Raw genomic sequence first — 72089 nt, forward strand, 5'->3', positions numbered from 1 at the left:
GCTAAAACTCCTATTTTATATGTCCTGATTATATTTCTAAAGCTTCCTCTTCTCCCTACTGCTATCACCTGGGGCCAGATCCTCCTGTTATGCACAGGCGGATACTTCATGTGTAAACTTCTTGGTAAAGCTCTCAGACTTCAAATTTGTCTCTGTCTATTGCATTTCCAAAACAGCAGTAAGTTATTTAAGGAACCGTGATTTCTCTAAGAGAATGGCTATGTAAGATTGGCTTATATTTTCAAGATGTTTGATAACAAGACGACATGGTATGAAGCTGCATTTTGTTATATTAGTAATAACATTTACAAAACATTAAATATTCTACCCAAGAATGAAGGAGACTATTTAAAATGGATGAAAAGCTACTAAATCCCCATGCATAATTCCTTGGAGCTATATATGTTAACAAACATGTCTTTCCGTATCTTCCTCCTGCTTAAATCGTTTCAGCAATACTTCATTATTTGCATGTAGCATGGTTTAGATGACCTTTTAAGATCTGACTTCTCCTTCAACACATCAGCTTCTTAACATGATTCTTCCTCTGCTTGCTCTGTCTGAATTGGGCAAATGTAGCCACTTGCATCACTCTGAATATAATACAACCTTTGTCGACTTCTTTCTGCCTAAAACACAGTTCTGCACCTCCAATTTAGTTAAGTCCTCAGTGGCTGTAGGAGGGTATCATGTGTAATAGTTAAGGAAGCAGGCACTGATGTCAAACTGGGTGGGATAGAATTTCAGGTCTACCATTAACTGTGGTATGAGCTTAACTCAATTTTTACATATACCCATATATACAGAGATTCTGGATTAAGATGAAATCAAAATATTGCAGTGAAAACAAGAACAGTTTTTGCACACTTTTAATGAAGTAGATTACTTGAATGTCTGAGATTCTCTCAAATTTCATGTTAAATATGTTCATATTTTAACACAAACTTCACTATCTTCATTTTCACACATTTATTATTATAAAACTCTTTACATGACCAATCCTTACAACCACCAAATGCCCATGAAGTCACATCTGACAATTCATTTTTCCTCAGCATATCATCATTTTATCTGTGCTTGCAAATTGTTTATGGTACAACTATTTTAAAATTCATGTGTACTGTTGTCATTAGGAAATTTATTTCAAGTCTCAGTAGGTCAAATCTCAGTTTTCAAACATCTTGTTTCTTTAACAATTTGATTCTTGATCAAGTTGTTCACAGAAAAATGTCTTGGTTGTCTAATAAAACTTTGGCTTTCAATTCTCTACCCAGCAAAATTTTCATGCTGATACCTGTATGATGACTCATGTGTCTCTCAGGAGAAAAATAAAAGTTTTCAATCAAATTACTTCTCCAAGAGTTTTCTGCAATTAATGAAGTTTGAGAACAGAGGTTGCACTGTATATATTTGTCTAATATCTGGATAGTAAGTCTCTTAATCCAATAAGTATATTCATTATATTTCCATAGTATAACTGCCTCTTCTATTGCAGTTACAGATGTCTATAAATTGAAAAAATGTAATTTAAAATTTGTAATTCCCTAGAAATATTATTTTTTGTTCAACTTCTTTGCTAAACACATAAGAAAATAATTAATCTAACACAATATGTTTTTGCTTTCCCACTTCACACACAAACTCTTGCTGAAAATAAAATAAACTGAACACTCTATAACATAAGACTTAAGAAGAATAAATTGAGCACTCTATAACATAAGACTTAATAAGAAATTTAATATATGGTGATTTTTTAGTTTTCTGAGAAATCATTTTGAAAACAGAAAATGTTTTGTCTTATAATTGGGTATGTATCTTATTTAGATATGTTGAACCTTATGTTTTTTATTTATAAATAGAAACATAACTTATATGCTTTTCATGTGCTTTAAATAAAATAATTTAATAAAGTCACTTCATATGTTTCCTGGAAAAGAATAAGCCCTAACTAGTCATTAATCACTTATCTTGATGTTGCTGCTACTGTTTTTAGCATTTAAAATACATATATATTTAATATTTTCATGATGCAGTATTATCTGGGAAGCCATGATAGATATATCCAAATTATTTTTGATCCTCTTATGTGCAAGTACAACACCTTTCACAAAAATCATAGCAATTGAGATTGAAACTTCACATATAATTTGCATGGAGTATACTTCAAACACATTGTCAGGCAGCCTTGTTAAAGATTATAGCAGCAACTAGACAATAAATAAGTAAATAAATTATTGTATTTATACACTTTGAAGGAAGTGAAGGAAGACCATAGAAATTATCTAGAATTATTTAACACACTATTTTTTTATTCATAAGTACATAGAACAAGAAGCACTTTCCTCTTTTATTAGTTAAAAATGTTTAATGAGAGTTAGAGTTTATTCTGTATAAAGTCTTGTGGCAGTTAGGAATCCATTTATCTAGTGGTAGGCTGGTTTTTATCCTCACATATGTGCAATTTACAATGGAGACTAATTAAAAAAAGAAATCAATTTAGAAAAGATTTCTAATTAACAAATGTCAGACATTAGAAATATTATGCAATCTTAAGAGAACCCTAATAATTGGAACTAAGAAATTTATCCATCCATATGTTACATATTTACAATAAACATAAACATATATATGGAGTATCTATAATAAATACATGTGTGAAAATGAGCTGGACTAAATTTAAGCAGAAACAAACAACAGAACGATGAACTACACCAACACCTAAGCAACATGCTAAACTCTAGCTTCTTAGAATTTTTCTCTGATTGACTTTCTCTGGCCCAGGGAAATATTGTTAAACATAAAATGAATAGTCCCACCTTTATCTTAACCCACTACAACACTCTTGATATAATCATTTTATCATTTATTAATGATAGGCAAATTTATGCTCATTTCTTAGCCTTTTTTATGTGTGAAACATTTTATTATTTATTTTTAATCAATGTGTTTTCTTTTCCTTTGGTTATTGCTGTTCAAATACAGTTGCCTCCATTGTCTTTATTTTTATTTTTTATTTCTTTTACATTTTTACTCTTATTTTTTAAATTTATAAATCATGTTTATTCTGCTATAGTTGTCTCAATTTTTACCCCTTTACCCCCTTCCACTCATCCCACCTCCCACTCCCACAGTCAATTCCCACTCTGTTGTCCATGTCCATGGGTCATTCATACATGTTCTTTGTCTAATTCCTCCCCCTTCTTTCCACCATTGTCCTCTTTCCCCATTTCCTCTCATCACTTTCAGTCTGCTTCATGTTTCCATGCCTGTGGTTTATTTTGTTCGTTAGTTTACTTTGTTGTATAGAGTCCACTTATAGGTGAGATCATATGGTATTTGTCTTTCATTAACTGGCTTATTTCACTTAGCTTAATATTCTCCAGTTCCATCCATGTTGTCACAAAAGGTAGGAATTCCATCTCTCTTTTCCTTCCTTTCATTCGTTCGTTCTTTCTTTCTTTATTAAATGCAAATTGATTTTATTTATTTTTTTAAATGTCAAAGTTAACTATAAAATATTTAAAAAATTAAAACCCTTATAAAGTCTCAGCAATTAAAACAACATGACACCAACACAGAAATAATCAATCAGATGAATGAAATATAATGAGCAATCTAGATACAAACATATATATCTGTCTAACAATATAATATATAATTTAAGTTGATATTTCAAATCAATGGGGAAAATTAAGTTTATTCAATAAATAAGATGCATAGACCACTATTACTTGAAATAAAACAAATATAGAGCCCTATTTCACACATTCTACAAGAAATATTCAAGTGAGTTAAAAATCAATGTGTAGAATCTAAGGAGATTTAGAAGAAAATAGAACCAATATTTTTTATGACCTGAAGTAAAATATTCAAACCCAGAAGCTGTAAATATTGACAATATGACTATATTAAATATTTAAGACTATATAGTAATATACATATAAAAAAAGTTAAAGGACAAGGAATAGAATAGGAAAGTATTTGCACCACATCTAAAATATAGTTAATAGGTTTTCTTTTGTTTTTTTAGGGAAAAATGTTCTACAAACATTTAATCAAAAAATGGATAAAGAATACCAAAAAGTCATTTAAAGTTTTTTTTTTAAATAGAAATGGACAAGAAATATACAAAAACAGGTTTAGTTTCAACAAATAGTAAAGGAACAATTAATGTAGCATCATTGTCACAGATTAATGAGTATTAAAAATATTGGTAATATCAAGTATTGACAACTCCGAAAGGAACTAGGTATTTATAGAAACTATTTCTCATCTTAAAGCAGTCCCTTTAGCATATTTTGCAGTGCTGGTTTGATGGAGATGTTTTCTTTTAGCCTTCTTTTGTCTGGGAAACTCCATATTTCACCTTCCATTTGAATTGAGAGCCTTGCTGGGTAGAGCAGTCTTGGTTGCAGACATTTGCTTTTCATTACTTGGAATATTTCTTGCCACTCCCTCTGGCTTTCAGTGTTTCTGATGAGAAGTCAGCTGCTAGCCGTATTGGGGCTCCCTTGTATGTTACTACCTCTTTCTCCCTTGCTAGCTTTAGGGTTCTCAGTTTGTCTTTGATATTTGCCATTTTAATGATGATGTGTGTTGGAGTGGGCCTCACTGTGTTCCTCTTGGATGGGACCCTCTGAGCTTCCTGGACTTGTGTGACTTTTTCTCTCCTCCAATTAGGGAAGTTTTCCATCATGACGTTTTCAAACAGGTTCTCTATCCCTTCCTCATCCTTTTCTCCTTCTGGTATCTCTATTATATGGATATTATTACATTTCAGGTTGTCCTGCATTTCCCTCAATGCCTCCTCATTCTTTTTGAGTCTTTTTCATTTTCTTCCTCTTTCTGGGGGCTTTTTTCTACCTTGTCCTCCAGCTCGCTGATTCGATCCTCTTCTTCATCTAGCCTGCTTTTGATTCCTTCTACTGTGTTCTTCAATTCAGAAATTGTATTCTTTATTTCCTCTTGTCTCTCATTAATAGTTTCTATGTCCTTTTTCATGCTGATACAGTTTGCAGTAAGTTCCTCGTAGTTTCCTTGTAGTTTTTGGTAATTCTCTCTGAGCTCACTGAGCTCATAGAGCTTCTTTAGAACCGTTGTTTGGAACTCAATATCTGACAGTTTACTTGCCTCTATTTCATTTAGTTCTCTTTCTGGGGAGTCCTCTTTTTCCTTCGAGTGGGGTGTATTTTTTTTTGTCTTCCCATTATTTGTGAAACTTCTCTTTTGCGTCTGTTTCTTAAAGCTGACCTGTCTTGGTCTCCTGACTTTGTGGTGTGAACTTCTATGGTTGGAGGCTGCTGTTTTTACTTTCTGGATCAGCCTTTGATAATGTCAGATGTTGACATTTTCTGACCTTAGACAGTCTGTTCGAGACTTCCAGTAATCTGCTGTTTGTGGCTGTCTCCTTCAGCTGTTAATCTATTCACTCTGCACTCAGCAGGCCACCTTAGACAGCTCAGGGCGGGGTGAAGTCCCTCCTGGGGTCGGGGTTATTGGGTCCTTTCATGCTTCTGCCGTATGGGGGATTCTGCCAGCTACCTTCTCCATTCTTTCCCCAAAGCCTCTGTCCCCAGTCTCTCCTCAAGTGTCTCCCAACCTCACTGTGCCCCCTTGAGCCAGGGATCTACTCTCTGTGGCTGCCACTCTGCACTCAGAAGGAGGCTTAGACAGCACAGGGCAAGGTGGAATCCTGCCTGGGGGAAGGGCTATTGGGTTTTTGACGCTGGTGCTGCTCAGGAGGAGTGGTCTCTGCCAGAGCAAAAGGGCTGCTGTCGCATGGGAGATGAGTCAGCACTGAGATCCCACTGGCTACTCTCTCAGTTCTCTCCCCAAAACCTCCTTCTCCAGTCTCTCCTCAGGGTCTTTAGCCCACTTTCCCCTCGCCTTTGCTGGAGACCACCGCAAGTGGCTGCAAATAAAAATGTATGTGTTGGTCCTTTAAACAGTTCTGTGCATCTCCAGCCACCTGTTTCTTGCAGAGAGCAACCCTGACGTTTTTCACAGTTGGCTGTTTTCTGTGTACTTTTTGGACTCTGGTGTTGTAGGCCAAAGATCCCTGCTTTTGGTTTAGACCCCACTGTTCTAAGGGGCATCTGACTTTCCATTTCAATACCCTTCTGGTTCTGCCACCCAGGGGCGCCCCACCCATCTTCTTGAGTCTCTATCACACTCCTTACCAGTTAGGTTGCACTAAAGCCAATTCTTTTGTCTCTGAAGTTACAAGGCTCCACTCTCGCTATTGTTCAGTTGTTTGTTCTAGGTGATTTCTCCACAATTTAGTTGTAATTGCAGGTTGGTCCTGGGAGGAGGTCAGTGGACTTCCACTTAGTCCTCTGCCATCTTGAGATCCTCCTTCCATTTTCTTTTGTATTTGTTCTGTGAACTTGCTGTTGATTTTAATTGTTCTTTAATCTTTGTTGTTTTTAACTTGAAATAATTGATTCCTTTTCTATATGGAGTCATTTTCTTTTTGGACATTCCAATAAACACCTATGTCAGACTTTTAGGTATGCATTACTATAACAGCAAAGCTGGAATAGGGAAAAATATGTTTGTTTCTCCAGTTTCCTATCATTGAAAATATGTGAACCTTATAACTTATAAAGCCAAGTAGAAGATGGGTTTATTCTGCCATTTGTGAAATAAAATGACTAACTACCCTTGCATATTACTGAAGACCAATTTATTTAATATCAAATGTTGTATTAGGAAAAATGACATAGTAGGGCCTTAGTAGCTTATATAGATTATGAAATTTTAAATGAGGTAACACATTAGGAAACTTACTACTATTTACTGAGTTCTTAGAAATATGAAAGAACATAGTTTTCCAGAGATAACATATTTATAACCACAAATTTCTCAGAGTATGTTATGTGCATTACTTTTTCTTTCAAAATGGATAATGATTTTTGAAAAATGATAGAATATTTCAAAGTAATTTTAATTCAATTCTAAAATGTCAGGTATTTCTGATTGCACAACTAACCCCTTTATTTAAAGTACAATATAAAAATGTAGGACTTTCTTTAAAAATTTAAATTGTGAATGAGACATGAAAATATATATTTTAAGCCAAAATAATATCTACCTCAATAAGAAAACTTCAATTTATTTTCTAGATAGAGAATATTTAGTTCTGACTATGTGAATTGGTTATTTTAATTGTGTGCTGTACAAATTTTATATATACATATGTTGTATGTAATGTTTTAAATATTATATGTAACATTTAATTGCTATAATAAATATAATAGCAGTAGCGACAAAACATGCTTAATTAAATTGTTATTCCTTTAATATGGCAAATATATACATACAAATTCTAAGCATGTCTTACGATTATATGCATTTATAAATAATGGCATTTGTAACAGATACTTTACCAGTCACATAAAATTCTTTTTTTTTATTTTTTAACTGTATACTTTAGTTCAGGTTATGGTGTATGAAGTGAAACTGTTCATTGCCTCAGTATTAAAACTTTCACTTCCCCCTGGGCCATCGGTATGGATTTCAATAATGCAACACTTCACCATGACCACAGAGGAACATTAGGATACACTGAGATCTCAGTGTATCACTAAATTTAGGCATCTTTGAGAATATATTTTAAATATACATGAATTTTGAAAAGGAGAACATGACTACATGGTATAGTTAGAAAAAGTCAATGTTTCTTTCTCACATTGATGTTTCTCTCCCTCTTCCTTCATTCATTCCCCTCTCTCCAAAAATAAATAAATAAAATCTTTTAAAATGTTTTGAATACAATTTTAAAAAATTAACCTACAGGAAAAATAATTTATAACACTCCAATATTTTGACACTGAAAATTTTAATTTTATTATTTTTATTAAAAGTTAGATTTCAAAATAGGTCTAGCCTGGACCCCATGGTGTTCCCTTGTGGTGAAAGTGTTGTTGGTCCCAGAATCACAGTTCCTTATTCAGTTCTATTGGCACTGGTGAAGAATGAAATTTACAGTCCTCTCCATGGATGACCCCTCCAGAATGTGTGCTTAGCTATTTGCTCAGGTGGTGGCAATCCGAGTAACCAGGACCTCGAGAGTTCCAGGTCGCAGATGGTCATTGTGATTTTGTGGTTGTTTTGGTCATATTGTACTGAATCAGTCTTTTCTGTTACTAGCAAGTCCAGGTCATGTGCACCCTCCAGTGACTCTTCCTCTTTCTCTTTCCTCCATAATCTTCAAATGAGCCCACAAGGAAATGGATTCAGTAAACAACCACTTGAGGGAGCTCAGAAGCAGATTCACTTTTATTTGAATATGAAGACATATTCAGACTTGGCAAATGTCTTAGTTGAACCCTCTAAGTGATACATTCAGAGGATATATAGGCAGTGAAGTACATGGAAACTACACTCATCTTCTCTCAGGAACAAACTGGAATTAAAATTAGTTATAGAACAAATACCCTAAGTACCCAACTGAAGACTAGCTGAAGAGAAGTATTATAAATAAGGGAACCACATTGAGACTGCTCCAAACAGGTTTCTAAGAGCCTGTCACAGGCAATGTTTTACATTGGCCTACACCAGCGTCCCTCTAAAGAGGCCCAGACCAACATACACAGTGGCCAGATTCAGACAACATCAGAACAGAATCTAATAAGCTTCACGAGCAGCATATTCAAAAGGAGACATCACAGGTATCAAAATCTTGCAGAGGTAAATTCCACTTCTTGTGCCAAGGTTATGGTTGAATCTCACAGTCAGCCAGGCTGAGTGTTGATCTCATGCATGAATAGGCCAATAGCAACCAAGACTCAATTACAACAAGAATGCCCACATAACCCACATAAGGGGCATCTCTAGAGCATCCATTTCAGGTTACCAAAAGACTACACTACTGGACACCACAAAACACCTACTATATAAAGCCACCCCAAGAAAAATAGGAGCCATGGCAGATGTATCTAATACAGAGGAAATAGAAAGAGGCAGCCAAAGTGGGGAGGCAAAGAAACACAACACAGATGAAAGAATGGAAGAAATCTCTATAAAAAGAGCTAAATGAAATGGAGGAAAGCAACTTATGAGATAGAGTTTGAGTAATGATTATAATGATGCTCAAGAGCATGAAAAAAATACATAGAATCAAAAAAAAGAGGAATGAAGAATACAACATCTGAAATGAAAAATACAGTAGAATGGATAGAGAGTAGATTTGATGAAGCAAGATTCAAATCAGTGATTTGGAAGACTATATATATATATTTTTTTAAAAAGACCCAATCAGAACAGCAAAAAGAAAAAAAAGAAAAAGAAAATTAAGAAATGAACACAGTTTAAGAGACCTTTGAGACAACACGAAGCATAAGAACATCCACATCATGGGGTTACCAGAAGGAGAGGATAGACAGCAAGGTATCACGAACCTACTTGAATAAATAATAACTGAAAACTTCCCTAAACTGGTAAAAGAAAATGGCACACAAGTCCAGAAAGTGCAGAGATCCCCCAGAAATATGAATTCAAAGAGGCCCAACCAAGAGAAATCATAATTAAAACTCCAAAGTTTAAAAACAAAGAATCTTAAAAGCCTAAAGAGAAAAAGTTAGTTACTTACAAGGGAGCTTCCATAAGAATGTCTGCTGATTTACTAACAAATATTTCAGGCTATAAAAGATCAACATGAAATATTCAAAGTGATATAAAGGAAGAACTTACAAGCAAGACTGTTTTACTCAGCAAGGCTAACATTTAAAATTGAAGGAGGAATAAAGTGTTTCCCATATAAGGAAAATATAAAGGAGTGTGTTGACTCCAAACTAGTATTACAGGAAATATTAAAGGCCCAGCTTTAAATAATAATGATAATAATAATAATAGAAATAAGAAGATGTAAGAGGAGGAGAAGGAGAAAGAGGGGGAGGAGGAGGAGGAAGAGGAGAAGAAAAAACAAAGAAACAGTTAAAAGATTAAATGACAACAAATACATACCTATCAGTAATCGCTTTAAATGAAAATGGCTTGAATGTGCCAATCAAAAGATATAAGTTAGCTGAATGGATAAGAAAATAAGAACCTTATACATGTTGTCTACAAGAGATCCACCTAAGAAAAAAAGATAAAGGCTGAAAGTGAAAGGATGGAAAAAGATGTTTCATGCAAATGAAAAGAGAGAAAGAAAGAAAAGCTGGGACAGCAATACCTATATCTGACAAAATAGCCTTTAAAACAAATTCTGTAGTTAGAGACAAAGAAATGTCTCTATATAATGATAAAAGGAACAATTCAAAGAGAGGATATAACCCTAGTAAACATTCATGCACCCAACATAGGAACACCTAAATATATAAAGCAAATCTTGACAGAACTAAAAGGAGGGACTGGAAATAATAGTCATAGCAGATAATTTTAATATCCCATTGACATCAGTGGATAGATCTTCTAGACAGAAAATCAACAAGGAAATAGTGGCCTTAAATTGCACATTAGATAAGATAGATTTAATTGGTATCTTAATGCATTTCACCACAAAGCAGCAGAATATACATTTTCTCCAAGTGCACATTGAACATTTTTCTATGGTAGACCAAACAGTAGAACACACACACATGAAAAAAATTTAAATAAGTTTAAGAAGGTTGAAAATATGAGGTCTGTCCAGAAGGTATCCAGCCATTCATTATGAAAAAGAAACATTTATTAAAGGAGATACCAGATACAAGAAACACTATACATAAGACAATGATGCCTCAGTTCCCTTCAAATTAGGCACCTTGGGACCTCACATAGTTCTCCCAATCTCCATCAGCTGCCCCTGAATCTTTCCTGAATCTTCCTGAATCTTATTTTCCTTAATCTTATTGACCGTGTGAAATCTCTTCCCTTTCAAAGGTGATTTTAGTTTTGAGAAAAGCAAAAAATCAAAGGGTGCCAAATCTGGGCTGTAAGGGACTGAGTCACCTGGGTAACTTGACATTTAGCCAATAAACTCTGCACCAGGTGCGATGCATGAGCGGGCACATTGTCATGATGAAGCTGCCAGTCACCAGTTGCCCATAGCTATGATCCTCTGAATCATCTGAATAGTTTCTGTGAATGAATGCTCAAGCTTAATGCAAAGTTTGATGCAGATTTGTTGCTCTACTTGCTCAGCCTCTTTGAATGCGATGTCTACACAGTATACATGTTCACTCAACATTGTCTACTATGCAAACTGACTACTACAGTGACGTTATCACAGTTCATGCATGCACATTCAGTTCACTATTCTTGGCTTTTGGGTTAAATCAAGATTGTGCAAATCACTCTCACTGTATTAACATAGACTAGACTTTTTCTGGACATACCTCATATATCAAACAACTTGTTTGACTGTAGTTGTATGAAACTAGAAATCAATCATACACAAAAAAACTGAAAAACATAGAAAGTCATGGAGACTAAAAAACATGTACTAAACAATGAATGAGTAAACTATTCATTCAGTTTTGAAAGTGGTTTTAAGAACTTTTGTAATTGTCAAACATGAAAGATAAAGAAATCCAAAATGAAAATTCGTATGGATTTTTCTGATCAAAGATAAATACATTTAAAATGGAAAGTTGTATACAGTGTTGGCTTGAGTGTTTGTGTGTGATTTAAAAGGTATACTTTATTCTATTGGGCTTGATTTTTCAATTTGTAATTGTCTAATATTCTTGGATTTCTGATGACACAGACACCTGTTGTACATGTTTGTCCCTACAGTTACCTACACTGCATTGCCCACTTAGAAATTTGCTGGAGGATAGAACTCATATTAAGTGTACTTATTACAGTTAAAAAAGAGAATATTTGGAGTAATCTTGTTGACAATTACCAGACACCATCCAAAGAGAACTGGAGATTATTTATTTTTTATTGATGATCTTAGTGTATAGATTTCACTGCTCACTTTGACCCAAAGTGATGTGGTCCTATGTTTAAGGGAAATGTAAAACATAAAGAAGCAACTGTTTTACCTGTCTTTTAATTTAGATATGGAAGCTCCTTAAAGAAAATATGGTACATGTATACAATGAAGTACTACTCAGCCATAAGAAAAGATAAAATACTGCCATATGTGACAATGTGGCTAGAACTTGAGCATATTATGCTAAACAAAATATATCAGTCAGAAAAAGCTGAGCACCATATCATTTCACTCATTTGTGAGATATAAAACTGAAACTCAGATATAGAACAGCATGGTGGTTAAAAGAGGAAAAAAGTTATAGGGTGGTAGAACATACAAGGGGCAACATATGTGGTGATGAAAGATGGTTTGATTTCGGATGGCAGGTACACAATGCAATATACAGCTCATGTGTATATAGTAATGTACACTTAAAACCTGTATGATCCTATTATCCAATGTCACTCCAATAAATTTAAAGGAATAACTTTACCACAAAGAAAACCTTGTACCTAGTACAGATTTATTTTTGTAAAATTCTTTACATTAAAAATGTTATTTGGGTATATACTTTTTAAATGTTTCTTTATTGTTCAAGTATAGTTGTCTCTATTTTCCCACCACTGCTTTCACCCACCTCCCACCCGCCATCCTTTCCCTCTTTGACTTTGTCCATGGAATCTTCATACATGTTCTTTAATGACCATTCCCCTTATTTCCCTTGTTATCCCCCTTCCCCCTTCACTCTGGCAAGTTCTCTTAAGTCACACCTCCAGTGCTAATGTAGGTTATAGTTTTACTTTCCTTTCTATTTTCTCATGTCTCAAATGTCTGACTTATACTTGTATTTGTCTACATTTGAACTAATCGTAATTCACTTGTATTTGTAGTTACTACCATACAAAATTTTGTAGCTGCATACAACAGAATATACCCTAAGTGCATTTTCTTTAAAATGTACTTTTTAGTTTTATAGAATCAAACATACTTTAAGTAAATGTATTTTTCCTAAAATGTATCAATCACAGTAAAAACATATAGCCAGTTATTTTGTGAAAAGTATATATATATATATATATATATGTATATATATATGTATATATATATGTTTGTGTATAAATGGATGTGGATATGCATGTATTATATATAAATAGTACACGTGTGTGTGTGTATAGTGTACATCTACAAATACATCCATTCCTTTGTATTTTATTCCCAGTAACAGTAGTAATTCCAGCTACACATCTACCTACAGGTGAAAAGAGATAATAGATGTGAAGCTCTTAGACCAAAGTCAGAATATAGGAATTGCATAATTAGTATTTATTAACTTTCAATGCAACACTTACATTAACATTTAAACATTCAATCATGTAACCATCCATAGCAAAGAAATTTTAAGTAAACACACTTGGAAAGATCACTAAAAAAGGTAATTTTAACATCTTACCTTTCAATAATGTTATTTAAATTAGCATTTTAACTTAGCTAGTGACAATTATTGATATTATTTGTAGCAATTTCTGAACATTATGATTATTTCAAATCACTATGTTTATACAAATTAAAGATTACCAATAATGCTTACCTAAAGCACATCTTCACAAGGTTAGAATAACAACTTTGATTAGAAAATTCCTACTTTATGTCTACATACAATATAATGGCCTCTTAACTGGGGTATTGCTAAATTTAGTAAAAAGAAATTGGACAAAAATTGGTTTTGTTTCATTTACTTTCCTAAACCAGTAGCTGGTTATTTGAAGATTTTTGCATTACTATTATTTGGAAACAAAATGTAATTCTTGGCATTTTTTCTATGGAGAATTGGCATGTGAAAAGACAAAAAACATGAAGAGGACCAGAGTCATTTAATATAATTCCTGAATACTTAAATTTTGAAAATAAACATAATAAATCTATTTTTTTTACTTTATTGGTCATTCTAATTGTGGAAGAACAATGGTTGTAAAACAAAGAGTAAAAATTATTTAATATTTAGAATAAGTTAACTATCCATTACCAACTGAATTAATGACTCACTCCATTTTCTCAGAGGGCCTCAGGGAAAAAACTAATGTTTTACAGTTATCAGTCTTGCTAATATAAGACTCAGTGTGATATGAGGGTATATGTCTAATCTTTGCATATTAAATATTTTGACATAAAGAGCAAACATTTTAAATTAAGAGACTAGTGTATATATTGTTCATCACTATTCTTAATGTTCTGCAGACTAAAGTTATCAAATAAAGAATAGAGTGTTTGCTAAATTAGATGTTCATTATTTGCATAATACAGTCTTTTTTGTTTGGACCCAACATCGTGGTTTGCATAAGGTTCCTTGCTGAATTTTAACTTAAAATACTTATAAAACAAAATATATTTGGAGTTTGAGTTCCACTAATGACACTGTGAGAAATATTGTTTCAATTACAAAACTGATGTAATTATTGGTATTTGGGCCAATGTTAATGTTTTATTTTCTTAATCTGGATGTTAGAATGTAAAATTTGCATTAACTTTATGAAAATTCATCATTATACTTCAATTAATATTTTTAGATGCCTGTGGGAATCAGTCTCAAACTTAAAGCAAAAATAGCATAAATGATTTATAAAGATGAAAAGTATGATGCAGCTTCACATTTTCATATCTTTTGGAAATAGGAACAGTAATATTGGAACACTTAAATACTTTATTGCCAGAGAATGGAGAAAAGCACTACTGCTGGTGGTTATATAAACTGCATCAATATCTTCACAGGCTTTTACTGAAATAACAGATTGGCTTGCCAGATTACAAGTTTTTGTCACATTACACTTTTTTAAATTTTACTTTGTATTGGTTTCAGGTGTACAGCTTAGTGGTTAGACAATTGTATATCTTGTATAGTATTCCCCTTAGTGTTTCCAGTACCTAATTGGCACCATACAGAGTTATTGCTATATTATTGACTATACTCTCTATGTTTTACTTACATCCCCGTGACTATTTTGTAACTACCAATTTGTACAACTTAATGCCTTCACCTCTCTTCCCAACTCCCCAATCCTCCGGCATTCTGGCAATCACTAGTTTACTCTGTCTGAGTCTGTTTCAATTACGCTTATTCATTCTGAAGAATGGGATAGATTTTTTTAAAAAGTGTATTGAATTTATTAGTGTGACAATGGTTAATAAAATTATATAGGTTGCAGGTGCACAGTTCTATAATACATCATCTGTATATTGTACTATATACTCACCACCCCAAGATAAGTCTCACTTTATCACCATTTACCCTCTCTTTATCCTCTTTTCCCTTTTGTCATTCCTCTTGCCTTCTGATAATCACCCAACTGTTGTCTCTCTCTGTTTGTTGGTTTGTTTCTTCATTTGTTTGCTTAATCCCTTCATCTTTTTCATCCAGAGCCCCAACTGCTCTAACTTCTGACAGCTGCCATTCTGTTCCTTCTATCTATGGTCTGTTTATAGTTTGTTCGTTAATTTATTTTGTCTGTTAGATTCCACATATAAGTAAAATCACATTGTACTTGTCTTTCTCTGCCTGGTTTATTTCACTTAGCATAATACTCTCCATGTCTATTTGTTCTGTTGCAAAACAAAGTATTTCCTTTTTTCTTTTTTTACAGCCAAGTAGCATTTTATTGTGTAAATGTACCACAGCTTTTTTACCCTCTGATGGGCTGCTTCCAAATCTTGATTACTCTAATTAGTGCTACAGTGGATATAGGGGTACATATATTCTTTTGAATTAGTGTTTGGGATTTCTTAGGACATATTCTCAGAAGTTCTATTTTTAAATTTTTTAGATAATTCCATACTGTTTTCCACAGTGGCTGTACCAATCTGCATTCCCATTAGGGATGCATGATGGTTCTCTTTTCTCCACATCTTCACCAACACTTGTTTGTTGATTCATTGATTATAGACATTCTGACAAGTGTGAGGTGATAGATTTTAAAATAAAGAATGCGATAGTTGTTTTGACTAAATGAACTTTAAGATCTTTACCAAATTTAATATTTTATATTTTATTCTTATTAAAACACAACAATAACAAAATAATTACCACTAGATCTTTTCCATTAAGACTATTTTTTAAACACATCATATGATGTAGGATACTAGGATTTTAGAGAATATAGTTAATGCCATTTGTTGTCTAAATAGTTTCCATTCCACATGAGTACATAGGTATACCTATATGTTAAATGTATATGAAATATATATATATATGAATTTGGCACATATATATACATTGAATGCTTTATTATTATTATGTTACTTAGTATTTTGTTGACTCTTATTTTTTCAAAGATAGATACAGTGACTAAATTGGCCAAACTGGATGAAAAGATATGGCTTTAGTACTAGCCAAAAAGCATTTTCTATAGTTCACTGGATGGTCCAAGACATCCAGTTTCCACAGAGGCTTCCCGAAGTTTAAATATCTTGTGAGAATGAGGGAAATCATCCTGAGGACCAAACTGTCCCAATTAAGATGACATAAGAAAGGCATGGAAATTATCTTGATCTTTGATGATAATGTTGAGCTGCTGAATTAACCACCATTGCATTCTCTGCCCTCCCTCCCTAAAGATTTTTTTTTTAGTTTAATGTATTTTAATAGCAAACTTACCGGAGCAGCACAGAAGACAGACAACATTAAAAACATACTTGCATGTAGGACAACTCAGTCAGAAAAGTATAGTGAATGGATGGAATCTACTGTACGATAAAAATGCTACAAACGCCATTTAGTTGCCATCAATAAGAAATTTACTTGTTTTAAAAAAATCCAAATGCTGGCATTGTCCAGAAAAATTTAACAGGTTTATTTATAGTGGTATAAAGTCGAACTGCTTGAAACTTGTTCACTGAAACATCTCGACTTGCATTAATGCTTTATGTCCCTGCATTTATATTAAAAAAAATTCACACACAAATGAAAATGGAAAAACTACCAATACCTGATTTCTGTCCCCTATTTTCCACTTGTAATCATATACTTAGGTACCTTTTGACCCCATGGAAAAAAAATATCTAACGTTCAGAACTACCAATAATACGAAGAAGACAATTTTTTTTTAAGAATGAAATGTTTCCCATCATAGTGGATTCTTAAGCACGTTCCCCATGTATGCGGCGTGCTAGCTGGACGTCTTTTGGCATAACTGTTACACGTTTGGCATGGATAGCACACAGGTTGGTGTCTTCAAAAAGGCCAACCAGATAGGCTTCACTTGCCTCCTGCAAAGCACCAATAGCTGCACTCAGGAAGCGCAGATCTGTTCTGAAGTCCTGAGCAATTTCTCGCACCAGACGCTGAAAGGGAAGTTTGCTAATCAGAAGTTCAGTGGACTTCTGATAACGTCTAATTTCACGAAGTGCCACAGTACCAGGCCTGTAACGATGAGGTTTCTTCACCCCTCCAGTAGAGGGCGCACTCTTGGGAGCGGCTTTGGTAGCCAGTTGCTTCCTAGGTACGTTACCACCGGTCGACTTGCGGGCAATCTTTGTACGAGCCATGGTACAGAGACCTCTTTACTCACCCTCCTTCTTCGGCTGGAGCTCGGCGAGCTGGAGGAGGCGCTGGCGTTAGAGAGCGACGGCGGCTGCGAACACAATTCAGATTTTTTTTTATAATATGGGATAATAGCTGTTCCAATCTTTCTTTAAGCCAGGCAGAATCAGAAATTATGATAATAACATGCAAAATCTTGCTAACTGATACTGACATATTTTAAGTATTCAATTTTTCTCTCATAAGCTACATGACCTTTGAAAAGCGTTAGTTCTACTTGAGGCTTGGTTTACTCAGCAGTAAAATTATTTGACACATTCCAATTAAAATCATTTAATTTTCTGTAGACATAATGACCAAATTTAGTGCTAAAAATATGAGTATGCCGAGCAAAGGCTTTCTGTGAACCACATGAGCAATTTATAATGCAAATTATAGATTGTCACTATTGACCATAATAGTTCTTATATTTCCTTAAATATGTTCTTACATGTTTTTATACTCCCTAAAATTTCTGATGGTGGAGACTGTCTCTGAGATATTATAATTTTCATTATGTTATGCTTTATTTTTGTTTGAAGTTGCCATAAATTAAGAGACCATCAAACTCAAACACATTTCTTACAATATCCCACCTCAATCTCCAAAGCAGTTGATGAGCTTGCTAATAATAAAGCTAAAGAAATCATGTTTTTTTTCCCTTGATATCTAAGAACAGATGTGCATGATGGCTGTCTAGGGAGAAATGTAAATTTTGGTAGCTGTATATTACACCTGTCTGTTTTTTCCCTCCTGAAGCATTCTCAGTTAGGTTTGGAGAGTCCTGTCCACAATCACAGTGTCACCATCTGCTCTTTTAACTCAATGTACCGATTTTTGCTAAACCAAGTGAAGCTTATATAATGGTTTTGTGTTGTAATTTATTTAATTTTATGGTTTAAATCAAATGGAGCAGGGCTAACGGACCTGCCGCTTTCATTTTTTATAAAGATAAACCTGCTTTTCTCTTTCACCAGATTCCTTTGTTAATTTTGCTGAAGAGTGTCAGCCAATCTGTTTGTCTTTGATTCTCTCATCTATGAGAGTTACATCTGTTGGCCTTTGAAGATTCCATATTCTTTGACAAGTTTCTGCTCAAGGAAAAAAAACACATAATAAAGTTACATGATAAACAAATTAGATATACAACAAAGAGCTTCATAAAATGTCAATTGCTCATAGGGAAAACATACGTATAGAGTCTACCTTTGACCCTGAGATGTGCTCAGAGGAAGAAAAATCAAAAGGATATGTCATAAGTCACACAAGTGTCATATCTGCTTACAAGCAGATTTGTCCCTTGCCATGTAAAATGTATTAATGATAATGATAATAGCAATAATCAAATGTTCCTACAATGCCAAGAAGAAAAATAATTATAATAAGCCTTTTATGATAACCTTTTCCAGTATAAATTTTTTCTTGATGCAGACTCACTCTGCACCCAACTGCAGTCCGAGGTGGGTGTTTTCTCTGTTTGCCACAAAAACAATCTGGGGTTCTATGACTACCCTGACCTGTCAGGCGTGATGCAGCTATTCAGGCACACAGGATCCTTTTTAGGGAGTGAGATGATCATCTCAGCCCCTAGTGCATGCTCACTGGTCTAGGCTTGCAGCACTTGGGCAGGTGGTCAAATGATGATGTCCAACTAGAGCCCTACAGAGGCTGAATGGGCTTGGAGAGTTCCTCATGGTTTGCCATTTACTCGAGGCCAGATATGGCTGCCAGAGCAAATGGCAAGACATAACTGAGTAGACTGAGGTCTCAGGTGGGGGTGCATGTTTATGTGGGTGACTCTGAGGGCATATTGCAGAACAGAGGCCTCTTCTATGGGGAGTGTGTCCCAAGTTTGCACCAGGCAGGGTCTGGCAAAAAATGATAGTCCTGAGAAAGTGGCTAAAAATCTAGAAACTCTTTGAGTGAGGGAGGAGAGCAACCAGTTCAAAGATGCAGAGACCAAAGAGAAAGCTGAGGAGAAGTAATAAATCCTCTGCTCTGGTGTTGTTTTCCTTTTTAAAAATGTTTACCTTTTTCAAGTTTTTGGTGTGTTTTTATTGTTTTTTTTTTATATTGTATAGGGTGCTTTATATATAAAGAACTGAATTTCAACAAAAAATTTAATCATGTGGACAGATAATCTATAAAATTAAATACGAATTCCTGACATTTTCACTTATATTTACATGGCCTTCCAGTCTTACTTTTTCTGTTATTTTGATGAACTTTTCTCCATTAAACCTCAGCTTTATCATGATTCAGAGACCAAATATAAAATGCCTTATCTATTTGTTTCTCTTCTCTACCTGTCACTTTTTTAATGAAATTTTATGTATTCTAAGACTTCCCTAATATTCAAGCTGAATTTTTGATTTTTAATCTTTAGATAACTTTTCATAGCTTAAAGAGACATGTTTAATTTTAAATTTATGTGTGTATAGCCACATCCTATAAATACACTGAACATCATTCAGATTAGAGATTGTGTAGTATTCATGTTTAATTCACCTGAAACTTTTGATAAATACCTGAATATATTTATGACACTGAGTTAATTTTTCAGACTCATGCAATATAATTTGTTGGGATTTTAGCTTTTTAATGACATAGAAATATTATCATACTATTCAATTTGTATTTTAGGAAAAGCTCAGCTTATAATAAAATTGACAGAAAAGTCAGAGCTACACAATACTTCAGAACACAGGTTATCTTATTCTTCGGTCTTTACTCTTTATAACCATGACTAAATCTGTGTACTATTAAATATGTATTCCCAAATATTAGCCATTTTGACTTTTAAAAATACAGCCTTTCAGTGATGCTCAGAATACCCAGGTCCTTGTCTATATTTCATATGGATTGTTGAACTTTACAAGTGCTAAAGAATCTTCCACACCTGGGCCAAGTTATTCAGTGGCTCTTGGGAGCCCTAAATGAAATAAAAAATGAATCCTTTGATCTCCTAAGCAAACCCCATACTACTACACCAAGGAACCTTGCTCCTGTCATTTTCTCTGTTTAATTATTTACATTCTTGTCCCTGGGAACCAGCATTGTTCAACATATGCAAATTAATATATGTGACACACCACATTGAACGATAAAAATTCTGTGAATATCTCAATATATACAGAAAAAAAAATTTGACAAAATACAACATGCTTTCATAACAAAAACCCTCAACAAATAAGGGACAGAAGAAATATGTTCCTTGAGGTCAAGGAACATACGTAACATCCATACATATATGAAGGTTTTAAAGCTTTTCCTCTAAGTTGAGGAAAAGACAAAGGTGCCCACTCACAACATATATTCAACATAGTATTGGGAGCCCCAGTTATAGCAATAAGATGAGATAATAGACTAAAAGGCATCCATAATGGGGAGAAAGTAAATGAAATAAAAGACATATAAGGCATCCAAATCAGAAAATAAAATTGTCATTATTTGCAGATGATATGATCTTATATATAGAAAACCCTAAAGACTGAAGCAAAAAAAAATGTTGGAACTAATCAATAAATTCAGTAAAGTTGCAGGATAAGTTAAAGATAAAGAGAAAATCTTAAAATCAGCAAGAGAAAAGATGAGAGTTACCTACAAAGGAGTTCCTGTAAGACTATCAGCTGATTTCTCAAAAGAAACCTTGCAGGCAAGAAGGGACTGACAAGAAGTATTCAAAGTGATAAAAAAACAAACAAACAAGGATTTACATCCAAGATTACTCTACCCAGCAAAGCCATCATTTAGAATGGAAAGGCAGATATAGTGCTTCCCAGAAAAGGTAAAGCTAAAGGAGTTCATCATCACTAAGCCTGTATTATATGAAATGTCATAGGGATTTATCTAAGAAAAAGATCAAAACTATGAACAGTAAAATGTCAACAAACTCACAACTACCAAGAACTGAACCAAACAAACAAAACAACCAAGCAAACAGCTGGAATAGGAATGGAATCATAAAAATGGAGATCACATGGAAGGTTATTAACAGGGAGAGGTAAAGAGGAGAATGGGGGAAAAGGTACAGGGAATAAGAAACATAATTGCTAGGTAAAAAATAGACCAGGGGAAGAGAGTGTGTTAAGAATAGTATAGGAAATGGAGAAGCCACAGAACTTATATACACCACCCATGGACATGAACTAAGGGTGAGGGGGTTGCTGGGGTGAATCGGGGTACCAGGCAGAGGAAGACAAAGGGGAAAAATGGGACAATCATAAGAGCATAATCAATAAAATATACTTAATTAAAATACAAAATCAATATAGAGAAATCAGTTGCATTTTTATAAATTAGCAATAAAAAATGAAAAGGAAATTATTTCATTCATGCTAACATCAAAAATAATATGAATAAATTTAACCAAGACAGTAAAAGATCTGTACAATGAAAACCACAAGACTTTGAAGAAAGAAGTTGAAGAAGACACAAATGAAAAGTTATCCCATGTTCATGGATCAGAAAAATTAATGATTAAAATGTCCACACTATAGACTCCAAAGCTAACTATAGATCCAATCCCTATCAAAATTGCAGTGTCATTGGATTCAGTTGTGGGTACAAAATGCAATATACAGATCATGTATTATAGAAATGTAAACTTGAAACCTATATAATCTTATTAATCAATGATACCCCAATACATTTTTAAAAATAATTGCAATGTAATTTTTATAGAAATAGAAAAAAATCCTAAAATTCATATGAAATCACAGAAGATCCTGAATAACCAAAGCAATCCTGAGAAAGAAGAATAAAGCCAGAGGCATCACATTGCCAGATTTAAAACTATACTATAAAGACATAGTAATTAAAACCATATGGTATTGGCATAAAAATAAATGTATAGATCAATGGATCAGTGACAAAAACTGAGAAATAAACCCAAGCATATATAGTAAACTAATATTTTGTAAAAATTATTTTGGAAAGAGAGACCAGAACAAAACTCAATGGGGGAAAGGCAGTCTCTTCAGTAAATGGTGTTGGATACACACATTTTAAAAAAAGGTTATAATTCAGATTACTTGAACTTTATGGGCAAAAAAGAGAAACATATCCTGTGGTACAATTTGAAATGATGAAGGACTATTTATATTTTAATTGTTGCAATGAAGGAAAAAATAAAACCTGTACTGAAACTTTGAGTTTTGATTTAATCCGGTCTTCGCCATTAAAAAAAACAAAAAACCTTATTATGAATAAAATAGTTTTTACAAAGGTGTCAGATATACATTGTTTTGACAATAAGAGGGTTTTAGAGTTTATTAAGCAGATATTTTATATTATACATTTTGCTAGGTGACGTCACATAGAACTATTTTAGTCCATACTTAGAAAGTCGAAGGAGGTAGTAATTATTATTTTCATTTTAAGCACAAAAAACGTGCTTAAAGGGTAAATTCTATTTATCATTACAAATCTGAGACAAATACAGGATTAAAGAGTATTAAAAGGATTAAAAATTTTGATGTTGTAATATGTATAATTCAGAATATCCACAAACACAAATATAGTTCTTGTTTTAAGCCAAAAAGTCCATATTCTTGGATAAGTAAAATGGAATATCTTTGAGAGGTTATTCATTAAATGTATGTTTATTTGATACTATTCCTGTTGGGTCATGTTTTACCCAAAGAAAGTTGTGAGAGAACATAGAGAGAATGGTTAATTCTAGCACTATCTATGTCATCTACATCCGCCTCTCAAATTTCTTGACCCCACATCCACACCTATACACCCACCTACGCCATACACCCCACAAACCCCACACACCCTTATAATCCCTGCTTAGCCAAACTCCCATCTCTGATCTCAAGTTTGCAGACTCTCATTCCTTAAATGGTAAATAACAGTGTCTGTCTTCAGACCACTGTTCTTCACATACCAGGCCTTCAACTACGGTAGTGATATGAGCTGTAAAGCAAGGAGCTGAGAGTTTGAAAATGTTAACTAAATAAACAAGAGTCAAAATGCAGCAGTCTAAGGCAGGGAATGAAAGTACATACTGAAAACCACTTTCAGTGTGTGAAAGTGATATGTAAAAAAATAACTGAAAATTTTGTTACCTATTTGTAATCTTGATTTCTCCATTAGATTCTACTTTCACTCCACCTAAAACAAATATAATTTTAATCACTTCATGTTCCCATTTGTATCCCAGATTATTAGTGATTTTATATTATTTTATACAGTCATTTTTATACTATTTTAATGACCAACTTTAAGAGAAGTGTGTATTGCCCTGACTGATGTTGCTCAGGGGGTTAGGTGTCATTCCACAAGCTGAAGGGTAACCAGTTCGATCCCTGGTCAGGGCACATACCTGGGTTACAGGCCAGAATCTCAGTTGGGGCATGGTGCACAAAGAAACCAATTTATGTTTCTCTTGCATGTATGTGTTTCTCTCCTTCTCTTTTTCCTTCCCCTCTCCCCTCTCTAAAACTAACTAAATAAATAAATAGCTAAATAACTAATAAATAAACAAAATATCTTTTTAAAAAAGTGGAATGCATTACCATTTCATTTCTTGCTACATTGTAAATGAAATGTTACTCTCAATTACTATATTTATGCTTAAACATATGTTAATTTTGAGAGTCTGTTCTTTTTTAATTAACTATACATTCTATTTCGTTTTGTTAACTTGTCAACTTTTGTTCTCATTACTTGAATATTATTTCAAAAATTTCAATATTTTTGAAACTCCAAAGAATTATTTCTTCCATATTAAACTTATAGATAAAAATTACAATGCTATATGCAAACTTTAGCACTTTCCACTACTCAAGCCTATAAATCCACTCATTCTGTCCTTCATAAATTGTGTTTCAGTGGATAAGGTGCTTCTCTCTTTACCTGAGACAAATCAATCTAACTATTCTCTAAATATTTTCACTTTTCTCTGAGAAGTTATTTTCCAGATATTCTTTTATTTCCTTGTGTATTCTACCAGTTTCTTTTCATTGGATTTTTTTCCATTATTATTTAAACATGACTTAAAAATTCCTTCTATTTTAAGACATTTTTTATTTAAATATAGTTGGTATATAATATATTGGTTATAATAGATTCAAGCGTACAATATAGCAATATGATACTTTTATACTTTACAATGTGATCACTCCACTAATTCTAGTAATCATCTGTTAGTGTGTAAGCTAATCATAATATCACTGACTATATTCCCTGTCCCCCTGCCTCTTTCCCCTCACTCCTTCCCTTCTGATAACCATCTTTTTGTTTATATGAGTCTGTTTTTGTTTTATTTTATTGTTTTTAGATTCCACATATAAGTGAAATCATATGATATTTATCTTTCTCTGCCTGATTTATTTCACTTAGCACAATACCCTCTAGATCCATACATGCTGTCACAAATAGCTAGATTTCATTCTTTTTTATTACTGCATAATATTCCATTATATATCATCTTCTTTATTCAGTTGTCTGTTCCTGGGCACTTAATTGCTTTCATATCTTGGGTACTGTAAATAACGCTGTAAAAATATAGAGTTGCATATCTTTTAAAGAAATCATTGTTTTGAAACCATATATATCTCTATGGATTTAACTTTTATCTTATATACACATTAAGTCTTCTCAAAATACTTTCTTTAAAAAAGCACTAGATCTATTTGCTCACTTTATAGCCAGTTATAATCAACACTTAAAAAGAGGGAGATCACCAATTACTTGCATGCTGCTAAATCTAAAATTAGTTTTAGACCTCCCTTTTCTTTCTTATTTTTAAAATACTTTTATTAGTTATGCAATTGCACTGCTTACTGTTATTTTCCTATGGATAATATTTTCTTTTTATTTTTCTTTTACTGGGTTGATTCTCTACTGAGCACCAGCCACAGAATGTGGGATTTCTATAATGTTCTGATGTCTACTCTTGTCTGACTTATTTCCTGCTATCACATATTTATAGCACTGGTTTCACTAATTAATCCAAAATGCAATTGGCTACTCCAAACCTCCTCTGAGTTTATATCCAATTGTCTATTCCATATGTCAGATAGGATACTTCAGATGTGCCGAAAACCCATCATGTATCAGATTGAACATATGATTTTCACAACTAAATCTATATCTTCTCTAGCATTTCATTTGTTACTGAATTTTTAAAAACCTAAAAATCATTTTTACCGTGTTTTCTTTTTCTTCCCTTGCACTTGCCACATGCAATACTATTACCAAATCTTATCGTCTTAGTTTTAACTGTCCCTCAAGTATGTCAACTTCTCTCTTCCTCTATGGTGATCACTTCGGTCCAGGAGATTTTTATCTCTCATCTGAACTAAAGTCATAGGCCAATTAGCCTCTTTTTGGTTTATGCTACTTTGATTTGTGTTCTTATCAAGCCACTCAGAGAAAGACATACACTATACGATCTCACTTACATGTGAAATCCGATGAACAAAATAGAACCAAAGGCATGAATTCGTGGAACAGACTGACAGCTATCAGAGGGGGATTGGATGAAAAAAGGTGAAGAGATTATCCAAATTCATGGAGTCTGAATAGCACGTTTTTAAATAATGAATGGGTTAATACTGAGGCCAAGGAAGAAAACAAAAAGTTTCTGGAAACAAATGAAAATTAACACACAATAGTCCAAAACCTATGAGACTCAATGAAGGAAGTTCTGAGAGGGAGGTTCATAGCCACACAGGCCTACCTAAGAAAAGATAGAAACATTTCAAGTAAACAACCTAAGCCTACATTTACAAGAACTAGTGGAACAAAAACAAACAAAGCCCAGAGTGAGTAGAAGAAAGGAAATAATAAAAATCAGAGCAGAATTGAATGACATAGAGACTAAAAGAACAATTAAAAAGGTCAATAAATCCAGGAGTTGGCACTTTGAAAAGATAAAAATAATTGACAAGCCTTTAACCAGACTCATCAAGAAGGAAGGAGAGGGGACCCAAGTAAATAAAATAAGAAATGAAAGAGGAGAAATTACAACTGATACTCAAAATACAAAGGATTGCAAGAAATTACTATGAAATCTATGCAAAGAAATTTGAAAACCTGGGTGAAATGGACACATTTCCAGAAATATATAATCTTCCAAACCTGAATGAAAAAGAAGAAGAAAGTTTGAGCAGAGCAATAACAGCTAGTGGAATTGAAGCAGTAATCTGAAAACTCCTGCTACACCAAAACCCTGGACCAGATGGCTTCACAGGAGAATATTACAAAACATTTCAGGAAAAGCTAACACCTATTCCTTCTCAAACTACTCCCCCCCGCAAAAAAAAATCCAAGAAGAGGGAAGACTCCCAAACTCTTTTTATGAGGCCAACATCATCTTAATCCCAAAACCAGATAAAGAGACAACAAAGAAAAAAAAAGAAAACTAAAAGACACTATCTCTGATAAACATAGATGCTAAAATAGTCAATAAAATATTGGCAGACTGCATCCAACAATACATTAAAAAGATCATACCCTGTTATCAAGTGGGATTCATTTCAGGGATGTAGAGGTTTGCAAATCAGCAAATGTAATACATCACATAAAAAAAAGGAAAGGCAAAAATCACATGGTCACATCAATAGATGCAGAAAAAGCATTTGATAGGGTACACCACCCATTTATGATAAAAACACTCAGCAAGGTGGGAGTAGAGGGAGATACTTAAACATAATAAAGGCCATATACAAGAAACCTATAGACACCATCATACTCAAAAGTCACAAGCTAAAAGTTTTCCCACTAAGATCAGGAACAAGACAAGAGTGCTTGCTTTCACCATTTCTTTTTGACATAGTATTGGAAGTTCTAGCCACAGCAATCACACAAGGAAAAGAAAAAAAAGTCATCTAAATTGGAAAGGAAGAAGTAAAACTGTCTTTATTTGCAGGTGACATGAGAGTGTACATAGAAATCCCTGTATACTCTGCCAAAAAACTATTTGACTTAATAAGGGAATTGGGCGAACCAGCAGGGTCAGCAGGATACAAAGTCAATATTCAAAAATCAAAAGCATTTTTGTACACCAAAAAATGAAACATCAGAAATAGAAATTAGGAAAGATGTCCTATTTGCTATAGCAACAAGAAAAATAAAGTATCTAGGAATAAACCTAACCAAGGACGTAAAAAACCTGTACTCAGAAAACTACACAACACTGAAGAAAGAAATTAAGGAAGACAGAAATAAATGAAAGAATATACCATGTTCATAGATTGGAAGTATTAACATCAAAATGTCCATACTACCTAAAGCAATCTAGAGATTCAATGCAATCCCAATTAAAATACCAATGACATATTTCACAGATGTAGAACAAACATTTAAAAAATTTATATGGAACCATAAATGACCTCGAATAGCCTCAGCTTTTTTAAGAAAGAAGAACAAAGTAGGAGAGATCACGATACCTGATATCAAACTATATTACAAGGCCACTATAATCAAAACAATCTGGTACTGGCATAAGAACAAACACGTCGACCAGTGGAACTGAATAGAGAGCCCAGAAATAAGCCCATGTCTCTATGGTCAATTAATATTTGATGATGGGGGAAGAAGAGTAAAATGGTGTATAAATATCCTCTTCAACAAATGGCGTTGGGATGTCTCGACGACTACATGCAAAAAAAATGAGACTTGGCCACCAGCTTGCACTATACACAAAAATAATCTGAAGATGGATAAAAGACTTAAGTATAAGTTGCAACACCATAAAAGTCCTAGAGGAGAGCATAGGCAGGAAAATTTCAGATATTCCACACAACAATATTTTCAATGATGTGTCCCCAGAACAAGGAACCTAAAGGAAAGAATAAATAGTTGAGACTTCATCAAAATAAGAAGCTTCTGTGTTGGTAAAGAAAATATCAGAAAAATGAAAAAGGAATCAACCATATAGGAAAATACATTTGCCGATGATACCTTGGGCAAGGGTTGGATCTCTAAATATATATAAAGAATTCACATGACTCCACATCAGGAAGACAAACAATCCAATTTAAAAAATGGGCAAAGGACCTGAACAGGCACTTCCCCCACGAAGGCATACAGAAGGCCCATAGACACATGAAAAAATGGTAAACATGACTAGCCATCAGAGGGATGCAAATTAAAACCACAGTGAGATACCACTTCACAGCAGTTAGAATAGCCATCATAAACAAATCAACAAGTGCTGGCGAATGTGTGGAGAAAAGGGAACCCTAGTATGCTGTTGGTGGGAAACCCCCACCTCCAATATCAATCCCCATACTGTTGTCCATATCCATGGGTTATTCATATATGTTGTTTGACTAGTCCCTTCCTTTCTTTCCAATATTATTTCCCTTTCCCCTCCTCTCTGGTTACTGACAGTCTGTTCCATGTTTTCAAGTCTCTGGTTCTATTTTGCTTGTTTATTTTGTTCATTAGATTCCTCCTATAAGTGAGATCATATGGTATTTGCCTTTCACCAATTGGCTTATTTCACTTTGCATGATATTCTTTAGTTCCATCCATGCTGTCACAAAAAGGAAGGAGTTCCTTCATTCTTTTTGCTGCATAGTATTCCATTGTGTAAATGTACCAGTTTTTTCATCCACTCATTTGCTGATGGGTGCTTAGGCTATTTCCAGCATTGGCTATTGTAAAGAGCACTGCTATGAACATAAGGGTGCATAAGTTCTTTTGAATTTGTGTTTGAGATTCTTAGGTTACATTCCCATCAGTGTAATTGCTGAGTCAAAAGCAGTTCCATTTTATTTTATTTTATTTCATTTTATTTATTTTATTTTATTATTTTATTTTATTTTATTTATTTTATTTTTTTGAGGAAATTTCATGCTGTTTTCACAATGGCTGCACCAGTTTGCATTCACACCAATAGTTTATGAGGTTTCCCTTTTCTCCCATATTCACCAGGGTTTGTTTATTTATTAATGATATCCATTTTGACAGGAATGAGGTGGTTTTAATTTGTATCTCTCTGATGGCTAATGATGTTGAGCATCCTTTGATATGTCTATGGGCTACCTGCATGTTCTCCCTGGGGAAGTATCTGTTCAGGTCTTTTGCCCATTTTTTAATTGGATTGTTTGTCTTCCTGGTGTTGAGTTGGGTGAATTATTTATATATTTTGGAGATTAAACCTTTGTCCAATATATCATTAACAAGTATGTTCTCCAATACAATCAGTTCCTTTTTCATTTTGATGGTGTTTTCTTTAGCCATGCAGAAGCTTTTTAATTTGATATACTCCTATTTATTTATTTTTCCTTTATTTCCTTTGTCCTAGAAAAAATATCAGCAAAATATTCTACATGTGGTATCTGGAATTTTCCTGCCTATTATCTCATCTAGAACTTTTATGGTATCACAACTTATATTTAAGTCTTTTATCCATTTTGAGTTTATTCTAGAGTATGGGGTAAATTGGTGGTTGAGTTTCATTTTTTGCATGTAAAAGTTCAGTTCTCCCAACACCATTTATTAAAGGGACCATTTTTATTTCATTGTATGCTTCTGTCCCCTTTGTCAAATACTAATTGACCGTAGAGACATGAGTTTATTTCTGGGCTCTCTATTCTGTTCCATTGATCTATATGTCTGTTCTTATGCGAGTACCAAGCTGTTTTGATTACAGTAGCCTTTTAGTATAACTTTATAGCAGGTGTGTGATCTCTTCAACTTTGTTCTTGTTTCCTAAGATTGTGGAGGCTTTCAGGGTCTTTTTTGGTTCCATATAAATTTTTTGGAATATTTGTTCTAGATCAGTGAAATATGCCATTGTTTTTTAAATAGGGATTGTATTGAATCTATAGATTGCTTTGGGTAGAAACTCATTAAAACTACATGAAATTTAATAGAAATGTAGATTTGAAACTCTATATAATTTTATTAACCAATGTGACCCCAATCAATTTAATTTAAAAATAATATATTTGTAAAAAATTGTGGGAAACATAAATAACTTAATGTTTAAAATTAACTGAACTTCAACATTTATCTTAATCATAAAATGGAGTAGAGAATTTGGAGTATACATTTATACAATACTCTAGTTTACTTGTAATTATCTCTAAGTTGGTGATTGATTTAATTGAGAACAAAATATGTATATCTCACTAAAGAGTAAGAATACAATTGTCAAATTAGTGTAAACAGATGTTAAACATCATCTTTCACTAAGGAATTACAATTTTAAACAATGATAAGATACTAGTACACACTTATTAAAATGGTCCATGCAAAACACTGCCAACACAAAGTGCTGACAAGAAGAATGTGAATTCTCATTCAGTGCTGGAGGCAATGCAAAATAGTGCAGTCACTTGATGACATAGCTTAGAAGTTTCTTATAAAATTAAACTGATTTTTACCATATAATCAAACAATCACACTCCTTAGTATTTACTCAAATGAAATGAAAAGTTACACAGCCTCACCCCTACACACAAACCCTGCACACAGATGTTTATAGCAGCTTTTTAAATAATTGCCAAATTTAGACAGCTGAGATGCCCTTCAGTAAGTGAATGAATAAATAAACTGTAATATATTCAAACAATAACTATTATTCAGATATAAAAAGAAAATAGCTATCGGACCATGAAAACTTAAAATTTATATTACTAAGTGAAAGAAACTAATATGAAAAGGCTGCATACTGTATGCTTCCAACTATATGACATTCTGGAATAGTCAAAGCTATTTAAATTAAAAAGATAACTGGTTACTGGGGGTATGAGAAAAGGGAAAGATAATTAAACAGCACAGAGGATTTCTAAGGCAGTGGAACTACTCTGTATGATACTACAAGGGTAAACACATATCTGTACATATTTGTCAAAACCCATAGAATGTACTACACCACGAGTGAACTGTATTGTAAACTATGGATTTTAAGTGATAATGATGTGTCAATTTAGATTCATAGATTGTAAGAAATTTGCCACTGAGATGAGAGATGTTGACAGTGAGGGAGGTTGTGAGTGAATGCAGATAGGAGTGTGAGAACTTTCTATACATTCTGCTCCATTTTGTTTTGAACCTAAAACTTCTCTAAAGATATTTAAAATATATGTATAATATACGCCAGGGTATAGCACTAGTTTTATTGTCAATGATGTTATTGTTCCTTTAAAGCCTTCAGGTATGTACATATATCCTGGACATAAACAACAATGGCAATCATAATCTAGTTTTCTACTCTCTGAGATTAGATAAAACATACTCATTAATAAATGGTAACTAAACAGTATTAGCCTGGGGTTTTGAGCCTATACTTAACCATTGTTTTCAGTGTCTCTACATATCTTATAATAACTTTTATCTCAGGCTATCTTTTCAGATTGAGAGATCTTTCTATATCAAACAGCTTTTGTAGTTACATATAATGTCTGTCTTTAGGTCAGAGAATTTTTTTTTTCTTTAGTAGTAGCATAAGGATTGTGTATCCCTCTGGGATAAAGTACGGGTAGGTTTGCTGGTAGCGCCTTTATATGATTGCAGGTTTCTTAAGCTCAGGGTTCCTTAGCTGTGACATAGACCTCTATGTGCACAACATTCATATGGACTCATTCTACCTTCATTGGTAGAATGGGAAAGAGGAAATGTTATAAAAATTAAAATTACAGGCCCTGCTGTTACATGAGTACATATCTAATTACACTTGGGTTTGTTGTTGCCTTACCTCACAAATTTATCAAAAGGTAGAGAACCAATTTAGCAGTTGCCTGCTGCTCAAGGACTGTTTGGCTGCTAAACAACCATGACTTCAAACAATCCTTTTATTCACATTCCTCAACACACACACACACACACACACACACAGTTGCACATTTCCTCATAAAATGTTATCATTCTGGAACTACAACACAGAGAACTAAAGTTAAGTACTAGCATAATGTAATAACTGGAGTCAGGTAAAAATAAATTAATGTATTTGGAAAAAATAACTATTGTTTAAGTGTCAAAGTCTAATAAAAATCACAATATTTGTGATGGTTAATTTTCTGTGTCAACTTTACTCAGCTAAAGAATGCCTAAATATCTGGTAAAATGTTATTTCTGGCTATGTCTTGAGCATGTTTGTGAAAGACATTATCATTTGAATTGATAGGATGAGTAAATATCAACTTTGAAATAAAATATTTTGCTATATTCACTTTCTTGATTTTCATGATTTGGATAATTTGACAACATTTTTCTTTTATTATCAAATGAGAAATAACTTCTTTCAATATTTATCTTTTTAACCTATTTCTGAGAAAGTAACTGTATGTTATAAGAAATTTCAGCATCACAGAAATTATTTCCATGGTTTAGTTCAGCTCTATTGCTTATATTGGTCATGATAAGTTCCAATATGTTATCTTTTAGTTCATTTTTCCACATTGGTACCTCAGTGCTGACAAATAATAATTCCTTTACTAGATGCTTTCATAGTGAAATATGAGCAGATGGCATCAATGATAAATCTTAAATACAGATGAACCTGACAAAAACTTAAGTCATCTCCACAATGACAAATGTTAAACATTGAAGATAGACGCTTGATTTATTTTTATATACTAAGTATCTAAAAATGCCTTATGTACCAAAATCTGTTCTTAATTTTTAAATGCAACCATATTGACAATATTTAGCAGATATGTCAGTTATAATTGTTTAAAGTCATGCCTGAAAAAAATATTTATCTCATTCTATTGAATGGGTGACTATTGAACATCTTCTCAGTATGCTTTTCACAATGAATTGATAAGAGCTATTTTCCATTAAATTATATACTTGGTAAATATTGAGGTTAATGGTATCAATTATCTCAATTTCAACATTTTAAAATGTTCATGAAAAGGAAGAATTATCAACTTAGTCACAAATAGAACCCCATATACTTTTAATCTATTTGCATTGAAGTTGTATTTTGTGGATATATAATATATTGAAAGCAGTTAACAACAATTTTCCAGGATGATTTGAGCATATAGTTAGTTCAAAATCATTCAAAAAGAAATTTGAGCATGTATGGTTGGGGCAAAAGTAGGTTAAGTGTTGTGAATAAAATGAAATGAAATGAAATAGAAGAGTTTATTATTGTATTATTTTTATTCATTATTGTATAATTTTCTACATAAACAACTCTAAACCCACCTTATATATGATAATAGTGATTATTATATCTACCAATGATTTATTATTTATAATAGTCATATTCTTTCCTTATTTTATTTTATTCTCTGCTCAAAGATACTGGCTCCACATAACGGTGAGATAAAATTTACAAACTGCTTATACAGGTATATAAGACCTTCAAGGGCCAAGCACCAGCATATTTAACCAACCATGTCTTTGTCTAGTTAGAGGTTAACAAAAATGAGACTTGTGCCCCATGATGATTTGTTCCTAGACAAGCCAATGATGCTAATTCCTACATTGTTTACAATTTCCCCAACTTGCCAATCACTCTGAGCTTCTTCAAATGTTCTCTGTTTGTCCTACAACATAAATCCTCCCAAACATTAATTTACATGTCAGGATCACCTTTTGTATTAGTTGAAAAAAAATCAACACTTGAGAATTAAAAATTGTGGATCCAAGATCTTGATGCTTGTGCTTAAACTCTTAATGTTTTATTCTTACTTCCTAATTCTTTGATGAAGCAAGTTGCCATATTATTTGCTGCTGTATAGAGAGAGTCATATGGTAAGGATCTGATGGTAGCCTCCAGTTAATATCCAAGAAAATGAGGTCCTAGTCTGGAGTCCTGCAGGAAATGAATGCTGTCAACGACAATGTGAGCATGACAGGGATCTTTCTCCATCTGACATTCTGAGGATCCCTGATGATTCTTTGATTGCCATCTTGCAGAGAATCCTGCTAAGACATGTGTTGACTCCATACTCACAGAAACTGTGAGATAATGAAATCTAACTAGGTTTATGCCATTAAATTTGCTACTAGATAGCAAATACAGATATGTGCTGATTCCACCAGATGCTAAATATGTCTGTTCTGATAATGTGTTCCAGAAAAAGAAAAGTAAGCACAGGTGGGCTTAGGAACTCATTGAGCCCACTAGAAGATGGACTTGAACTAAAAATGGACTTGATTTTCTGACCTTCATAAATTCCTACTCTGAATCTTGAAATATAGCTATATTTTGGTTTCCTAAGAATTTGTGTCAATTGGGATCCAGAGTCTTGATTATGATCATGAATGCTCATAAAGACCAAAGGGAGTATTGAATATGGAAGGTAGGGGCTGCATAAGGCAGGGAAGAATAATGGGAGGAAAATAGGGTCAACTGTAACTGAACAACAGTAAAAAGAAAGGAAATTTTGTGTTAGAGTTTACATTTTCATTATTAGATAAATAAAATTTAGTGTGATAACTTTAACACATTAATCTTATCAATAACATGATAATCTCTGCAACATTCTGCAATTATATGTTTAGTATTTTATCAACTATTAATTATGTAGAATATTACTGTAATATATACTAATATTCTATAAACTATAGTATGCCCTATATTATATCATATATAGTATATATAGTATGATATATACTATATTAATTTATAATATATGTAACATATAACATTCTGATCCTGTACTAATGTAACCTGTAGCCATTGATCCCTGGAAGAAAGAGACAAATTAGGGATGGAGTATGACGAGTTATTAATTTACCATCAACTTAGCTAAGAGGCTATCCCAATTTCAGTTTCTGTAGCACTGTCTTATCTTTGTATATTTATAACTTGGTACAATGTTATTGATCTGGAAAAATAATTATTTCCTATCCCCATCAATAAGGAAGATTTGAAACAATCTATTTTACTTGAGAAACATACTAGTTCCCATTCACTCTCCTCTTTTGAGTATATGCTATTTTTGTTAATCTCTAAATCCATATAATCTTTTGGAATCTGGGTCACTATGACAGTGCAGATCACCAAATAGATTAACCATATTGATGATTTTATATCAATCGGATCTCATGAATAAGCAAGGGTTACATACACATCAATGCCCTAAGAAGACACATGTATGCTGGATATGGAACATTAGATCTCATGAATGCTTAGAGGCTTGTCATGTCAGTATACTTTTTAACAGTGTGCCTCTTTTGTAATGAGGTACAGAGTATGGATCCTCTGAGGGAGCCCTACTGTCCCCACAAATCCTACACTGGGGCAGGAAGGAGGTAGATTTGGGGTGGGGAGGGGTGCTCACAGAGTAAAAAGTACAGCATTTAGGACATAATGTACAACAAAAGCAGATTAACAGCCCCTTCCTTCTTGAAAAGATGATCTGTAGAAACTGCAGAATTGTGTATGTAACTGTAAAAATGTTCAGTGACTCATGATATAGCTGGGGGGAAGCTCATACAGTGCTTAGATGAGCTATGGACTCCCTCCCCAGAAGCCTATGCATTGCTGGAAACTCTTTCCCTGAGTAAAAATGGCAGCCAAGAAAGAGTCAAAGATCCTGGGGTGTTTACAAAAAATGGTGGACACTAACACACCATAGGAAGAACTAGATGTTAGATCACACAGGAAATTGTGAGCCAACCATTTAAAATTGGAAGGGGGCATCTAAAGGGAAGCTGCCACAAGATTGGGAGCTCTGCCTGGAAGTCTGCCTGGAGAAGCTGGTAGCAGAGCTGGTGGTACTGCAGGGACCTGCCTGGCTAAGCACACAGAGACGTGTGAGATGTTTGGAGCTGGGCTGCAGATTTCGGCTTTTCTGAAAGATGGTACCTCTGAATTTTATATTCTGAAACTGTCCTTGTTTGGCACAGGGAGGCAGGGCTATTTGTTTTTGGGTGTTTTTAAAGTGATGGACTAAACAGCCAAAACCTGCCATTACTCTAAAACTATTTAACCTTTAAATAAACAACCTCTTTCCTTCTTCACTAAACTATTGCCTTGGGAGTCACACTTCTTGGCAGCAAGCAATTGAACCCCGTTGTTGTTCCAGAACACCATTGGTAGGCTTCTGTAACACTTTGAAATCACTTCTGAGATAATTTACAAATTATAGCACTATAGATTTCCTAAAACAAAGAAGTAAGTCACAGTTCTTTGTGGTATGGAAGTATTATGGATGTATCATAAACTGATAAAGGGAACATTTATTTGACAATTTATTAGGTGACTCAGAAGATTCAGAATTTTGAGTAGGACCTAGATTATGAGAGACACTTTAAGATGAGGCTGAAGTGCAAAAGCAGCTGCTATTTTGGCCAGGCAATGCCGACAGATTTATTAACAGAAGCAGTTTACTGCTTCAAGCTTTGTTAAGAAAATTTCAAACATAAATGAAGAAGACGAGGACAATGGACGTTTATGTGCCCATTTAGTGGTCTGATATTTTAGCTCTTTGTTATTCATTGTTCCATCCTCCAGGGTGAGTTTGCATGTTCGGTTCTTAGACCTCAAATTCAAAGTACCAAAGTAACAATCCTTTCTGTTTGTGACATAGTACCCCCATGGGTGTGTGCTGCCCAGACTGTACATATTTATTTCCTCTATTCCATTTTATTCTCATTGCCCATGCCCGTCCCCCCCAACACACACCACCCCCCTACCGCATGCAAAGCAAGTGTTCTGTTGGTTTGATGTACTCCCTTTTTTTAAATTAAAAGTGCATTGTTATTTTTTCACACATTTATTTTGATAAATATATATAATATATTTTAACCATTTTAAATTATGATTCAGTGACATTAAGTACATCCATAATGTTATATAACCATCACTACTATCCATCTTCAAAACCTTTTTCTCATCCCAAAAGATACTGTACTCATGTGCAATAACTACCCTTATTTTCCTTTTCAAGTCCCTGATGACCACTCTCCACTTTCTTTATCTACTAATTTGCTTACTCTAAATAGCTTATATAAGTAGAATCATACAATATTTATCCTTGTGTTTCTGGTTTATTTCACTTAGCAGAATGTTTTCAAGGTTCACTCATATTGTAGCATGTGTCAGAACATTGCTTTTTATGTCTAAATAATATTCCATTATATGTATATACCACATTTTGTTTATCCATTCACCTGTTGATGGACCCTTGGGTTGTTTCCACCTTTTGGCTACTGTGAATAATGCTGCTATAAACATTGGTATACAACTATAAAAACAAACAAACAAACAAACAAAAAAACCAGTGCCCTCGGTGGTCCTGGGATCTGTCTCTGGCTTCAACTGAGTTTGGACAGAACAGACCTAGGGACGACTTTTCTTTCCAACTACCTTACATCCTCTTTTCTAGTCACCACCTTTGAAACCACCTCAGCCATCCTCAGCCTCTGTGACCAACCGACGCCGTTTCATTGACTTTAATTCTTCATTGCCGAGCAACCATTAGCTCCCGGATTTGTCAGAATTATTCCTCTGAGGTGGAAGCCGCAATCAACCGCCTGGCCAACATGCATCTGGGGGCCTTCTACACCCACCTCTCTCTGGGCTTCTATTTCAACGGTGATGATGTGGCTCTGCACGGCATGGGCCACTTCTGAGAGTTGGCTGACAAGAAGCATGAGGGCTCTGAGCGTCTCTTAAAGCTGCAAAACCAGTGCGGTGGCCGCATTCTCCTCCAGGACGTGGCAACGCCTTCCAAAGATGACTAGGGTAAAACTCAGGACGCGATGGAAGCAACCTTGACCTTGGAGAAGAACCTGAACTAGGCCCTTCTGGATCTGCATGCCCTGGGATCTGCCCCCACAGATCCTCTTCTCTGTGACTTCCTGGAGAACCACTGCCTGGATGAGGAGGTGAAACTCATCAAGAAGATGGGCGACCACCTGACTAATATCCTCAGGCTGGGCCCCCAGGCTGGGATGGGGGAGTATCTCTTTGAAAGGCTCACTCTCAAGCACGACTAGGAAGCCTTTGGAACCCAGAGGCCTTTGAGAGGCCCCTCTGCATTTCCCTGGCCTCTGGCTTTTGCCTGAGCCTCCTCCTGCAATCCCACCCTGAAACCCTGTCCCATGCATCGGACCAAATGGAAACAATAAAGCCTTTGCAGAAAGAAAAAAAAAAAAACATAGAATGGACTGTGGTGAGTAAGAATGCTATTCGGAGGACTTGTTCATGACAAGTTCTAATGTGAGAACTGCAGCACTAACTCTTGGGTTCTGTAACAAATCCATACCTTCTGCAGCTGAGAACTACTTGTCATTAGATAATGACAAGCACATATCAAAATACTCAAACACATGCATAAGCATACAGACAGATGACTTTGATATTTAGAAACTTAGCTCTTTATCTATGCTAATCACATCTTACTAGATGAATTGCATGTCTGTCATGCAGATTATGATAATGATTAAAATGTTGTTAGCAATATATTTAGTTATTATATATGTAAGAATAAAAAAATTTCTATTATTTTACATATTTTATTCCTTCCTGAGGGTAATGTAATCTTATTAGAACTAAAAAAATAATACCATGTCAGACATACAATATGTACAGTTCCTTGGTTTACCTTTCAAGACTTGGTAGCATTTCACTAGGGGATTCCCATGTGTATAACACAAGATGGCATTTTACGAGTATATTTATGAACTACTTGCTACCTTTGGGACAATTTTCAAAACCGCACTTATTTATAAAGATAATATTTTATTTTATTTTTTACGTTTAATTCCATCTCTTGTATCAGTCATATTTCCATATTCTCTTCATTAGCTCCAATACATTATAGACCCCCAAGCAAGGCTTTGGTCATTCACAAGCACTGAAAAATCATAAAACAAAAGGTTACTATAGCTATAATAAATATTATTAAATCAGCAACTGATATTCAATTCTCCCTCCCCACTAGTTATTTTAGATTTTTCTCTTTACCTATATTTCAGCTGTTGTAAATCGCTTACCTAGTGGAGTAACTAGAAATCTATGAGAGTTTCTGACTCTTAGTTTTTTTCTCCAACTCACAATAACAGTTGTTGTGGTATAATTTAAGAACAGTAAATTTTGAATATCCTACATATGCTATTTTGTATGTTACAAACAAAACCACTACTGCTTTTACAAGTATCATTTAACAACTATGATTAACAATGACACTGAGCACAGTGAGGGGCACTTGGTCAATACAATCAGTGGCAATATTAAAATATGATAGATTGGTATTTTATTTGTGACTAGTTTGAAAAAAAGTTTTTCAATACTTAAAATCAGCTCTGGTGAAACAGAGAAAAAAGAGGGATGCTTTTGGAACATAACACTTTTGCATAATTTTTGCAATAAGGAGATATTTCAAGGCTCATAGAAATTAGCTCATCAATTAGCTAACAATTCTAAACTTAACCCACTGGTGATATCAAAATAATGAACTCATTTGTGCTTTGTAATATGACAAAAAGTGTCCCAAAGACTTGACTTTAGGTCAAAACATTGTTTGAAACATCTTACTGACAAATGTAGTCATGATTCTGTAATTTTCTACTTTAAATTTGTAAGTATTTACACTATAGAGAAAATGAGAAGGCTAATAAATCATGAATGTAACCTCCCTTACCCTGAGTTTTGCTTACACAGTATGTTTTGCTTATATAGTATATATTGCCTCCCTTCAACTTAAATAAGAAGTGATAAAAATCTCTGCCTGAGAATATGACCTGGCCTTATCTAGGGAAAAAAAGTGGAGTTTTATACACATATTAAATTAGTTTAGGTACTAAAGGCATCCCATTGCATGCAGTTATTATCCTTCAGAAAGTTATCTCATTGAAGAACAATACATTCAATGCAGCAATTTTTCCTCCATCAGTGGAACAGAGTGCTGCTTCCTTGGATGAGATCAGAAAGTCAGTTGGCTTGTTTAGAACCCATGTCCTGAAGCCAATGTATTTAAATGTTAATTTAAAATTCACCTTCCATGTTCTGACAAGCCCACCACTTAGGAGAGGCTTGTGAGACCTGAAACCTCCTGAAGGAACAGTACATTCATTTCTTCATCTCACATTCAATTGGGGCATGTACTTACTTATTGGAATGCTAGAAAGAGTAGCATTTGGTATTTAAAAATTCTCTTCTCTTTTTCTCCCCTTCGCATATTTAGTAAGTTATACTTACAATGTTTTTCAAATGTGATGTCAATGTTCCTTTTTGGTTTTGTGTACATATTTTTTTGTTTGGAATATATTTTTTTAGTTCCTGGAAGCTAAGTTTGACCAATAGTTCCAAATTTTATTGATATATAAGAATTATATAGGGAGCTGGAGGAGATCTCTTTTTTTTTTTGTTTGTTTTTTGTTTAGATACATTTGTCTTCACCTTCCTGGCACCACTTTCCCCTGCTCCCCTCCCCCACCTCCCTCCCTCAATCCTTCCCCATTTTGGCTCTGTCCATGAGTCCTTGATACATGTTCCTTGACTTGACCCTTCCTTTCCCTTTCCCTGCCCATCCCTCCCTCCTTGCCTCATGACTCTGATGGTTTCTTTTTTCTTTCAGTGTTGCTGGTAATATTTTCCTTGCTTATTTGTTTTGTTGGTTAGGTTGCACTTATAGGTGAGATCATACGGTATTTGTCTTTCACCCGCTGGCTTATTTCGATTAGCATAATGCTCTCCAGTTCCATGCATGCTGTCGTGAAGTTTAGTAGTTCTTTTTTTCTTTCTGCTGTGTAGTATTCCATTGTGTAAATGTACCATAGTTTTTTGATCTACTCATCTATTGATGGTCATTTAAGTTGCTTCCAACACTTGGCTATTGCAGATTGTGCTGCTATGAACATTGGGGTGCATAAGTTATTTTGAATTGGCGTTTTGGGATTCTTCAGGTATAGTCCCAGCAGGGGAATCACTGGATCAAAAGGCAGTTCCATTTTTAGCTTTTTGAGGAAACTCCAAACTGTTTTCCATAGTGGCTGCACCAGTCTGCATTCCCACCTACCGCGTACTAGTGTTCCCTTTTCTCCACAGCCTTGCCAGAACCCATTGTTTGTTAATATGTTTATGATGGCCGTTCTGGCCAGTGCGAAATGGTATGTCATTGTGGTTTTAATTTGTATCTCTCTGATGGCTAGTGATGCTGAGCACCCTTTCATATGACTCTGGGCTCTCTGTATCTCTGCCTTGTAAAAGTGTCTGCCAGGTGGAGGAGATTTCTGATGCTCCAATCTTACTGCAGGTACTCCTATTGTATAGTATGCCCATCTGATATGTTTTAGAATGGCTCTCTACCCCAATCCTTTTTATTTTTCATTCTAATGGGCAAGTAATCTTAAAAACCATTGATATAGTTAAAGATGTATTTGTTAGGAAACGTAGTTGGGGAATAGATTTTGAACTGACCATGTTGTACATAATAATATAAATTTACAATTGTTGTGGGCAGCTGACTATGAAGTTTTGTTTATTTCAATAATTGTCTTTTGTTTTCAATGTTAAAATATCTAGTTTTAATATTCTTTCAAAGTGAATGCCCTCCCTTCTTTGGCAAGTGATTTTATTTAGTATTTATGCATTGGGTTACAGGAATAAATGATTAGTCTGATTCTCACACCACTGGGGAGGAAGGTTATAGTTATTCCACCTTTTGCCTCATACTTTCCTCATAAAGTTTCCCTGTTGTGTCAGTCTAGGCCTAAAAACTGAAGAGTATAAGAAATAATACATCGTATGGATAACTTATTAGGCTGAGAGTTGAGTTAAAGGATAAGTCCAAATCTAGTGGGAAGGAAATTAATTTTCTAAAGAGGTAAAGAGGTTTACATACTGCTGTTTTAAAGCAAGAAAATACCTCTATTTGGTAAGTGTTTTTGAGCTGATACAAGTAAGAATAAGTACTTTATTGTCTTTGAAGTTTACCTCTATGAAAAGCTTAATATCTCTTGGTATTTCTCCTTTAGATTATGGAGGCCTTCAGAAATAAAGTGGTTTTCAACTGTTGCTCCTTTTTCTAAAATCATTGGAATTTTCTTTTGGTAACACCTGTTTCTTTAGTACTGTGTTATATCACTTTTAAACACAAAAAAGCAATGTTGTAAATAAAAGAGTCATAGAAGTGTGCCCTGAACACCACATTATTTTTCCTGCCAATGATTCTTATCATCTCAGCAACCTTCTATTAAGGGTATCAAAGGAAAAAGCTTTTAGAGGTAAAGACAAAAAATGAGGGATCTGGGAGAGTAGTGATCTAGTGTTCTCCAGAGAAGCAAAACTAATAAGAATATATCTATTATATATCTATATATCTGTTGTGTTGTATTGTCTTAATATTCAAATATGAAAAATATCATCCATATCTATATCTATATATCTATATCATCTATACTTATATGTAGCTATATCTATATCTAACATATATCTATATATCATCTATATCATCTATATTTATATCTACATCATCTATATTTATATCTATATCACCTATAGCTATGTCTATCTACCTATATTTAGTCTGTAGTCTCTCCAGAAAGTATCCAACCATGTAATATGAAAAATAGAGACATTTATTGAAGAAAATATAAAATGCAAGAAACATTATACATAAGACAATGACACCTTAGTTCCCCTCAAATGAGACACTTTGGGACCTCACACGGTTCTACCAGTTGCCATCAGCTGCCCTGTCATATTTTCCTGAATTCCATCAATAGTATGAAATCTCTTCTCTTTCAAAGGTAATTTTAGTTATGGGAAAAGCCAGAACTTACAGGGTGCCAAATCTGGGCTGTAAGGGACTGAGTCACCTGGGTGACTTAATATTTTTCCAAAAACTCTGCATAAGATGTGAGTTTTTAGCAGGCACATTATCATGATAAAGTGGTCCATCACCAGTTGGCCATAGTTGTGACCTTCTGAATCATCTGAATAGTTTCCATGAAGGAATGTTCAAGCTTAAAGCAAAATTTGATACAGATTCATTGCTCTACTTGCTCAGTCATTTTGAATGTGATGGCCACACAGTATACGTGCTCACTCAGAAGCATCTACCACCTGCACTGTTTAGTACAGTGAAGTCATCATTATTCAGCCATGTGCAATCTGCTCTCCTTGACTCCCAGGTTATACCGATGTTGCACAAAGTGTTCACATTTTATTAACAATGGTTAAACTTTTTCTGGATAGGCCTCATGTACGTATGTATGTATATATATGAACTTGTATATATGAGAGTGAGAGAGAGAGAGATAAAAATTATTATAAGGAGTTGGCCCACATGATTATGGAGGCTAACCATCCTGAGATCTGCATTAGGCAAACTATGTGTCGAGGAGAACGGATGGTATAGTTCCATTCTGAAGGCTGGCAGGCTTGAGACCCAGGAAGAGAAGATGTTTCAAACTGATATCCCAGCTCTAGGCAGTCAGGCAGAAAGATGAACAGCATTTTATTTTATTTTATATTTTATTTTATTTTATTTTTTTACTCAGACCTTCAACTGATTGGATAAAATCCATTCACATTAGAGCAATCTACTTTATGCAACCTACTGATTTAAATATTATTCTAATCCAGAAACATCCTTGCAGACATAACCAGAATAATGTTTTACCTAATATATGGGCATTCTATGGTTCAGTCAAGGTGACAGAGAACACTAACCATTATCGGGAGTATCATGAAGAAATAATCAATAGAAGTATCTGTCAGGTAGTCAAATTGAGACAAACACTATGCTCTAGAAGTACACATGGATACTGGAACATGGGTCATAGCTATTGAGGATCTTTACATATCTTACAGGAAAATATCCATATCTTCTCAAGATATAGAATACATAGTATTTTCTTAAAAAAAGAGAACATTTATTTTGCATTAACAATTTTAAAAAGCATGACTCTATGATATATATATTCATATTTTCTTTGGAAATCATTGTGTTGTTTTGTCTTAATATTCAAATATGAAAATATTTAGAGCTGAGTTAATAATAATCTTCCATTTTGACTAATTTTGGGCCTTGAGTTTTTCAATGATCTAAGTTGTCTAATTCTACTTTATTTTTATGTACACTGAAACATGCAGGAGCAAATAGCCAACACTGAAATATTCACACTGGAAAGTTGTTTAACTGTAAGTGTGAACATAAAAGAAAAATACAAAATATACAGGGAAGAAGTAAGAGCCTTATATTTGTGTATAATTACTTCATCATTACTTATCTAAACTATATCAATTTATCTAAAGTAATTTGCTAAAATGATTAATTACTACCATTTAAGCCTGATTTAAATTAACTTCATGAATATAATTTTAATTCCAATTTTATTTTTCTACATTGAGATTTTTTTGTCTATTTAGAATTCCCTGGAGCTGCTTTGATGAAGTCTCTGAGAAATACCTGGGACACATAATATATAATAAAAATCATCATTACTTTTAACTAAGAACAAAGATTTAAATGATTAAAAATTTCTGAGTGATTAAAAATGTAGAAACTAATTTCAGCTCTAGGATAATCCTGAAAACTGATTCTCTATTTCTCTTAATTGGGAGAAGACTTTTATATCATTTATAGACATGCTGGCCCCTAATGGACATTTCTCTCTCGCTCACTGGCTCACAATGATTAATACCAAAGAGAGATGGCAGAGAGGATGCACAAGCTGCATTATAAGATTACTTCTTACTTTTAACTAAACTCACCAGTAATTTTGTTGCTAGTCATCTAATTTACAGCTCACTTTATTTTCTGACTTTGCTCCTGCTTATTGCTTGACTTTAATGCAATATCCAACCTGTATCCTGAGATCCATAGTTTCTTGTTGGGAAACACCCCAGTCTGGTTTCCGGAACTGTAACCCCACTGACAAGCTGGAGGGCCCCAAGGCTGGAAATAATCAGCGAGGACTTGGAGAAACAAGCTCTTGAGGAGACATAACCTGTGCCCCCTGGCAGGGGCATAGCTCTTGCCTTTCTGCTTTGCCATGTGATGATTGGTAATCCATGATGGGTAAGTTATCTTGAGCTGAGACATCAACCTAAAACATATATCGATTGAGGTATTGGGAGCAGACAAGAAATTGGGAAACAAGGAGAAAGGGCAAAAATGCCCACACACCTTGGCTCAGCTTGGACATGGCCGAAGTCCTCATTCTATACAAAAGAAGTCTCCTTGTCTCTTGGCAGCTCCATCCTCCCACCTGACTCAGGCTCAAAACAATACCAGGAGTCAGTCCTAAACAAGATCTGGCGGATCCCAGGGAAATGAGGCCTAAAAATAAATTCTTTAAAGTGTGCTTTTTCTCCTCTCAGAAGCTACAGCCAGCTGATGATGGGAAGGAAATTTACATTATCCACAGATCTTAACCCTATACCCTTAGGCACTCATGTTTATTATGCTCTCATATTTAGTTTTTTCTCTTGTTTACTAGTCTCCTCTGAGACCTATGTAAATCGGTGTGTTCCTGACATTTGTTTTCTTCAAAACATCACCCATTCTCTGTGAACATTAACATACTGTTGTAATGAGATAACCTGTGTATATCTGTTACCTAGCCCCACGAATAACCTTTTCAATAAAAGCTTTTGGAAGAAAGGGCTAGGGGACTTTCCCCAACAGAGGGATGTGCAATGTCCCCTTTCCTGGCAGAGAAGTGTTTGTGATGACTCGTCTTTATTCCCCCCATCCATGATGACCTCGGGATGGGCTCTGTTGGATACAGAGCCCTGCTCTGATCTCAGCTGGCCCTGGACAGGGACCGCGCTCCCTGTGATGCACTCCATCCCCCTGCTGCCCTGACCTGGAACAGGGTGCTCCCTGCAGCCATGTGCCCTGTCTCCCCACCTTGCTACAGTTTCTTATTACACATATCTAATTTCAACCACTTAATTCCTCTTGGCACCATATCTCCAAGCAATATTTTCAGACTATACAACAGGCTCTCATTCCCCGTTTTCCAAAGTTTATGCCACAATTGTGGTTGTCATAACTTGGAAAATTCTAAGTTTAAAAAGGCCAGCTAGATCTTAGTCACTAAAATAACTTAAAAAATTTTTAAAAAAAAGAAGTTGCCCTAGGCAGTGTGGCTCAGTTGGTTGGAGCATCATCCCATAACTGAAAGTGTAACTGAAAGGTTGCGGGTTTGATTCCCTGGTCAAGGCACATGCCTAGATTGCAGGTCCAATCCCTGGTTCAGGTGGGTATTATTGCTGGTCAGGGCATAAAGAGGTGGCCACAAATAGATGTTTCTCCCTCACATTGCTGTTTCTTTTTTTCCCTTCCTCTCTCTCTAAAGCAATGGGGAAAAAAACATCCTCATATGAAGACTAAAAAAAAAAGTTTTTCTCTTTCTCTTAAATCACACAATATTTTTCAGTTTTCAGGCCTGACCTGGGATAGTGATTGCATGACATTTTGTCTGACAGGAAGAGTTTACCTAGCAATGGGAAAAGATATATGAACACAAAATCTATAACAGTCACCTAAGCCCAAAAAACAACAAAGAAAAATAATGATGATTTTTCCTTCAAAATTGTGAATAATCCCAATCTGTAAGTATGTGTATAGCTGAAAAGTATTTTGAGAAGTTTTTTCTTGAGCAATACAAAGCACATAGCATTTGGCACAGTGGCATTCAATATAATACTGTTATTGTTCTTAGCATAAATGTATAGAATTAAATAGATACATATGCCAATTTATATGATACATCTTTTGTTTACATGTCCAGAGTTGGACTTCATAGATATACTAAATGAACTACCCTATGACTGACTATCTGTTAAAGGAACTTGCAAAAGGAAAACAATAAATGAAACCAAAGAATAACATTCTTGGCATGTGGCTTAGAGCACATGAATTTTACTGGACAATATGTGTTCATATAGTCATTCATTTTTTCATTCATGCCCTAATGATCCAGGGGTGTCCAACTTTTGGCATCTCTGGGTCAAACAGAAAGAAGAAGAGTTGCCTTGTGCCACATATTAAATACACAAACACTAACAAAAGTAAATTTTATGTTTTAAGTAAATTTACAATTTTGTGTTTGTTCACATTCATAGCCATATTGGGCCACATGCAGTCCATGGGCCACAAGTTGGACATCCAAATCCATCAACCCAAGAAATACTAATTCCACGCTGCCTTTATTCTAGGAATACTGAAATGAAGAGGAAAGGCATGATCTCTTTCCTTTTTGATTTTTATGCTAAAATAAGAAAACATGTAATTATTTCAGTTGAATATTGAATCAGGGAATTCTATTCTAAAAAAGGGAAACAATCCTTAATTGTTTCTCTCAATTATCAAATATTTTTGAAGAATAAGTAAGAATTAACAAGCAAGGAAGTAGGAGAGGTATAAAAACAATTCTAGGTAGAAAAAAAGTACATGTTCAAAGACCCCAAGTTAAAAAAAGAGCATGGTAGCATTGAGAAAGTAAAAGTGGATGGTATACTTTTTTATTTATTTATGTATTTATTTTTTAATCTAAACTTCATTTTTATTTATTTTTTATTGTATAAATATATTTGTCCCCATTTTCCTGCCACCACTTTCCCATGCCCCACCCACCCCCACCTCCCACCCACAATCCTTTTTAATTTAAGAAGGTATAGAGAAGCATGAGATGAAATCAATTAATGGGAGAGCAGGCAATTCCTGCTTATTCTGATAGGCCATATTAAGGATTATAAAATAAATCATAGAAAGAAATAAGGGATTTATCTAACTATATTTGTTTCAAAAAATTCCTTCAGCTACTTGTACAAGGAATGTATTAATGAGTGACAAGATTGGATCTTGGGGAAAAAGTTAAAGATATTGTAATAGTTCAGGTAAAATATGAACGTATTGTGGACTAGTGTGGTGAAAGTGCACATCTTAAAGAGAAAGTTAAGGGGTGAAATTAATAACAGCTGAGCAGTGAGTAATCATATTATGGGTACACGTGGACCAATTCCATAGCTTCTTAACTGATCTCAGTATTCGTACTCTTGCCCCATTCTTATATCATCTTCAATGAGTAAACAGATTAACATCTAAATGCAAATGAGATTAAGCCTGTTAAATATATTCCTTTAAAGAAATTTTCTTTGATTTAAAATAGAATTAAAAACACAAACTGACCTCTACTATTCACTTCTCTACCCTTCAGCCTCATTTCTTTCTCCTCAAATCCATTGCACTGGATTTCTATGAATCTTTTAGTATTACATCTCTTCCAGCACTCAAGATCTGTTAATGTTCTTGCCTTTTTCTTTACTTGGAAAACTTTAATATGCTTTTCAATTTGTAATAAATAATCACTTTCTCAGGAGGCCCTACTTTGATATGCATTTTAATGGTATCTTATAATTTTACACATTCAGCAAAAAAGGTGAGTTTTCTTGCAATATTTGTTTTGCCTTATAAATTGTTATAGATATTCTTAGTCCTTATTTTATCATAAGAAACACTGCCTATATTAACTATTTCTTTTGTTCACTTATGTCATTCTTATATATTAATTATTCACCTAGGTGCTTCTCATATGGGTTTGAATATATTCTACCAAAAGAATTTACTAGAAGGCATGAATTTCATTTTTATAACCCCATGATATTCTATGTCATTATAATGATCATATTTCCTAGGTTTCCCCGGGTCTGGTAAAAAAAATGACAAGTAATTTGCATCACTTTTTATAGTGTTTATTTTAATTATGTCACTAACGAACTTTGGAAGTCCTATAGTGCTAGCCATCTAAAAATTAAATTAAACATTTATTTTTGCCATTTCTGAAACTCCAATTATATGTATCATTGATGGTTTACAGTATAAGGATTGTTGAGAAAGTAGAGATATATATGTTGTTATTAATATGCAAGACCCACTGGTCAATACTTTTTAGTAATTTGTTATCCAACCATTTGTGTTTGGTATGTGTATCCAGTAGCAAACCATAGATTCAGAGTGAATTATCAGACCTGGTAGAGCCAAATGTAACTAAAAGTAAAAGACAGAATGAAGGGCAGAATGAACTAGTCATTTAGTGGCATGTATTTTATAATACAGTGTAGTTTCTTTTAATGAGTTCTTATAATTCATGTTTTATCATATTTCTGATATTATCAATTTCTCCTCCACCTATGTGTCCTTGGCCCAGAGGTTTTGCTATACGTTTGGCAAAATTAAATTTAAAAATGTATTTTCCTTAAAATGTGCAATGGGAAATGAGCTCTTACAGTGTGAGTTATAAGAAAATTTCAAGAATTTATTTTTCTCTTAGTTCTGTTTAAAATATATAAGCTAAATTTGAGTACATTTACATATACAGAGAGAAGTTCATAGAAAGAGCAAATGTTTAGTGTTTTTTTTCTTTAATTTATATGTTAAAGTTGTCTGAAACACACAAATTTAAGAAATAGTTTTTTAATTCTGCCAGTCAGCCAAATCACTTCTGTTTCTGTTTAGGATGTAGAAAGATGTCAAGACAATTGCTGCCACCTTAACAATAAAAATAACTTGAACTTCTAATGAAATAATTTTAAAACATATCTCTTCATAGGAGGGCAGAGACCCATGGTAATTTTATGGGTCTAACGGAGTAGTAAGGAAAGGAAGGAACTTTCTTACATAGGATGAGAACTTTCAGTCTTTAGAATAGCACAAAATGACTTCATGTGAGCTGGCATGATGGATGAGAATGCCAAGGTGGTAGCCCAAGTCAACATGGCAATTCAATATTCACCGATCAAATATTTCTCACACGCTTTTGCTGAATGCCTAGAATTAATAACCTGTAGGCTGTGCCAGGGCAAAAAAGATGAGATAAATCTTTCAAAAAACCTCCAGGTCTTCATTGAATACAAATCAATGGCCTTCCAAAAGCAGATGGCAGGCAAAAGACCTACAAAAAATCCCTGTAAAATATCCTGAACCTTCAAAAAGCACAAAGCAGTAGCTGATTAAGGTTGGGGTCAGAGAGGGGTTGCTGTGAGAAATATCTATAAGGCACTAGGACATTCAACCAATCCAAGGCAATGACCCTCCTCTCTGGGTAAAGTCATCTCTCAAAGTGCATAGGGCAAGACTGGAGAGCAGAGAGACTATTGGTCCAATTTCCTAAGAGCCTGGCAGATAGATGTTCTGTAAAACAAATTTGCTATAAAGCAACTACTGTCAACTGGTGTGCCACAAAAATTTTTAACACATATAATACTTGACTATTTAGTCAGTGAAACTGACCTCTTTTTCCTTAGACTGGCAAATTTAAAAAAAAATGAAAATAGCTGACCAGCAAGAATGAATAAAATTATATATGGATATATATATTTTGTCACACTTGCAAAATATATTTGGGTGTATTGCAGAATTTTAGTAATTAGTTTATGTGTAATATGAGATTTTTTTTGTTTGAAAATCACTGCTATAAAGCAAATTCGTAAAGCCAATTTGAAAAGCTGGTTGAGAAATATTTCAGAACAGAAGGGACTGGCATGAAATATTCAAAGTAATAAAAAGCAAGGGCCTACAACCAAGAATACTTTACCTAGGAATGCTAACATTGAAAATAGAAGAAAAAATAAAGTGTCCCAGAAAAGAAAAATCTAAAGAAGGCTGTTAGCACTAAGTCAGTGTTATAAGAATTGTTAAAAGGTCTTCCTGAAGAAGAAGAAAAAGAACGGACTGTGTTAAAGAATAAAATGACAATAAATACATACTTATCAATATTCACTTCAAATGTAAATGGCTTAAATGCTCCAATCAAAAGACATAAGGTAGCTGAATGGAAGGGAAAACGAAAACCATATATATATTGTCTACAATAGACCAACTTCAGAATGAGAGATACACAAAGACTAAAAGTAAAGAGATGGAAAAAGATATTTCATGCAAATAAAAACAAACAAACAAAAAAGTTAGGGCAGCAATACTTATTTTTCTGATAAAATAGACTTTAAAACAAAAGCTGTAGTAACTGACAAAAAAAGAGCACTACATAATGAAAAAGGGAGCAACCCAACAAGAGGATATACTCTTGTAAACATTTATGCATCCAACATAGGAGCACCTAAATATGTAAAGCAAATCTTGATGGACATAAAGGGAGAGAAAGACAGTAACATAGTCATAGTTGGGGATTTTAACACCCCGTCGACATTAATGGATAAATCTTCCAGACCGGATCAGTTGTATTTAATTGATATCTTTGGAGGATTTCATCCCAAAGCAGCAGAATGTACATTTTTTTCAAGTGCATACAGAACTGTTTTTGGGATAGGATCACCTGTTAGGACACAAAACAAGTCACAATAAATTTAGGAAGATTGAAATCATATGAAGTATCTTTTCTGTAATGATATGAAACTAGAAATCAAACACAAGAAAAAAATCAAAAAAACACACAAAGACAAGGAGGCTAAATAACATGTTACTAAATAATAAATGAGTTAACAATACAATCAAGTAAGAAATAAAAAGAACCTTGAAACAAATGAAAATGAGAACTTAATAACAACCTACAGAACACAGAAAGGTCAATCTTAAGAATGAAATCATAACATTACAAGCCTACCTCAAGAAACAAGAAAACTCTCAAATTAACAATCTAACTTTACACTTAACATAGCCTGAAAAAGAACAACAAAGACAAAATGACTAGAAGAAAGAAAATAATAAAGACCAGAGAAGAAATGTACAAAATAGTCTAAAAGATCTAAAAAAGATCAATGAAATCTAGAGTTAGTCTTCTGAAGAGATAAATAAGATGGACAAATGTTTAACCAGATTCATAAAGAAAATAAGAAAGAGAACCCAAATAAATAAATTGGAAATGAAAGAGAAGTACAACAAACACCAAAGAAATACAAAGGATTGTAAGAAATATTACAAACAACTATGTGCCAACAAATGGAACAATCTGGATGGAATGGATAATTTCCTAGAAGCATACAGTCTTCCAAATGAATCAGGAAGAATAAGAAAACCCAGACATATTACAACTAGTAAAATTAAAGCAGTAATAAAAAAACCCCTCTTTTTAAAGGCCTTGTACTATTTGAGTGTTAAAGATTATAATGCTAAATGAAATGTGTCAGAGAAAGACAAATACCATGTGATCTGACTTATATGTGAAATCTAATGACCCAAATAAACTGACAAATAACGTAGAAACAGAAGCACAGATACTTGGAATAGACTGACACCTGTCAGAGGGGTGGGCGGTTGGGGGAGTGGATGAGAGAAGATGAAAGGACTTGCTAAAGAACGTATATGTATAACTCCTAGACACAAACAGCAATGTGGTGATGGCCAGAGGGAAGGCAGGTGGCAACTGGGTGGAGATGGGCAAAGAGGGGTTGGTTAGTGACATCTGTAATAGTGTCAACACTAAAAATAAAGAAAAAAAAACTCTCAACAAAAATTCTAAACTAGATGGTTTCACAGAAGAATTTTATCAAACATTCAAAGAAGAAGGAACATTGATCTTTCTCAAACTATTCCAAAAATTTTAAGAAGAGAGAAGGCTTCCAAGGTCATTTTATAGGTCAAATTTATCCTAATTCCAGAACGAGGCAATGACACTACAAAGAATGAGAATTATTTGCCAATAATTGATGCTTAAATCCTCAATAAAATATTAGCAAACTAGATCCAGCAATTCATTAAAAAGATCATACACCATGATCAAGATGGGTTTATTCCAGGGACCCAAGGTTGGTACAATATTTGCAGATCAATAAATGCAATATACCAAATAATCAAAATGAAGGATAAAAACCATGTGATCATATCAATAGATGCAGAAAAGCATTTGATAAAATTCAGCACCCATTTATAATATATACTCTCAGCAAAGTAAAAATAGAGGGAACATATCTGAGCATAATAAAGGCCATGTATGACCAACCCACAGCTGCCATCATACTCAAGTGGCAAAAAACAGCTATAATGTAAGCATTCCCCTTAAAATCAAAATCAAGACAGTGATGTTTCTTTTCACCACTCTTATTTAACATAATACTGGAATTCCTAGTCATAACAGTAAGAAAATAAGAATAAATAAAAGTCATCCAAATTGGAAAGGAAAAAGTAAAAATGTCATTATTTGCAAATGAAATCATACTTTATGAGAACCTTAAAGAAGCCACCAACTATTAGAACTAATAAATGAATTCAGTAAAATAACAGGATATGAAATAAATATCCATAAATCAGTTGCATTTATATACATCAATAATTAATTATCAGAAAGGGAAACTAAGAAAACAATTGTATTTGCAATTGCTTAAAAAATACCTTTAAATATATGCTTTGAAATAAATTTAACCAAAGAGGTAAATGACCAGTACTCAAAACTATAAGACACTGAAGAAAGAAATCGATGAAGATACCAATATGTGGAAGCATATACTGTGTTTATGGACTGGAAGAATTAACAGCATTACATTGTCCATATTACCCAAATCAATCTATAGATTTAATGCAATTCCCATCAAGATACCAATGGTATATTTCACAGAACTAGTACAAATAGTCCAAAACTTTATATGGAACAAAAAAACAAACAAATAAAAACTCTGAATAACTACAGCAATCTTGAGAAAGAAGAACAAAGTTGGAGGTACCACAATATCTGATATCAAACTATATTACAAGTCCATTGCAATCAAAACAGCCTGGTACTGGTATAAAAACAGACATATACATTAATGGAATAGAACAAAGAGCTCAGAAGTAAACCCATGCCTTTATAGTCAGTTAATATTTGACAAAGAAGACAAGAGCATACAATGAAGTAACAATAGCCTCTTCAGTAAATGTGTTGGTAAAATTGGACAGGAACATGCAATAAAATGAAATTAGTCCACCAGCTTACACCATACAGAAGAATAAATTCAAAATGGATAAAATACTTAAATGTAAGTGACAAAACCATAAAAATTCTAGAAGAATATATAGGCAGTAAAATCTCAGACATCTCTCTGCAGATGTATCTGTAACAATATTTTTGGCAATATATATCCTTGGTAAAGCGAAACAAAAGAACAAATGAGCAAATTCAACTACATTAAGCTAAAAGGCTTGTACAAAGAGAAAAATCAACAAAATGAAAAGGGAATCCATTGAATCAGGGAACATGTTTGTCAGTGATATATTTGATGAAGGTATAATTTCCAAAATATATAAAGAACTTATATAACTCAACACCAAGAAGACAAACAACCCAATCAAAAAATGAGCAAAGGACCTGAATAGACACTTCTACAAAGAGGACATAAAGATGGCCAATAACCATGTGAAAAAATGCTTACCATCACTAATTATCAGAGAGATTCAAATTAAAACCATAATAAGATATCACCTCACGGTTGTCAGAATGGGTGTCATCAATAAATCAAAAAACAACAAATGCTGACAAGGATATGGGTTAAGGGAACTCTAGTGCACTGTTTGAGGGAATGCAGAATGGTGCAGCCACTGTGGAAAACAGTATGAAGTTACCTCAAAAAATTAAAAATGGGACTGCTTTTTGATCCAGAGAATACTTTCATGGAATACTTTTTAAGAAACCCTAAGACACTAATTCAAAAGAATAAATGCACCCTTATGTTCATAGCTGCATGATTTATAATAGCCAAGATCTAGAAACAGCCCAAGTGCCCATTAGTAAATGAGTGGATAAAAAAAAACCTGTGGTATATTTGTACAGTGTAATACTAGTCAGCAATATATTTGTAAAGGAAATATTTCCTTTTGCAATGGCATGGGTGGAACTGGAGATATTTAATGTGAATTGAAATAAGCCAGTCAGAGAAAGACAAACACTGTATGATTTTATTCATTGTGGAATCTAATGAACAAAACAAACTAACAAAGAAAATAGAAAAATACACATAGAGAAAGACTGGCAGCTGTCCGAGGTGAGGGAAAGTTGCAGGGTTGGGTGAAAAGGGTGAGGTAGTAAGGTAAAAAAGGAAAGAAAGAAAAGAAAGAAAGAAAGAAAGAAAGAAAGAAAGAAAGAAAGAAAGAAAGAAAGAAAGAAAGAAAGAAAGAAAGAAAGAAAGAAAGAAAGAAAGAAAGAAAGAAAGAAAGAAAGAAAGGAAGGAAGAAAGAAAGGAAGGAAGGAAGGAAGGAAGGAAGGAAGGAAAGAAAGAAAGAAAGAAAGAAAGAAAGAAAGAAAGAAAGAAAGAAAGAAAGAAAGAAAGAAAGAAAGAAAGAAGAAAGAAAGAAAGAGAAAGAAAGGCCTCATAGACACAACACAGACAGCATTATGTGATTACCAGAGGGAAATGATGGTGGCGGTGGTAGAAGAGGTTATAGGGGCGATAAGTGGTAATGGAAGGAGACTTAAGTTGGGGTGGTGAATGTACAATGTGATATACAGATGATACATTATATAATTGTACACTTGAAACCTATATAATTCTATTAACCAATGTCACTCCAATAAATTCAATGAAAATATAAATAAACAAACAAATAAACGCTGGTCCATGGGCTATAAGCCTCAAAGACAACCCTGGTAGTTTTGCAGGGCTAGGATTCTAAGTTTTACTGAAAGGGAAGTTTCAATCATGTACTGAAAACACATGAAGTTTTGGATAAAGCTAATCTAACTAAACTGGCAACAGAATCAAATCCCAGTTCATCTCCAGATCAGATTGACTTATCCCCTTTCTCTGCCACTATCATTTTGTCATCAGAAGGTGTTATGGACTATATATTTGTGTCCTATAAAAATGCATATATTGAAAGACTAACCTCCCCTTCCCCAGATAGCTATATTTAGAGATTAGAGCATCTAAAAAAGTAATTAAAATTAAATGGAGTCATGAGAATTAGTGTAATTATATGGAGTATATGAAAATACTTCAGGCCTTGCTGGCTCACTCTTTCTCTTTCCACACACATGTACCAAGAAAAAAACAAGCAAAGACAAAGCAAGAAGGCAGTTGTGTACAACCCCTGAAGGGAACCATCAGAAACTAATTTGGACAGACCTTGATCTTAGTTATCTAACAACTGGAATTGTGAGAAAACAACTTTCAGTTCTTTAAGCCACCCAGTTTACGGTACTTTGTGATGGCAGACCAAGCTAACCAATAGAGGAGAGTATGTCCCTACCTGTGAGGAAATACTAACCTCATTTCTTCTCTTATTTTGCACATAGTGCAAAATTATGTTTCACCCAATAATTGTGTATCACCCAATAAACATAAGTGGGGTTTAGATAACACATGTAACGCAACATTAGCAATGTTGAGTTGGGGCTGGGAGTTCACAGTGAACCATTCACAAGATGAAGAAAAGAGGGAACTAGTATAGACAGGCAAAAAATGAAGTGGATGGAAAATTGGTATAGAAAGAACACAGAGAGACTGAATTGATTACATTTGCATAGTGAGATAGGTGTTGTTTGCATAACACAGGACTTGGCTATGATCGCTTTATGATATTTACTTAGTTTTATCCCTGAAACCTGTTTTACCTCATCTTTCTCTTTTTATATGAGCCAGCATAATTGAAGTACTTTTTCTGACACCAAAAGATCTCTGACTTAAAAAGAAATCAGATTCTCAAATGGATTTAATTTACACTAGAATTTTTCATTTTAAAGTCAAATGTTGTATTTCCAAAGTCCCCTTTATTCTACAATATAAATTCTGCTTTCTTGCTAGTATTCTTTCACATTCATTTTCAGGAAATATAAAAGGAATATTATAGATCAGATTTCATATTTTATTCCTTAAGAAAGACATATTTAATATGTTTAAATAAAAGTAGGACTTAGAAAATTGGATATGGTTTGATAACATAGGGGAGTGATATTTCTGATTTTACAGTATTTTTTGTTCTGCAACTTAGAAATTGTGAATTGTTTATTTCTGGAATTTTCTTCTTTTCATTGTTTTTTAGTCACAGTTGTCCCCTCTTTTCCCTCCCTGCTCTCCCTTGCCCTGCCCAGCCCCATTCCTGCAGTCAGTCTCCACTTCACCCCCTTGTCCTTAACCATGAGTCCTCTATTCATGTTCCTTGGCTTGCCCCTTCCCCTTCTTTTCCTCATTATTCCCCTCCTCTTTCCCCTCCGGTCACTGTCAGTTTGTTCTTTATTTCCATGTCTTTGGTTCTGTTTTGCTCATTTTCTTTTGTTGTTGATTAGGTTCCACTTATAGGTGAGATCATATGGTACTTGTCTTTCACCACCTGGCTTATTTTACTTAGCATAGTGCTCTCTAGTTCCATCCATGCTGTGGCAAAGGGTAGGAGTTACTTGTTTCTTTCTGCTGTGTAGTATTAAATCATTTGAGAGTATTATTTCAACAGGAAAAAAAGAGCCAAATATGGTGAAAAATAAAAGTTTTCATGCAGAATGAAAATAAAATTTAATATCAAATACATTAACTTTAAGAGATACTTAGAGACCCATGTTAGAATGTACTCATTCTAAATCTAGTGAGCACACCAAATTGCCCATATTCTTTTTCTCTTCTACTGAAAACCATATTTAATTTCATCAACCTTCTTTCAAAACTTTTCCTTCAACTTTAAAACCATTCTGACTTAATTGCATTATTCCTCAGCAATTCAAGAAAAAAAAACAAAAGCTGAGGCGTCACCCTTAATTCTTCCCTTTCCCACATTTTTATGTCACATATTCTGGTTATATAATAAATATTATGTAATATAAGGAGATTTGGTATTAAAATATGTCGGTTTGATGCAATTTTAAATCACCTATTTATAAAGCAAAATAATACTGCACATTTATCTATCCTCAAAACTTCAATTTTCTAGGTTCTGAAAACACTTAGGGTTCAGAGTCCAGGGAAAACAGACTGGGATGATCAATTAGACTTTCAACAGATATATATTTATTTTATTAAGAGACAGGAATTAACCTTGTCATAAACAAAGTTCAATGTTATATTTAACATTTAACATGTAAACATGTTTCCTATAGTAACCAAAGACAGCAAACATATGAACTCATCAGGTTTACAGGGGAAAGATTAGAGGAAGTTTAATTCAGTTGATTCTGCAGCTGTTTATAGAACCAAATACACAACTTTTATTGAAAAATATGTCATTTAATGATTATATAACCTCTCATCCTATTGGGCTGTCATGTATATAATACAATAAAGAGAGTTTTTAGTAACTTTATTTTTCTGTATGATTTTATGATTTTTCATGTATCTGAATATATATTTGCTATGCAAATGATCGATAAATTTGAAAATAATATATATGAGCCATTGAAATCCGAAAGAAACAAATATGTCATAAAAGTTGCAGGATGAAAGTAATAAAGATGTCAAAATACAAGAAACTCAGGTGATCCTATTTTTTTATACTTTATTCTTTCCATTTTTAAAAAAAAATCTTTACTGTAAAATGACTGTTTTAATGTACCCATTTTAAGTTGGTAAGTCCATGGTCTTGACAAATGTACATACCCATAAAACTACCACCTCAATCAATATAAGAATATCTCTGTCTGCTCAGAAAGCTTCCTTGGGCCCCTAAAAAGCCAGGACGCTTTACCCACCCTCAATCAGCCCCAGGCAAAAAATAATCTTATTTCTCTCATTACAGAATAATTTTGACATTTGAAGGCTTTCAGATAAATTGAAGCATACAGAATATATTATTCTGAACCTGTTTTATTAGTTATCTGTGCAACATTTTGTAAAATTTGTGCTATTATCAATAGTTTGTTCCTTTTTATTTCTGAGTAGTGTTTCTTTTTATGACTATTACACAATTAGGGTTGTTTTTTCTTCTGGCTAACAGACATATTTGTTTTGCAGTTTAGGGTCATTATAAATTTTAAAGAAACTTAGAACACTTCTGTTTTCATAAAAATATCAAATCCGTGGGGTAAATGTTTAGGACTAAATATGCTAGGTCACACGGAATAGAATCTTTAATTTTATAAGATTGCTGAACTCTTTTCCAAAGTAGTTCCAAGTTTGGTACTGCAACCAGCAATACACATGAGCGCAGATTGCTCTACATACTTGCTATCACTTCATATTGTGAGACTTTTAAATTTTAGCTATTCCTAGATGACTAATAATTTTGAACACATTTTAATAAATGCTTTATTTTAGAACAATTTATATTTACAGAAAATTGTGAAGACAGTATGGAGTCTCCCTATACTCTGCATCCAGTTTCTCCTGGTATCTTACATTGATGTGATATCTGTTACAATTAACAAATGAATATTAACACATTATTATTAAACCCCATACAACATTCATAACTCCTTACTGTTCCAGGACCTAAATCTTCTTACTGTTCCAGGATCTAAACCTTCTTGACATAGTCTGATTCTCATGTAATAGTCTAAATTCAGTCCAGGATCTCTGAACCTCCTAAACTACTGTCCTTAATTTTTCATACATTATAAGTTTCTTTCTGTGCTGTAAAGGCCTATGGGTTTTGACATATATGTAACACCATGTGCCCACCATCATAGTATCATAGAGAACAATTTCAGTGCTGTAAAAAATTCCATGTTTCATCTATTTACCACTATTCCTAACTCCTGACAAACAGTGATTATTTTACTATCTACATTTTTATTTTTCCAGAATTGTATAAAATTAAAATCATACATTTTTAAACTGCTTCTTTCACTTAGGAATATGCATTTTGTATTTCTATACGACTTTTCAGGGTATGATAGCTTGTATCATTTTTATCACTGAGTGATATTTTTGTATGATTATAACACAATTTCTATATTAATTCACTTGTGGGAAAACATATTCATTTATTTATATTTTTGAGCAATCATGAATAAATCTATAAATATGTGCATATGTTTGTATAAACTTAAATTTTCAAATACATTGGAAAATACTTATGGTATGATTGGATTGCATGCTAAGACTGTGTTTAGCTTCATAGAAACTACAAAAACATTTGAATTAGGCTGCTGTCTCCATAATCATTTTCTTTATTTTTTTTAAGTTTTTTTGTTTAATTTTTCAAAACACTTGTCTCCATTTACCTGCCACCACTTCCCCCTGCCCCACTCACCGCCATCTTCCCCACTCAGTCCTGCCCCATCTTGGCTTCCTCCAACTGACCTTCACACCTGTTCCTTGATCTGACTTGTTCCTTTTCCCTCCCTGCTACGCTCCTCTCTCCCTACCTCCCATCCCTGTCGGTTTCTTCTTTCTTTCATTGTTGTCGGTCATATTTTCCTTGTCTGATTGTTTTGCTGGTTAGGTTCCATTTACAGGTGAAATCAAATGGTATTTGTCTTTCACTGCATGGCTTATTTTCACTTAGCATAATGCTCTCCAGATTCATCCATGCTGTCGCGAAGGGTAGAAGCTCTTTCTTTCTTTCTGCTGCGTAATATTCCATTGTGTAAATGTACCACAGCTTTTTGATCCACGCATTTACTGATGGGCACTTAGGCTGCTTTCAGCACTTGGTTATTGTAAATTGTGCTGCTGTAAACACTGAGGTGCATTAGGTCCTTCTGAATTGGTCTTTTGGGATTCTTAGGGTATAGTCCCAGCAGTGGAATGACTGGGTCAAAAGCAGTTCCATTTTTAGCTTTTTGAGGAAATTCCAAAGTGTTTTCCACAGTAGCTGCAGTAGTCTACATTCACACCAACAGTGTAGTAGGGTTTCCTTTTCTCCACAACCTCGCCAGCACCAGTTGTTTGTTGATTTATTTATCATGGCCATTCTGACCGGTGTGAAGTAGCACCAACTGTGGTTTCAATTTGCATTTCTCTGATGCCTGGTGATGCTGAGCATCCTTTCAAATGCCTCTAGGCCCTCTGTATCTCCTCCTTGGAAAATCATCTACCCAGGTCCTTTGCCCATTTTTTGATTGGATCGTTTGTCTTCTTGGAGTGGAGTCAAGTGAGTTCTTTTTATATCTTGGAGATCAAACCTCTATCTGATGTACCATTAGGGAATATATTGTCCCATATGGTTGGCTCCTTTTTATTTTGCTGATGTTCTCTTTGGCCGTGCAGAAGCTTCTTATTTTGATGAGGTCCCACTTGTTTATTCTTTCCTTTTATGTCCCTTGCTTTAGGAGACATATCAGTGAAAAAATTGCTGCATGGGATATTTGAGAGATACCAGCCAATGTTCTCCTCTAGGACTTTTATGGTGTTGTGACTTATATTTAAGTCTTTTATCCATCTTGAGTTTATTTTTGTGTATGGTGTCAGCTGATGATCCAATTTCAATTATTGCAAGTAGCCGTCCAGCTGTCCCAACACCATTTATTGAAGAAGCTATTATTGCTCCACTTTATGCTTCTTCCTCTTTTTTCAAATATTAGATGCCCATATAGACCTGGGCTTATTTGTGGGCTTTCTATTCTGTTCCACTGGTCTATGGGTCTGTTCTTGTGCCAGTACCAGATTGTTTTGAGTATAGTGGCTTTGTAGTAGAGTTTGATGTCCAGTATTGTGATCCCTCTTACTTTCTGTTTCTTTCTCAAAATTGCTGAGGCTATTCGGGTTCATTTATGGTTCCATATAAATTTTTGAAATGTCTGTTCTATTTCTGTGAAATATGTCATTGGTATCTTACTAGCGATTGCGTTGAATCTATAAATTGCTTTGGGTAGTATGGACATTTTGATGATATTATTTCTTCCAATACATGAGCACGGTATATGCTTCCATTTATTTGTGTCTTCCTTAATTTCTTTTTTCAATGTTGTATAGTTTTTTGTATACAGGTCTTTTACCTCTTTGGTAAAATATATTCCTAGGTACTTTATTTTTCTTCTTGCTATATGGAATGGTATTTTTTTTTCTGACTTCTTCTTCTTCTATTACATTGTTGGTGTACAAAGTATCCTGCTGTTTTGCCAAATTCACTTATTAGGTTGAGGAGTTTTTTGGTAGAGTCTACAGGATTTTCTCTGTACACTATCAAGTCATCTGCAAACAATGATAGCTTTACTTCCTCCTTTCCTATTTTGATGCCTTTTATCTCTTTCTCTTGTCTGACCGCTGGGTCTAGGACTTCCAATGTGATGTTGAAAAGAAGCGGTGAGAGCAGACATCCTTGTCGTGTTCCCGATCTTAGTGGGAAAGCTTTCAGTTTTTGCCCGTTGAGTATGATATTGGTTTTTCATATAGGTTTTTCATATATGGCCTTTATTACGTTGAAGAATGCCCCATTTGTTCCCATTTTGCTGAGTGTTTTGATCATAAATGGGTGCTGTACCTTATCGAATGCTTTTTCTGCATCTATCGAGATGATCATGTGGTTTTTGTCTTTTCTTTTATTTATGTGCTGTATCACGTTTACTGATTTGCGTATATTGAACCATCCCTGCATGCCTGGCGTGAATCCCACTTGATCATAGTGGATAATCTTTTGAATGTATTGCTGGATGCACTTTGCCAATATTTTGTTGAGGATTTTAGCATCTCTGTTCATCAGCGAAATTGGCCTGTAGTTTTCTTTCTTTGTAGTGTCTTTATCTGGTTTTGTAATCAGGGTGATGCTAGCCTCATAGAAAGAGTCTGGGAGTCTTCCCTCCTCTTGGATTTTTGGGAATAGTCTGAGAAGGACAAGGGTTAGAGCTTCCTTAAATGTTTTGTAAAATTCTCCTGTGAAACCGTCCGGCTTGGGCTTTTGTGTGCCGGGAGTTTCTTGATGACTGCTTCAATTTCCCCAGCTGTTATCTGTCTGTTCAAGCTTTCTGTTTCTTCCTCCTTCAGTGTTGCAAGATTATCCTTTTCTAGAAATTTGTCCATTTCATCAAGATTTTCAAATTTCTTGGCATATAATAGTTCGTATTAGTTTCTGATGATCATTTGTATTTCTGTGGTATCAGTTGTTATTTCTCCCCTTTCATTTCTGATCTTATTAAGTAGGGTCCTCTCCCTTTTTTTCTTGATGAGTCTGCTAAAAGACTTGTCAATTTTATTTATCTTTTCCAAGAACCAGCTTCTGGCTTGGTTGATCCTCTCAATTGCTCTTTTTGTCTCTGTGTCATTCAGTTCTGCTCTAATCTTGACTATTTCCTTCCTTCTACTTGTTCTGGGATTTATTTGTTGTTGTTTCTCCAGTTCTTGAAGCTGTAGTGTTAGGTCTTTTCTTTGAAATGTTTCTATCTTTTTTAGGTAAGCCTGTATTGCTATGAACTTCCCTCACAGGACCGCCTTTGCTGTGTCCCATAGGTTTTGGACTGTTGTCGGTTCATTTTCATTTGTTTCCAGAAACTTTTTGATTTCTTCTCTTATCTCATTATTGACCCATTCGTTGTTTAAGAGTCTACTGATGAGTGTCCATGAGTTGGCAAGTTTTTGAAGTTTCTCTTTGAGGTTGATTTCTGGTTTCAATCCCTTGTGGTCCGAGAAAAAGTTTGGTATTATTTCAATTTCCTGAATTTGCTGAGGTTTGCTTTGTGTCCTATCATGTGGTCTATCTTTGAAAAACTTCCATGACCATTTGAAAAGAATGTGTATTTTTCTTCTTTGGGATGTAAGGTTCTATATATGTCAGTTAAGTCTCTTTGATTCAGTGTGTCATTCAGCTCCACAATATCTTTATTAATGTTTTGTTTGGAAGATCTGTCCAATTTTGACAGTGGGGTGTTGAAATCCCCTACTATCAGTGTGTTGCTCTCTATATCTTTTTTGAAGTCATCCAACAATTTCCTTATAAACTTGGGGGCTCCTCTATTGGGAGCATATAAGTTTACAATGTTGATGTTTTCATGATAGATTCTTCCTTTAAATATTATAAAGTGCCCCTCTGGGTCTGTCTTTATGGCCTTTGTTTTGAAATCTACTTTGTCTGATACAAGTATGGCAACCCTAGCCTTTTTCTCATGCCCATTTTCTTGGAATATTTTTTTCCATCCCTTTACGTTCAATCTGTGTAGGTCTCTTGCTCTGAGGTGGGTCTCTTGGAGGCAGCATATGTGTGGGTCATGTTTTCTTATCCATTCAGCTACCCTGTGTCTTTTGATTGGGGAATTTAGTCCATTCACATTGAGAGATATTACTGATAGAAACTTACTCATCTTTTCTCTTTGTACCTGTGTTCCTCTCTGTCTCATTCTTTTCCTTCACTGCTTAAACCAGTCCCCTTAGCATATCTTGGAGTGCTGGTTTGGTAGAGATGTATTCTTTTTGCCTTCTCTTGTCTGGGAAACTCCATAGTTCCCCTTCTATTTTAATGGAGAGCCTAGCTGGGTAGAGCAGCCTTGGCTGTAGGCTCTTCCTTTCCATGACTTGGAATATTTGTTGCCATTCCCTTCTGGCTTTATTTTTTTCTGTTGAGAAGTCACCTCCTAGCCATATCGGGGTCCCCTTGTATGTTACTTTCTCCTTCTCCCTTGCTGCCTTGAGGATTCTCTCTTTGTCTTTGATAGTTGTCATTTTAATGATGATGTGTCTTAGAGTGCACCTCCTTGAGTCCCTCCTGAGTGGGGTCTTCTGTGCCTCCTGGATCCATGAGACCCTTTCTCTCCTCAAATAGGGGAAATTTTCCATCATTACTTTTTCGAGGAGGTTCTCTATCCCTTGCTCCTCTTCTTCTCCTTCTGGTATCCCTATTATATGGATATTATTGCATTTCAGGTTGTCCTGCATTTCCCTAAATCCGTCTTCATTCTTTTTGAGTATTTTTTACATATCTTGTTCTTTCTGGGAGCTTTTTCTCTACCTTATCCTCCATCTCACAGATTCAATCCTCGGCATAATCTCCAGCCTGCTTTGGATTACTTCTACTGTGCTCTTCAGTTCAGAAATGGTATTCTTCATATCCTCTTGTGTCTTCTTGATAGTGTCTATGTCCTTTTCCGGGCTGATATAGTTTGCTGTAAGATCCTGATAGTTTCTCTGCAGTTTCTCCTAGTTATCTTTGAGCTGGCTAAGCTCATTGTGCTTCCTTAGAACCATTGTTTTGAATTCAGTATCTGATAGTTCCCTTGCCTCTATTTCATTTAGCTCTTTCTGTGGGGAGTCCCCTTTTCCACTCATTTGGGGGGAACTTCTTTTTCTTCCCATTTTTGTGAGAGTCTGTTAGGTATTTTTGTCCTTTACTTTTCTTTCTGGGCCTGCTTCTGATGATGTCAGTTGTTGACCCTATATAACCTTGGGTTGTTTGTTTGAGCCTTCCAGGAGTCTAATGCCTGTGTCTGACTCCTGCTTGGAGCAGCTCTGTGACCCCTTCGGTCAGGGCTGGGCTATTTTTGGGATCTCTCTGCATTCTCACGCGGGCTCCTTGAGCTGGCTCCCAGCGCGGCAGGATCCCCCACCTGCCTGGGCTTGTATGTGCTTGCCCCCGATCAGGGGGCTTATTTGCAACCTCGGGTACTCATCTGGCCTCCTTGGCCGGCGAGCTCCATGGCACTGGTAGGTTTAGGGTCTTCTATTGTGTATTTTCCCGCTTTTGGCTCTTTGGATGCATTGCTTGCCCTCGCCAAATGGGGACTATGGAAATGGGAGGAAGTCAGCTCCAGGACCCTCTGGTTAATCCTGTGTCTGATCTCTCCTCCAGGGACTTTGGGCAGCTCTACTAATTTTGTGGGCTGCTCCGCAATAGCGGGCTGGCGGGTGAATTTACACCTGCCCTTGCCCTTCTGTGCACTCCCTCACAGGTCGAATCGGTGCCAATCTGTGGGAGGCCTTAAGGGCTGGTGCAAGCATTCGGCAGCTTGCGCGGGTCACACACACGCTTGCCAACCTTCGTCGGTTACTCGGCGCAAGTGTGTGCGCCTGCACTGGTTGATATTGGGGTGTCTATGTGTGCTTTTCGGCTTTTAGCTCTTTGGGGGTGTGGCCTCTTCCCGCGCAATGGTGACTATGGCAAGAAGAAGGCATCGGGACTCCCTGGTTCCTCATCCCGTTCTTTCCCCAACACCTCCATTTCTGGTCTCTCCTCAGGGGTCTCTGGGCAGTTCTGTGACCCCTTCGGCCAAGGATCCACCCCCTGTGTGGACTGGGTTTCAGTTTCAGGCAGTCTGGTTCATGCACGCCCCGCTTCTGCCTCTTTGGGGTCGCGCCTTTCCAGCCCACAATGGAGACTACCGAACGGGGAGGGAGTCGGGACTCCCCGGTTCCTCCTCCCGTTCCTTCCCCAATGCCTCCGTCTCCAGTCTCTCCTCAAGGCTCTCCCAGCCAGTCTGCACTCAGCCCTGCAGCTCACATGCATACAAACTGTGTCTGGAGCACACAAAAGACAGGTTAATTGATTCCCTTATGCCTGAGTGAGATGGTAGCTGCAGAGTGGGAGGTGCGCCATCACCAGGACTCCACCGGCCGCCGTCTCAGTTCTCTTCACAAAGTTTTCCTCACCAGTCTTTTCCCAGGCACCAGTCCACCCTGCTGCCGTCTCTACCCAGCGATCAAGGCAGGTGGCTGCCACTGCAGTTTTTGCGTTGGCCCTTTAAATGTGTCTTTGCATCCCCAGCCACCTGTCTCTGGCAGAGAGCGCCCCTAAGCTTTTCGGGGTTGCGTTTTGTCTGTATTTTCTTGGTTTTAGCTCCTGTATTTTAGGGGTCCCTGTTTATGATTCAGACCCCGTTCTTCTCGGGGGTAGCTAACTGGCTGTTTCAATGTCCCTTGGATATGAGCTGGTTGACCTCTTCCTTCCCTAAGACATCAGATCTTAAGTTGTTTATTACCATTTTGTCTCTCTAACTTATACTATCACTGAAATTACTACCCCATTGAAATCAGAAATGTCTTTTAAAATCTGACCTTATTTATTCCTAGATTTCAGAACTAGATTTCAGACCCTCTGGTGCTAGTGCCTGTGGGCACCCACCCCACCTTCTCGAGCCTTCACCGCACTTCTCACCCGTTGCGATGTGTGAGAGTCAAATCCACTGTCTGCAGTTCCTAGCCTCCTCTCCCACTATCGCTCCACTGCTTTCCAGGTGATTAGTCCACTATATAGTTGTAATTTCATTTTGGTCTTGGAAGGAGGTCAATGTGACTCCCATTCACATCTTCTCTCAGAAAGTCACAAATATTTCTTGTTGTTAGCTTTTCTGCATTTTTATTTTTGTCATTCTTGTGGATATGTTATAGTATCTCAATGTCAGTATAGTTTATATTCCCTGATGCTTAATGGTTATCAGCAATTTTCATGGGCTTATTGACCATTGATATATGTTCCCTTCTAAAGTATCTTTTCAAGTAGTTTTCCCCTTTTTAATTATTTTGTGACTTATTATCAAGTTTTAGGACCTATAATTCCTCCTTATATCTTTTAGAGAGTTCCTTCTCTTAGTGTATGACTATCCTATTAACCTTGTTAATGATGTCTTTTGATGGACAGAGTAGTTAAATTTCAATAAAATCGTTTGCCTTTTCTTTTTCTGTGTGTATATATTTTTATGTATTTTACTAAAGAAAATATTACCTATTCCTTCTTTATGATAACTCTCTAAATTATTCCAAAATTAAATTTTTTTTAATTTACTTTTATGCTTCTGATTAATTTTGAATTTATTTTTTGGAAAGCTAAATCTTTTTCCAATCAGAGTATTACTGTGTAAATTGGTAGAGGCCCAGAGACATAATGTGTTTCAGTTCTAGTTTAAAAGTAAATTCTCTTCTCCTTTCTATCTGCTTTTGGTTACTTGTGCTTTTGAGTAGTTGCAATTTAATTTTTTTTTTTTCACATTATGGAATGATTAGGAGTAGTTAGTGCACACAAATAATGTTATTATTACTGGAATTCAAATGATACAAAATTTTAGTATATATTATTATAAAATCCTCATAACAGACATTGAAGATGTAGAACTCACACAGACATGGAAAGAATCTGAATTAAAACATTCCATACGAACCTTATTTTCTCCTTCTGTGATAGCAGAAATGTATAATGAACTTCCCTGTCTCCATATCCTAGCTTCAAAAGATTTTTTTCATTTTCAAACCAACAAATTTGCCCTTGATTCTGCACTTATTTTTCCAGCATGTCAGTTCAAATTATCTCACATGCAAAAAGTTGTATGAGTCAGAAATGTCCTCCCAGCATGCAGTGATGTCAGTATCTTGCAATCCTGGTGCCTCTGCATCTTTCTTACTGGAACTATTATTTCATTGCTGTTTACAGTTTTATTTGTTTATTTGTTTTTAGAATATCATTTAACTTCTTTTTTAAATTTATTTTTTAATGTCTTCTTTAGAAGACTATTTTGAGGTTAACAGACATCTTTATATTTTCCAGTAAATTTACCAAGTTGGTCTTGGGCTGGAATCTTGTTTTCTATTTCAAATGGAAACTTGTAATACTTCCATTTTTCATCGACGGCAATGTCTGAAGGCAAGTTCTAATTTGTATGCTAATGACTGAGTTTTCAGGTCATTTTTATCTATTCTTTTATTGGTGGCTTTGGCACAAGTTTACAGTCTTTCTATTCTCTTCCAAATAGCTTAGTGGAATTATCCTGCATAAATTCATATCTATGATTCATTCAATAACCCAGGCTATGAGCTGGTTGACCTCTTCCTTCCCTAAGACATCAGATCTTAAGTTGTTTATTACCATTTTGTCTCTCTAACTTATACTATCACTGAAATTACTACCCCATTGAAATCAGAAATGTCTTTTAAAATCTGACCTTATTTATTCCTAGATTTCAGAACTTAATTATTCACAATACAATTCTTTTTACCATCATTTGAAAACTGCAGTATTACCATAATTCTTCTCCTCTTCTCACACGCTTTTGGATGTTTCTCCCCTTTGTTACCCTGATTACTTTCCATTTTAGGTCATTTAAACCATTATTTCCTCAGTAGTTTTAAGTCCCTAATATCAACCATAGGTTAATACAAATATATGCTTTTGTTAACACCTAGATTGCTAAGCATTAGAAAAATAGTTAACAATTCTTGTTAGTGTCACTAAAGATTCATGATCACCAAATGTACTTAGTTCCTTGTAACTCTTGGATAAGGCTTCTTCCTTGTTCTCATTAACAAATCTCAAATGTCTTCAAATTACCTTCAAGCTCTACTCTGAGCCTCAACATTGAATATTGCTTTCAAACGAAGTAAATAGAGGCATTCCAATAGGACTTTTTTTCTTCCTTACACCAGCATTTTCCCAAATATTTGTGTCTACACTTTTCTGAGTTATAGATCACTGTTTTGCTGCTTGCTACATTCTTTTCTTACTATTTATTCCTCACTGACAGAGTATTGGTTTTTGAGATGTGGAAGAAGATATAACACTGTGCCAGATAACAGTTATCAGTTTACCTTACAAGTGATTTTTTTTTTTTTTTTTGGCCATTGGTATGAAAGAGAAAGTTATTGCATGGTCAGCATCCACTCATATGCCATTTTTGTCTTCTTTCAATTTCTGGAATATACATGATGCTAAAGTCTCTGACATCTTGTCATGTCAAAGCACTATGCTCATGTTAAAGAGCAGCTGAGCCAAAAAATAGAAAGAAATTTATTTAATTGAATCCAGCCAGTCTTTTAGCCAATCCATTGTCTCTTCCTCTTTACATTTCTTCAGTGTTGGAATTTTCATTGGCAATCTTAATTCCTATATTAATTATGCTATGTTCTCTTTTTTCTTTGCCTTCCATGATCCCTTTACTTTTCCTAACCAGTATTCTTTACTATTCTTTACTATCCTTTCTTTTTTCCATCCTACCATCTGCCTCCACATAATCTACTATATATTTGGCAGATACCAAGTTTTACAGATATTTTAATTTAAAACATGATTAAATCTTGTTAGGGTCTTAATTAAACTGAAGCCTCTAAAAAGAATATAAACCTCAATAACAGGTTTTGATTCACATATACATAAGCAAGATTTATGATTTTTATATACATTTTTTAGTGGATTACTGATCAGATTACCCAAGTTATTTTTAAATAACTTTCAAAATGATATCCAAAATCTTAGAAGGCATGAAATCTTAAATTGTATTTAGATTTATGGACCTGCTTGTATTTTTCATCTCCAAGTAGAATTTGAACAGTATTATATTGATTTTGAATATGTTTAGAAGGCATGTCGAGCATTTCTAATTATTGGTGTTTTAAATAGTGTTATTAATTAGAGGAAGTAATTTAGACATTTCACTTAGCATCTACTATTAAAGAAAATATGAAACAGTGATTCAGGACCCTTTGATTCAACTCTTCTTATGTCCACTAATCAAATTGGTGACATCCAAAAGTTATTTTTTAAACAACCCTTTATCTCAGTTTATTAGGTGTGTGTTTTTTTTGCTTTTGTTTTTTGTAATTTTCTGTGAAAGACAAACAATGATATATAATGTGACTTGAACTTTGGCAGTGGGATGCAAGAAAAAGGGTGGTATTCTAAATCCTACCCAAACAAAATTAAGTTACATTAAAATGATAGCTTGTCAAAAGCAAGAATACATTCCTTTTGTGTATATATGGTAATAAAGAGATTATGCATAAAATATTAAAAAGTTTATTATACATCTTGATCCATCATCACTCTGAGAGCACAGATGAGATTAACTTTTTAACATAGAGATGTTGACAGTGGACAGAATTCTAATATGGCCCCAAGATTCCTGCCTCAATATATCCACCCTATATAGTTCTTAATAATTGTAAATATGGTAAAATAGCCACTTCATGACTGGATTACATTATATGGCATAGTTGACTTTAAAAAAAAAGTAAATTACCCTAGCCCAATCTGACCAAGTGAACCTTTAAAAATGGTGGAGATATTCATAATGAAAGACGTTCTACATTATAGAGGAATCTGTCATATAGTTTTCCACTACTGCCTTTAAGTATCAAAGTTATATGGCAAGGAATATGTGTAGCCTTTCATTGCAAAGAGCAGCCTCTGGCTGAAGACAGGCAAGAAAATGACGTCTTAAGTCCACTACCACAAGAAAATAAATTTGGTTAAAATTGATAAGCTTGGAAGAAAGTCATTTCTAAATGAGTGTGTAACCTGGCTTATACCTTGACTTTAGCCTTGTGAGATCCTGAGAAGAGAGAATCCAGTGATGCTGTGCCTAGATTTCTGCCCAATGACAGAGCTATGAACGAATACATGATGTTTAAGCAACTAAGTTTGTGGTAATTTGTTACACAGCAATAGAAGTCAGATACATCATCTTTTAAAAAATATTTATATATTTATATATTATATTAAATATATATATACTTATATATTAAATATTTATATATTATACTAAATATATATACTTATATATATTAAATATATATATAGTTGTTCAAGTACAGTTGTCTCCAATTTCCCCTCACCACTCCCCAAGCCCCATCCATCCCCAACTCCCACCCTCGATCCTACCCCTCTTTGGCTTTGTCCATGTGTCCTTTATACATGTTCCGTGACAACCCTCCCACTTATTTCTCCTACTATCCTCCTCCCTCCCCCGGTTACTGTCAGTTTGTTGTTTATTTCAATGTTATTATGTAGAACAATCACAGAAGCATCAATGAAATAATAAGTGCATAATCAAAAGCAATAAGACCATATAAATATGTAGGAATAACCTGTAGCTCTGCCATGAACTCTGTGTGATATAACAGCTATTCCAGCCAAAAAAAATGATAAAATTTTCACAAAGCATCTCTTATATCATGAAATCAGACCAAACTGGAGATGATTCAAGCTCAGCAACAAAAATACAGATATGTGGAAAATCACTACATGTTTTATATACACATCATTTTATGTATGTTGATATGTATGAAAATTCTGGTCAGTAAAT

The 72089-nt window shown here is 34.6% G+C and overlaps 1 protein-coding gene, 1 non-coding gene and 1 pseudogene across 2 annotated transcripts; 2 read left to right on the top strand and 1 right to left on the bottom strand.

Moving 5' to 3' along the window:
* Positions 1 to 17035: 17035 nt before the first annotated feature.
* Positions 17036 to 17443, bottom strand: LOC129063327 (histone H3.3A-like). Its single transcript, XM_054564338.1, has one exon. The coding sequence runs from the start codon at positions 17441 to 17443 to the stop codon at positions 17036 to 17038; it is 408 nt and encodes a 135-aa protein (XP_054420313.1).
* Positions 17442 to 38351, top strand: LOC129063210 (ferritin light chain-like; annotated as a pseudogene).
* On the top strand, positions 18905 to 19030 carry LOC129063583 (small nucleolar RNA SNORA77). The gene has a single exon (XR_008528369.1). It is a non-coding gene; the product is annotated as a small nucleolar RNA SNORA77 (small nucleolar RNA).
* Positions 38352 to 72089: the final 33738 nt, after the last annotated feature.

Source organism: Pteronotus mesoamericanus, unplaced genomic scaffold (assembly GCF_021234165.1).
Source record: "Pteronotus mesoamericanus isolate MK-2021 breed Mesoamerican mustached bat unplaced genomic scaffold, CSHL_Meso_final scaffold_85, whole genome shotgun sequence".
In the NCBI taxonomy this organism is placed as follows: domain Eukaryota; kingdom Metazoa; phylum Chordata; class Mammalia; order Chiroptera; family Mormoopidae; genus Pteronotus; species Pteronotus mesoamericanus.

Excerpts from the sequence above, each read along its gene's own strand:
- LOC129063327 (XM_054564338.1), bottom strand. The coding sequence starts at position 17,443 with ATGGCTCGTACAAAGATTGCCCGCAAGTCGACCGGTGGTAACGTACCT.